At 38.6% G+C, this 57,816-nt stretch overlaps 2 protein-coding genes and 1 long non-coding RNA gene across 4 annotated transcripts; 1 reads left to right on the top strand and 2 right to left on the bottom strand.

Annotated features, from left to right (window-relative positions):
• Nucleotides 1-8,291: 8,291 nt before the first annotated feature.
• Nucleotides 8,292-15,377, bottom strand: LOC122036056 (glycerol-3-phosphate acyltransferase 1-like). The gene is made up of 5 exons (XM_042595240.1): nt 15,027-15,377; nt 14,343-14,950; nt 9,918-9,991; nt 8,918-8,940; nt 8,292-8,615 (listed from the first exon to the last, which is right to left on the bottom strand). Exons 1-5 carry the CDS (start codon nt 15,375-15,377, stop codon nt 8,292-8,294), a joined length of 1,380 nt encoding a protein of 459 aa, XP_042451174.1.
• Nucleotides 15,378-17,747: 2,370 nt separating this feature from the next.
• Nucleotides 17,748-24,937, bottom strand: LOC122036071. Its single transcript, XM_042595265.1, has 2 exons — nt 24,403-24,937; nt 17,748-18,082 (listed from the first exon to the last, which is right to left on the bottom strand). The coding sequence occupies exons 1-2, from the start codon at nt 24,824-24,826 to the stop codon at nt 18,075-18,077; spliced, it is 432 nt and encodes a 143-aa protein (XP_042451199.1). The 5' UTR covers nt 24,827-24,937; the 3' UTR covers nt 17,748-18,074.
• A 15,100-nt stretch (nt 24,938-40,037) lies between these two features.
• On the top strand, nt 40,038-41,270 carry LOC122036075. Of its 2 annotated transcripts, none has more exons than XR_006127315.1 (4): nt 40,038-40,174; nt 40,307-40,370; nt 40,721-40,795; nt 41,119-41,270. It is a non-coding gene; the product is annotated as an uncharacterized LOC122036075 (long non-coding RNA). The 2 variants fall into 2 exon arrangements; XR_006127314.1 differs by lacking the exon at nt 41,119-41,270 and adding an exon at nt 41,003-41,108.
• The last annotated feature ends 16,546 nt before the right edge of the window (nt 41,271-57,816 follow it).

Genomic DNA, 57,816 nt, shown 5'->3' with positions numbered 1-57,816 from the left:
CTTAAACAAATCACTTATCAAAGACCATACATCATGAGTAAACATAAGCATGCTTAGTTAGATTCACTCTAGACCTATTTATCCATCTTGGCCGAACCCTACTAATTGGGTTTCCCATTTTGTTTCCACTATAAGAAGCATGAAACTAAAGCCACCTATAGATAAGTAACCATATATCATCAATGGGCATAAACAAGCATGGTTAGTTTACAAGACATGGCTCTAGGTCTCTACACTTGCTTGGTCGAGCCCTAAAGTGAAGTGCTAGGTTCCATTTGTGTAACATGTAGCATAAAACTTATCTAACCATAAAAGATCATGATTAGGTTTCAAAACTTTACCCTAGGCTTGACATTCCTTCTTGGCCGAGACCTTCATTTAAGGTTTTAGGTTTTCTAATGCAACATGTAACATAGTGCTTTAACCTTACCATATACAAGATATCATACTTCATGAACAAGCATAAATAAGCCTGATTGGGTTTCAAAACTCTACCCTAGGTTTGGCATTCCTTCTTGGCCGAGACCTTCATTTAGGGTTTTAGGTTTTCTAATGCAACATGTAACATAGTGCTTTAACCTTACCATATACAAGATATCATATTTCATGAACAAGCATAAATAAGCATGATTGGGTTTCAAAACTCTACCCTAAGCTTGGTATTCCTTCTTGGCCGAGACCTTCATTTAGGGTTTTAGGTTTTCTAATGCAACATGTAACATAGTGCTTTAACCTTACCATATACAAGATATCATACTTCATGAACAAGCATAAATAAGCATGATTGGGTTTCAAAACTCTACCCTAAGCTTGGTATCATGTCTTGGCCGAAACTTTACACTAAGGTTTCCATCATTTTTATTATCACATGAAGCATAAAACCTAAGCTATCAACATATAAAAATTTCATATATCATGAAGGAGCATAACAACATATTTTTTTTTCTCAAAATCTTGCCCTAAACTCTATGATTCATCTTGACCGAACCCTTAGATTAGGGTTTCTAATTCTTTTATTGACATATAAGGTCTTAAGACTTAAACTATCAACACATGAAAGATCCTACATCATGTAAGAGCATGGATAAGCATGATACCACAAGAAACTTTGCTCTAGATCTTCCCCTTTTGTCTTGGCCGAAACCTCAAGATGAGGAGAATATATTTCTCTTTTTTTTTTTTTTACAACATGAAGCATAACTTGTAACTTGTAAATCCTAAGTGACTACCAATTTATCTTGTCAAAACTTTCAATGAATTTCATAAGGTTTCAAAAGCGTTTTCATACAACACAATCGAAACTACTTGTACTGCAGTGAGGGGATACTCACATCCTTCGCTTGATTTCCTTAGGGAAGTAACCTTGATTTGTGGAGCTTTCCTAGAGGGAAGCTTTCCTTTGCTTGGGTTCGGCAATGGTGAGGGGAAGTGTTATTGGTCACGGTGAGAAGGAGGAGGAAGGGAGGAAGAGAGAAAAAAATGAACTCTCTTCTTAAATTTCTCCTTTTATTCTACATGAGTGGATGAAGGGAAATTACATTTTTCCTTCCCCTTTCTTTTACTCACTCTAAATGAAAAGAAGAAGCAAGACTCATCTTTTCATTTGAGAGGAAGAAGGCAACTCCAACTTCTCCTTCTAAGTGAAGAGAGCCTTCACTTCCTTAACTTTAACAATGATTTCCCTCTCCTTTCTAACAATAATTACTCTTGGTCTATTGGTTAACACATACATGTATCTAGTAAGAGATTCAAGGTTCAAACCTTGATCATCTCTTTTTAGTTCTCTTATTTTATTATTTTTTTTTGAAAATTTCACATATAAGGCCTATTTATTTTTTTATTCATGATAAAAATATCTAAAATCTTGCTAAGTACCCTATGGGTGTTACAAAGAAACCTCTTCCTCTTGGCCCCATGGATAGATATGCATCGGCAATTGCTCCATAAAATGTAGGCTCCGGCGGAAGTAAAATGCTTCGCCAACAAAATATAAATGAGGCATTTTTCAAAGAGAGAACTCAACAAATTCAACAATATGTTGGGAGATGAGTTTATGAAAATGGAATCTCATTCAATGCGGTTGATAATGATAGTTTCAAGTAACTAATGGAGGCAGTGGGTCAATTTGGACTAGGATTCAAGCATCCAACTCAATATCAACTTAGGGAGCCACTGTTGAAAGCCGAAGTTGAAAGAACAAAACAATTGCTGAAAAAACCTGAAGAAGAATGGGCAAAGAATGAGTGCTCAATCATGACAGATGCATGGAGTGATAGAAAAAGAAGAAACATCTTAAATTTGTGTGTTAATTGCAAGGAGGGTACTACATTTTTAGAGTCTAAGGAGTCTTCAGATGAGGCTCATACAGCTAAACTTATTTTTGAGTATGTTGACAAGTATGTTGAACAAGTAGGAGCTCAGAATATTGTTCAGATTGTAACAGACAGTGTCACCAACAATATGACTGCAGCTAAATTGATGAGAGAAAAGCGACTTGGGATTTTTTGGAGTTCATGTGCAACTGATCACACGGTTAATCTCATGCTTGAAAGTATTGGCAAACTTCCACGATATAAAAAAGTCATTGAGCAATCCAAATCTTTTACCATTTTCATCTATGCTCACCATAAGACTTTGTCATTGATGAGAAGTTTCACGAAGAAGAGAGACATAGTCCGACCAGGAGTTACCAGATTTGCATCAAATTTCCTCACATTGCAAAGTTTGATTAAAAAAAACTAGTTTAAGGGCTATGTTTACAAGTGATATGTGGGAGAAATGTAAATGGTCAATAACAAACAAAGGATAATTGACTTACTCTACAGTGATGAGCATGTGTTTTTGGAATGGTGTGACACTTTGTTTGAAAATATTTGCTCCTTTGGTAAGAGTTCTTCGATTGGTAGATGGAGAGAGAAATCCATCGATGGGGTTTCTATATGGGGAGCTTCTTCAAGCTAAAGAAGATATCAAGGTGGCTCTGAACAACGTGGAATCAAATTATCAGCCTATCATAGCCATTATTGAGTCAAAAATTAAGGACGGACTTGATACATCATTGCATATCACTGCTTTTTTGTTGAATCCTTATTTTTACTATAAAGATAGTTCTATTGCTCTTTATGAGGAGGTCGCGATGGGGATTTTTGAATGCATGGAAACTTTGCATGCCAATGAGTTAGATCTGTAATATACAATTATTAACAAAGAATTTCCAAAATATAGAGATAAGACAGGGTTATTTGGAAAAACATTGGCAGCAAAAGCATGTGAAAAAAATGATGATACATTTGATCCATGTGTATGGTGGAGTACATACGTGCTCACACACCTAACCTGCTAAGGGTGGCATTGAGGATACTTTCATTAACTACAAGTTCATCTGGGTGTGAAAGAAATTGGAGTACATTGAAGGAGTAAGTTTTAAACTTTCAGTCTTTAATTAAATTAGCTATAATTTTTAACGTCTATATAGTATATATTCAGGTAATAACTATAATATTTACTTTCTCTATTTTTTTTAGATTCATACAAAGAAAAAAAAAATAGATTGGATGTCAACAGGTTGAACAATCTAGTATTTATCCAATTTAATGCTAGATTGTTGAACAAACAAAAAAGAGAAAAAGAAAGAAATGTTGATGTCCTTCTTGCAAAAGATGCTTCAAATGCACAAGGTTGGATTGTGGATGGTGGGGAAGATGATGAAGTTGAACTAGGTTCCAGACTCACTTGGCAAATGGTTGATGAAGCAAGTGGAGCAGATGAAAATCTACAACCTCGAAGAAGCTCTAGAGTGAGAGAACCTCATGAAAATGATTTTGAATCCGAAGAAGACGAGGATCACAATAATGATATTGAGTTTGTGTTTGATGAAGAACAAGTTATTGAAAATTATGGAGAAGAATAAGTAGAATAAATATGAATCTATGAGATATTATTAGTTATGTACTTGTGTAATTTTGAACTCATTTTGTTAAGACATAATTTATGTTATTTAACAATTATATTTTGCTTAGTGGTTACTGGTTCACAATGCCTTGTAATCTTGAATTGAACTATTACTACTATGTTCTAATGTTCTACTATTTACTATATGATTATGATAATTTACTGCATGTTTTATTGTTCAACTGTTTCTTTTACTCATATTTACTGAGTCTAGTATATTGCCTTTGCACAAAACTATTATTTTCCTTTTATAGTTTTTCATTTTTTGGTATTGAAAAGTATGCATTTATTTTAGCATACATAGTTAGATCTTCATTGCTATAAAATTGTTTAAGACAATATTTAGATTTGCATATGACATTGTCCACAGTCCACATGAAACAAGGGATACCGAGGAATCCGCCTAGCGGCGCCTAGTCCCCGCCTAGGCGCTAGGCGCTTAGTCCCCGCCTAGGCGCTAGGCGCTGATCTGCCCATCGACTAGCGCCTAGCGAATTTTAGAACCTTGATCTCTCCTAAGGAGGATATACTGTAATTGTTCATTTGCTATATTTTTTGGCTTCTAATAATGAGACAGAATATGAAGCTCTATTAGCCGGTCTCCAAGTTATAGCTAAATGGTGGTTGGAGCATCTAAGGTCATTATTCACTCAGATTCGCAGTTGGCTTTCGAACAGATTGAAGGAGGTTTTGAAATCAAGACTAATCGGTTGTAATGCTATGCCAAAGCCTTCACTGGATGGAGAGTAGATTTCCAAGAAGTGATCCTTCAGAAGATACCTAGATCAGACAACACTGAGGCTGATGAACTTGCCAAAATGGCATGCAAGTGCCCGAATCACTTGGATTTCAGATGATTCAATTCCTCAAATAATGCTTATTACACAAATTGATGAAGAGCCCAACCGAGAAGAAATCAACGACTGGAGGCCTCCTCTTATCTCTTTTCTCTAAAACGGAGTTTTATCTTTTGATATGTATTATGCTAGACTATTCAGAAAAAGGGCCTCCCAATTTACCCATATTGGCAAATATTTATATCACAAGGCATTCTCTCGGCTACTTCTCAAATGTCTCGACCTCGGGGAGACTGATTATGCCATGAGGAAATTCATGAAGGTATTTATTGTAATCACATAGGAGGATGAACGATGGCCAGAAAAATATTATTGGTTGGCTATTTTTGGCCAACCCTACGAGCTAACACGACAAAATCCGTGGTTATGTGCACATTACCAGAAGCACCAACACCTTTCTCATTGTTTGGTCGAGTTCCTGAGAACGTCCACTGTTTCTTACCCTTTTGATCAGTGGAGAATGGATATAGTTGGACCCTTCCTCACTGGGCCATAGTAGAAAAAATTTCTCCTGATTATTGTTAACTATTTCTTCAAATGGGTTAAAGCTGAAGCTTTAGCTCAGATAACAGAAGAAGCGGTAATGAAGGTTTTGTGGCAAAACATTATTTGCTAGTTTGAAATTCCACATAAATTGGTGTCTGATGATGGACGACAATTTCAAAGACGCACACTTAAAGAGAATATTTAATTTTTAAACTCTCTTTTAAATCATGAACATGGTTAAAAAGGAAAGTTTTCTCAAAATTAAAATTTCCTTTCAATCTACAAATAAGGAAAGATTTCAAATCTTTTCTTAATCTTTTGTAGAAATCTATAAAAGGAAATATTTAAATTTTAAACTCTCTTTTAAAACCATGATATCCACATAAGAAATAATTTTAATTAAAAATAAATTCCCTTTTAATATGGCCGGCCAATCAAGCTTGGGCTCCAAGCTATGGCCGACCAATTAACTTGGCTCAACCTTTGGGTCTTGGCCGGCCCTAAGCTTGAGCTTCAAGCTTGGCTTGGTCGGCCCCTATAGGTTGGGTAAGAAGGTGGGTATGTGGTGGGTATAAATCTCTATATACAAGAGGCTATAGGGACCGAGAGGAGGAATTAGTTTTGGTCTCCCGATGAAATTAAGCATCCCGTGTTCGCCCCAAACACATAACTTAATTTCATCAATAATAATTCATTCCACTAAAGAACTATTATTGAACTACCGCACCAATCCCAAATTATATTTTTTGCTCCTTCTTATTATGAGTGTGTTAGTCTCCCTGTGTTTAAGATAATGAATGCCCACTAATTAAATGAATTACTGACAACTCACTTAATTAATATCTTAGTCTAAGAGTAGTACCACTCAACCTTATCGTCATGTTGGACTAAGTCCACCTACAGGGTTTAACATGACAATCCTTATGAGCTCCTCTTGGGGTCATTCTCAACCTAGATCACTAGGACACAGTTTCCTTCTATAATCAACAACACGCACTATAAGTGATATCATTTCTCAACTTATCGGGCTTATTGATTTATCGAATTAAATCTCACCCATTGATAAATTAAAGAAATAAATATCAAATATATATGTTTGTTATTATATTAGGATTAAGAACACACACTTCCATAATAACTAAGGTCTAGTTCTTTTATCAAGTCAGTATAAAAAGAACTTACTTAAAATGATCCTACTCAATACACTTAGAGTGTATTAATGTAATTTATTAGTCAAGATAAACTAATACCTAATTACACTACGACTATTCCAATGATTTGTTCCTTTCCATCTTAATCATGAGCAACTGTTTATAATTTATAAGGTGCTGATAACATGATCCTCTGTGTGTGACACCACACACCATGTTACCTACAATATAAATTAATTGAACAACTACATTTATCATAAATGTAGACATTTGACTAATGTGATTCTTATTTCTAGATAAATGCTTATACCAAAAGCTAGGCTTTTAGTATACATCCTAACACAAGGTAGCTGGGTGGAGGAGCTTCCGAGCATCTTGTGGGTGTATCAGATGACTCCAAAGGAAAGTACCAGACAAACCTCCCCTTCCAATTAGTGTATGAGATGGAGGCTATTGTTCCATTTGAAGTAGGAGAAGAGTTCATTCGACGACTTACTTATAATCAAGAGAACAATGCTCGAAGTTGACTCCTAGAGCTTGATTTTGTAACCGAAGTTTGAGATAGCGTTGCAGCTTAGCTTGAGGCTTATAGTCAGAGGATGAGGCAAATATACAATAAAAAAGTTATTCCCCATTCATTTTAGGTCTGAGAACTCATTTGGTGAAAAATAAAATCAATCGACAATGTCAACAAATTTGAACCACGATGGGGAGGTCCCTACGGGATCAGCGGCAAACTAAAGTTGGGTAGTTATTATCATGAAGAGTTGAACGGAAGAAAGTTATATCGACCATGGAACGCAACCTATCTACAATCCTATAGGATCCGATGAGTACTTTAAGTATTCCTTTTTAACTAAAATGTTTTACTAAAGCATTTTTTATAAATAAAAAATCAAGGTTAATCAACTAAGGAAAATACGAATTAATATGTCCCACTAAGTAACTCAATTTCCATGAGTGAGAGCTATCAAAGCGTTGATGTCCCGCTAAAGAGCTCAACCTCCCCATGCGAGAGCTATCAAAGTGGTGATGTCCTGCTAAGGAGATCAACCTCCTTGAGTGGGAGATATCAAAATGGTGATGTCTCGATAAGGGGCTCAATCTCCTTGAACGGAACTAACAAAGTTTCAATGTCCCGCTAAGGAACTCAACCTGTTGGGATATGTCCGATATGATTTGTACTTATAACATGTTTTGCAAAACATACAGGGAAGCAAAAATACGAGAATAAAATTATTTTATTACAACATACGTTATACGCATACAAGATACAATCATATAGACATAATCGTAAAATAAAACTAAAAAATAATAATTATTCTAGGCGTACATGATATATAAAAAAAAAAAGACATCAACTTTAGTAACATCTATGAATCCGTCTCTATTCGTTTCTCCATTAAGTGATTTAAGATAACCCCTGTGCATAATAAGGTCCACCTCCAATTGATTTTTTAAGCTAAAAATTTATTTTGGGATGATTTTATTTTTTTATAATTTATCGCCCAAATGGATAGTTTTTTTTAAGCGAAGAAGCATGCACGTTAATTTGTCTCATTGCACACCTGCAATCTAGCTAGCTAGAGCAACAATAAAACAGGAATCGAAGATGAAAAGACAGATAACGGATCAAAATTATAAAAAATTAATGGATGCGTTGATGAGAAGACCATGCCTGTAGCGCATCTGTAATAAAGCTAACACTATTTTGAACATGCTAATTTATTGGCCGAGTACAACCAAACAGACCTGGACAAGCACCACACCAATGCTTTGAATCTTCGGTGTCCTCAATCCTGATCCTTTTCGTCCCTGGGGATATCGTCAAGCACAAGGCATGCACTCAGATCTTACAGAACTTGACTATACTTTTTCCCTCTCCGTCGTCCCCGTATTTGGAGAGGGTCGACTCGAGGTCGGAGTCCCGGCCGGTAAGCCCCTGGACGACGGAGCGGAACTCGTCGTCGGTGGCCTTCACCTTCATGGGGTTCGAGATGTACACCACCTTGATCGGCTGCTTCTTCTTCTTCGACTTGTCGCCTGCGACCTCTTCGGTGGGGTCGCTCTCTTCTTCTTGTTGTTGCTGTTCCGCCCCCTCCATGTTTCTCTCCTCTCCCCCTTCCATCCTTACCCGCGGCGGCAGAAAGGACAGGTGCGACGAGGGAATCTGAGCAAGATTTTTGCCATTTTAGATCTACTAAATTGTATTATTTAGATTAGATTATTGCATTATATGTAGTTGGATTTAGAGTAAAAAATGGGGGGAAAAAGACAGGTGTCCTGATCTATGGGCTGTTTCGGAAGGGAAAGAGAAGCAATAAAGGAGGGGCCGTAAAAAGTTCATGGCACCAATAATATAGGCCACGTGGCAGAGCAGCAGACACGGGTCCGTCTGCTGTTTGCGTCATCCGTACATCCTTGCCTGACGTCGTCGCACAGCAGCTCGTCGGTAGAAGATACTCAATATACCGTATACCGCATAATACATAAATCTGCGAAGATAAATGATGGCAGATTTTCTCGTTAAAAGTTGTGCTCTTAGAAAAGTAATATACTATCTATAATTTTCAAATGCCGCATAATAAATAGATCTACGGAGATAAATGATCAGCATTTTACTCAAACTGTTTTCAAATAACTAACTTTTATGATTCCAAAAATACATATCATATTTCCATTATATATTTTTTTCCATTCCATATTCAAAATTTTATTAAAAAATTCACGGTTCTTAATTTAACTAACGAATTTAAATCAGAAATATTGATATATTAAAAAAATTTACAAAATATAATAATTTTAATGTATCTATCTATCCCTTTATATTTGAATTTGATGGTATAAATTAATCAATAAATTTGCTTAAAGTTATAAGGGGTTGATAAAATTTATCATAAATTTATTATAAGGTTTAAGACATTGAAATAAAACTAAGACAATGATATTTTCCTAGTTTAAATAATATTAAACTATTGAATTTTTGAATGATGTAAGTTGTTAATATTAAAGCTTTTTCATATCATACAGTCCGTTAAAATGCCAATAAATGATGGTATATTTTCACATTAAAATTAGTCTTATTATACAGTAATATCTTAATATTTGTTGTGTTATAAATATCTATAATTTTCAACTTATTTAAATACCCCTAAAGTAATTTCGGAATAAATTTATAACACTAGTGAAAAGGAGCGTACAGTTTATTTTAAAAATAAAATAAAAATAGGCGCCGATTAACAAAATTGGCGTCATTTTTATTTTTTTATTTTCCCATAACCTTTTCCAAATTAGTTAATTTACCAGATCATTTCGAAGAGTACGAAGTCCAATTCATCTTGTATTGGTCGATTTATCTAAAATAATAATTGAACGATTGAAAAAAAGGAAGAAAAAAACGTGTTTGTCGTGGGGAAGGAGTGGTAGTGTTGTCGGATGTGGATGGAACGGCTGCTACTGCGACTGTACACACCTGCATGCCCACTACTGCGCTTCTCTGCAGGTTCAGAATTGTAGCTTTCCAGCGGGTGCCCATATGCATGGCATCTGTCATAGATATGGGAAGATAGGTGTTATTATTATTGGATGAAAATTTTTATGATTTAGCTATCTATATTTAATCCAGAGACTAATGATACAGAATCAATTAGGATAAGTGTTATTATTATTATTATTATTATTTTAAATTTAATTTAATTTTAAGGTAATGATTAATTACGATAAAAAATAGAAATAAAAAAATAATTTATATATGATACACATCTCCTATATACATATATGTGCATTTTTTTGACTTCTTTAATAGAGATACCCTAAATTTCAAATCTTAAACTTAAAAAAAACACACATAAACATCTCATACATAGATATAGGGGGAAAAATGATACCTTACGCATCTTTATCATGCACACTTCTGGGCGACCCTCACAAATTCGGACGCTCGAGCCGATATCCAGGCTCATGGACAAGCATCTGAGTGCTCAGACCTGTGAATGTCACAAAGGAGTGTACAGGATAAGGAAGTGTGGAGAAAATTTTTTATTTATATATATATTCGCGAGAAAGAGATTTGATGTGCTAAGCGACGTTTTGTGCGCGACCGTGAGCGGCACGAATACATGGCATTGTCAGCTTGATTTCATTGCAAAAAAATATTCCTTTTATTTTCTCACTCTTTTCGCCTTATGTTCAAAACAGCGATGCTTTGTGAATTTGGCTAAATCTAAATTTCCCTCGCGCGCTCTCTCTCTCTCTCTCACATTTGCTCTCACTCCTTTTTTCACCGTCGTCTTCCGTCGGACCTCGCACTCCTGTTGGGAAAGCAAAGCAAAGGTGTTTCAAGCTAAACCAACGTTACAGTCGCTTGCTTGTCCACTAACGGCTTACAGCTCCCCAAACTGCCACCGAACACAATCGACGCCAGTTAATCCTCGACTCTAGGATTTCGTCCAACGTCCTGGACCCACCAAGGTTTTGTCTAGTCCACCTGACCAGGACTTCGTTATCTAACCACAGCTAAGACTTTCCATAACCTAGGGCTAGCTCTCCCTAGGACCTATGGTTACCTTCCCCTAGGGTTTTCCACCTGCCTAGAATCCACTAGGACTTTTGCCTAACAACACTTAGGACTTTTCTGCAAGCCTAGTCACACTTGTTAGATCACAATTACCCTTTGCTATAATTAAAACTCAGGTTCGATCGTCTGGTGCTCCCTGCACTAACACTTATGAAACATCAATTCTCATATTTAATAAACCAATGGTAATTTATTTCATTTTAAGTTGTATATTAGAATAAAGGAAAGATTTATGCTACAACGTGCAAGGCCGACACCTACTACAAACGTCTACAACAGCGCCTTTGCTTTGTTGCTACACATTGTATTAGCTACTTCGACAATTAACTACTACACCTTATATCAGCTAACTGTCTATTTTAATTTCATTTTAAGTTATAATTCCATGTATTCCTACTATATACCGTTTATATGTGATTCTATTTATTGGACATCCTGTTGGTTAGTCCTAGGAAAAACGTACCGGTTCCACTGTACAAAAATTTTTGTACAAGTGTCGAACCTTTCCTTAAATAACCTATTGTGTTCTTTAGAAGTTAAATTAGGAATCGCAGACGGAACTTAACATCATTGATTCCAAATTTAACTTATTTGTTCTTAATGGTTTAGATTTGAATCGCAAGCGAAACTTAACACTATTGATTCAAATCCACCTATATTATTAATTCCATTAAATATTAATTTCCAAAATTGGCTTCCAGGACTGCATGGCGAGGCACATGGCCTTCTTGGATATGGGAGCAATCACCACCGCCTAAACAAAGCCTTTTAAGGAAAGCTAATATTTAATTTCCTTAAATAACTCTAGGTTAACCAAAAAGAACAATCGAATCACAAATTCGAAAAAGAAGAAAACACAAACTCGAAAAACTAATTTGAAAAACTAGATCTAATGCCTCTTGTGTTTGGAATTCTTACAAAAAGAAATAACTAGCATGATGCGGAAAACAATCGCTAATTATACCTTCTTTTTGTATGCTAATGACCTCGAGATCTTCTGCCGTATTCCTCGCCTCGCCTTGGACGTCGTGTGGGCGACAATCCTCCAAGATGAACACCAACCAAAAGCTTTCATCCTCTTCCTCTAAAATCCGGCCACCACCACCACCAAGGAGAAGAGAGCAAAAGGGAAAAGAGAGGGGAGAGGGAGGGTCGGCCACTTGATGATCTCCAAGCAAGAGAATAAGAATTGTATCTCATTAAGCCTCCTCACCCCTTCTTTTATAATACTTGCCCAAGGCAAATAAGGGAAGAATTTTTCAAAAATTAAAATCTTCCTCTAGCTTTTCCTTTCCATCTCAGTACGAAAAGAACTTACCTAAATGGTCCTACTCAATACACTTAGAGTGTACCAGTGTAATTTATTAATCAAGATAAACTAATATTTAATTACACTACGACTATTCCGATGGTTTGTTCCTTTCCATCTTAGTCGTGATCAACTGTTTATAATTTATAAAGAACCGTCAACATGATCTTCTGTGTGTGACACCACACACCATGTTGTCTACTATATAAATTAATTGAACAATTACATTTAACAAATAAATATATATATTGACCAATGTGATTCTTTTATTTCAAAAATAAATGTTTACAAAAGGTAGGCTTTTAGTATACACTCCAACACATCCTGGGTGTTAAACTGTTACTTAATTCCACAGCTAGCTGCTACAACGTTATAGAAGTTACTTAGAATGTTAGCTGCTACAATGTTGTAGAAGTTACTTAGAATGTTAGCTGCTACAATGCTGTAGTAGCTAATTAGACGATTAGCTGCTACAACGTTGTAGCAGTTACTTGGAATGTTAGCTGCTACAACGCTGTAGCAGTTAATTCGCGGGTTAGCTGCTACAACATTATAGCTGCTACTTGGAATGATAGCTACTACAACACTGTAGCAGCTAATTCGATAGTTAGATGCTACAACGTTGTAGCAGCTACTTGGAATGATAACTACTACAACGCTGTAGCAGTTAGCTGACGAATTATCTACTACAACGTTGCAACAGCTAATTCGTTGGTTAGCTGCTACAACGTTGTAACAACTACTAGGAATGTTAGTTGATACAACGTTGCAGTAGCTACTTGGAATGATAGCTGCTACAACATTACAGTAGTTACTTGAAATGATAGCTGGTACAACGTTACAGCAGCTAATTCAACGGTTAGCTACTATAATGTTGTAGCAGTTATTTGAAATGATAGCTGCTACAACGTTGTAATAGTTACTTGAAATGTTAGCTACTACAACGCTGTAGCAGCTAATTCGACAGTTAGCTGCTATAACGTTGTACCAGTTACTTGGAATATTAGCTGCTATAATGTTGTAGCAGCTAATTCGTCGGTTAGCTGCTACAACATTGCAATAGCTATTTGAAATGATAGCTACTACAACGTTGTAGTAGCTAATTCGACACTCCAAACCAACTTTTCTTACAATTTATTTATTATAAGATTTGTAGAAAACTTACCAAACATCATTTTTCATAAACCATTTGATGGTAATTTCAAGGTAGCTATTTAGTTGATGCTATACTAAGTAGCTAGTAGACATTTATATTTGTATGGATTTTAATTTTTTATGGTTTAAGTTGTAACTGCTACAACATGTATCAGTTTTCAATCAGGTAGCTGTAACACCTTGTATTAGCTATTCGATAGTAACTGCTACACAATGTAGCAGCTACCCTACAATAGCTGCTCCACGTTATAGCAGCTACCGTACAATAGCTGCTCCATGTTATAGGAACTACCCTACAATAGTTGTTATACATTGTAGCAACTACTTTGACACTCCAAACAAACTTATCTCACTACAACAAAATCGCTCATAGACATCAGTGGAACAACAACGGTTTTAGGCTAAAACCGATGTCTTTGAGTATTTTACACCGGTTTTTCTAAAAACCGGTGTCTATGAGCGCAGATTTTAGCTCATAGACATCGGTTTTTTAGGCGATGTCTATGAGCGCCCTTTTTTTGGTTAATAGACACCGATTTTAACATCGGTTTTTAAAATCCGATGTTAATGAACCCAAATAATATTTTAATTTTTCCCCACAAGCCAAAATCTGCACACTGTGAATTCCCTCCAAACCTAAATCTTTATCCCGCCCTTCCTCCGCACGACATCTCTCTCGCGATAACCTAAACCTCCGACCATCCGACCATCTCTCTCAACCTCATCTCCCTCTTCCCCCTTCCTAGATCCTCTCCCGATCAGGATCAAGACACGACGAACTTGCTTCTCCGTCCAACCACACCGCATCTCCTCCAACTCCTCCATTTGGTTGAGAAGAGGAGGCCTTGGTAGCGTACAACATTCCCACCCGCGCGTCCAGAGCCACCGGTACCACCTCCTCCGCCACCTCCGCGAACAGCGGGCTGAACCGCAGCAGGTACGGCTCCCGGCACGTCGTCCCCTCCGGGCACACCGCCAGGCCCCCCTCCACCGCCAGCAGCCGCCGCATTGTCGCCGCGTCTCGTCCCCTGTCCCAGGTCAGCCGCACAGTCCGCATCGGCGCCAACGCCTCCGACACCCGGCTTAGGCTGTACGTCACGGCCGGCACCGTCCTCTCCAACGCCGAGCACAGCATCACCGGGTCCAACAGCGTCCGGTGCGTGCACACGTACACCACCCCCTTCTTCTCCCCGTTCGCTTTCCCATCTCCGGCCCTCCGGAATCGGATTCCGGTGACGACAGCGATGAAGATGGATATTTTATAAGGGAAAACGATCCCCATCGCGATCCTGAACACGGCCAAAGGGATTGCCACGGGTATCCACATGAAGAACGCCATCATCTCGCATGGCGTCGGGAGAAAAGCCAGTCTTCTGTCATGGAACACAAGTGGCTTCGGGTACTTGTTTCTCGGCATTTTGCTGCTCTCACTCCTTGATTCCTCCTCTCTCACGACATAAATTTCCTGAAAAATAAAACAATCACTTTTAACTCATATCTTTGATTGACTAACGTGGAATCGAAAGAAATGCAGGTCCAACCTTGGCCGAGAGTTGGTGGTGGTGGACATTGGAGAGGTTCACAATGGTCGCACCGGCCTTGACCATGTCCTTGAGAGCTCTCTGTTTGTCAGGCCAAGAGATGACCCCCGTGAAGTAGCAGCCCTTCACCACCTGCAGCTCCGCCCCCACCACCTCCCCCACCTCTAAGTACTCCTTCAAGAATCCCTCCACCACGAGCCTCGGCAAGGTGGTGAGCACAACAGCTCGCCTCCCTTTCAGCACCTCGCATGCATGCAGATGGAGGTTCTCCAAGAAAATTTTCGGCAGCACAGTCCTAGCGATCAGCCTCAGGTCCCCCGTCCTCAGCCCGCAGAAGGTCACGAAGGCCATGATCCTCATCCCAAACTCGTGCTTCCCCAAGAGACACAAGGCAGGGGAGAGCGCGAGGAGGAGGAATTAGTATAACCAATCCTCTCGTTTCAGAGTAATATGATTATAACTTTCTTTTTGTTTGAGGTTCACATCCTTACTGTATAAATAATTTTTTGATGATATTGTATATTTATGACTTATCTGATTATTTCTTTCAACTTGCTACTGTGGACCAGGTATGTTCCTTCTCATTTGCACCTTATGGTCTTTGAGTTGGTAAAAAACTCTCTGCGTGCGGTTCAAGAATGTTTTATGAATTCTGATAAGAATGCCCCTCTTGTTAGAATTATTGTCGCTGATGAGATTGAAGATGTTACAATAAAGGTACGATACCAATAAATACTTAATCTTCAATTACTGTTATTCTGCTTAGTAAGCAAGATTGCAATACTTCAAGAATAAGAAAGGATTAGTTAAAAATTCATGCTGTCTTGGCAAGTTGCAGAATTTGAATTTAACACAGAATACTAGGTACTCTAGAAAATAGAAACTAGATGTAGTGAAGATGAAAAATATGAATTTAAATTATATTTTCTTTGGGAATTCTTGACAGTTACTGATGTCTTGCAGGCATTTTTTATTTCTTGAAAAGTGTTGATACTGCAGAACCACCAGATGTAGATTTGCAAGACAGAGAACAATTATACATTGAAGAACATAATTGGACTAACTCCTCACTCTTCAAAGTGGTTAATCAGATTTATCAGAAAACTATTACAAATGAAAGTTAGGGAAATTCTCAAATATTTCATGAATTTGGGGCTCATTGCTATTGGTTATTTTTAAACCAGACAATGATTATGTGAAATCCAAGAGTCTTCCACTTTGTCTATATCTGACTATATGCATACAAGAATACGTCAGAGCCTGTTGAAAATCTTTTACTGCCAACATGTATATCAGCATCTGCTGTTGATACAAGTATAACACCCGGATAAATGCAAAAATTTTCTAATTTTTGTAATTTATCTTCTGCTTAATATCATTAAATTATATCTTATGGCATTTCTCTGTTTGTTAATACTCATGGTTCGAGGAATTTCTTGTTACATATCAATCATCTAGTTTTTCTAGCTTTGGAATACTGATCTTGATATGCTATCAATTATTTCAGATATCAGATGAAGGGGGTGGCATACCAAGAAGTGGTCTTCCAAAGATTTTCACATATCTCTATAGCACTACTAAAAATCCACTCGAGGAAAACGATGAAGGAAGCTCAGATGGAGTAATTATGGCTGGTTATGGTTATGGGCTTCCAATTAGTCGTCTCTATGCTCGCTATTTTGGTGGTGATTTACAAATTATCTCTATGGAAGGATATGGTAAATCCAATTCTTTCTTTATGCAATACTTAATCTCAAGTTCAATTTGTCCTGCTTGAATTCCAATATGGCTCATTCATTGCCTATTATGTTGCCAATACTTATTCGTGATTTACAAACTCGTGCTTGCTATGATTTTTTGATACAAACCGGATGCTATGCTTTTGTTACAATGATTTTTTTTATACAAACCGAATGCTATGCTTTTGTTACAAACCATATACTAGTTGGAGACTAAATGATTGCCTAAGAAGAAAGGAAATAGAGATTAGGAGATGCAGTGAGTAGAGTGGCTGGATAAGCTATCTTAAATGGTAACCTTAGGATTAAAGGATTGATACTCGAATTTAACCTAACCTATTAAGATAAATGGGTAATCAATACTAATCCTTATTTTGATTGTTTAAATGTTGGGCTCCTGTTTCATAGCAAAAGGTTCATTTTGTGACTCTAAACTAAGTTTTTTTTTTTATTGTTTAAGTGTATTTTCTGAATTTTGAGAACCAATTTTTTTTTGTACATCTACCATCAAGTATGACCCTACTTAACCAGATATACACTTTTAGACCCCCATCTTCATGCACATGGCTAACTGTAACCCGCGAGGTCTTCTGACTTTGTGTTTTTCAGTTCAGGGTCTACTAGTTTACTTATCTCTTGTGGGTTTTGAAGATACTTTGTGGCCTGTATAACATAGAAGAACAATGAGCCGTGGATATATAGCATGAATCTACTAATATGAATCACAAACTGTTGGATCAAGAAGGATATATCTTGAGACTAGCAAACCCAAAGGGCAAACAATGTTATGTCTTTTCCAACTAATGAATCTCCAAAGGGAAGATAATGTTGAAAGAAACTTGTGATTTGCAGCGAGGCTATGGTTTCCTCAGTTGGGATGTGATAAGGTAGCTAAATAGAGGTAATACAACCTTTAACTTACCCTGACTATTGTATGAACTGATTAGAGGGCTTGTTGAGAATTAAGCTTCTAAACTACATGAAACAAATGATTATCGGAAGTTTGTAGGAAATAAGAACAAATTTGGGTTTATGCCCTCAGTATCTGTTACAAGAAGCTGATGCTGTTTTTGAGTATCAAATATTTTCAAATATGCATCTTACCCAATTTATCATACACCCTCTTTCCTTGCAATATGGAGGTCTTCCACTGATTATTTCCAGTAAAACTACTCCAAAAGCAAAGATGTTAGCTTGAATTTCCATTTCTTGTTGCTCTCGAGGAACATTATATTCTGGAAGAGAGACTCTGCTGAAGTAACCAGCACTTTTCTTAGATTCTGAGAAAATAATTTTCCAGCTCTCAAAATCAACCAACTGCAAAAGAAATGTAAGAGAGTTTTATAATCTTAATTCATTCCGCTAATACAAAGATGTGAAAAAACAGAAACCAAGTTAGCAGCAAAAATCACTGAAGGAATTATCTAGGAAAGATGAAAGCCACAAAAAAAGGGAACAACTGCCTTTTGATTCACTGCATATCAACCCACCTTGTGTTTGCCTGCTTCATTGATTGCGTGGTGATGGTGAATTTTATAGCTTTTGCTCCTTATTGTATTATGTCTATTAGCCATGTGTATACAAAGGGCACAGTTGCATTCTTGCTTATGAGATTTAGAAGATGGCATCAGAGGTAGTACAATAAATAGTATATCTCTTCATTTGCTTGTTAACTATGAACATTTTCTTTGTTCTTCTATGCTTCCTTCACTGTTATATTCGTTATCTTCCACAGCAGCCTTTAAAAACTCAGTATTCTATTTTATTTGATACATGCACACATTTGTTTTAGTTATTTGACATATGGTGGATTTATGTGTTTTTACAGTTTACATATCTCAAGTACTCCAGAGTTGAAATTGATGAAGTGCGGTTCGAGTGGGCTGAATGCATGCTAGATTACATTTGAGACAGTTGTACATTGATGTGTTAACAGAATGTTATACTTTGATTTTGATATCTATTAGCTAGCTTTTGATGTAAAAAGAATATTTGGGTATTTTATGGATATTGTTGTAAGAAGATTATTTATATAATTTGTGAATATTTGTATATTTTATGGATATTATTGAATGATGAATATTTGTACAATTTGTGAATATTTGTGTATTTTTTTTTGTTATTGTCGGTTTTAAAATCAAATCTGTGCTGTTAAAAAATATACATATTACATCGATTTTCCACCGATGTAAAACCGGTGTTATAAAGTAATATTACATCGGTCATTTACCGCTGCCAAAACTGGTGTTATTAACATACAATATTACATCGGTTTTACACCGTTGATGAAATGGTGTCGTTAAGTGATACTACACCGGTTAATAACCGATTCGAAGACCGGTGTCGTTAAGTGATACTACACCGGTTTTAACCCGATGTCTAAAATGGCAGACTTTTAACATCGGCTTCATAGACATCGGTCGAAAATCAAATAGACACCGGTGGAAAACCGATGTGTATGAGCGATTTTGTTGTAGTGTCTTACAAAATTTTTTATATAGTTTACAGGAAACTTGGCAAACATCATTTCCCACAAACCATTCAATGGTAAGTTTTTTTAATATAAGTTGTAAATCTCTCTAATCTTAATAGCTATTATCATGCACGGGCGGAGAAAGCGAAAATATATTGTGCAATTACCTTTTTGCCCTCATCGGCCAAAGTTTTAACCCCTAAACTCGTCGTGTGACAAATATTTTGAAAGAATTTCAATGATAGTAGATCGGTATCCCATCGTGTCTTCGTCAATCAACTTCACCGCGATGACTTGTTTCTCATCAAAAGCTTTGCCTTCATCGTAAGTATTATATTATGCTTTAAAGTTTTGATTCTTGTCGTTTTATTTAGGAGTTTGAATTTTTAGAATTTTAATTCGTCTCCTAGCTGCCACAATGATGCTTAATGATTATAGGTTTTTGGATTGAAGATTACTTTGAGCGAATAGAGGGGTTAAAAAAAGTTTATCTTTGTTGAAACAGCTATACAACAACAGGTGCTCCAACGTAGTTAACCCCTAATTATTGATACAACGTGATTAAACCCTACAGTCCCTATTGACTTCTCATTATTGTAGCAGCAATTTAACCCTAACTGCTATAACGTGATCAGTAGCCATGTTGTAGCAGCTACTAATCATATTGTAGTAGTTAGGAGAAATTATAGACATTGTAATGTATCATATTATGGTTAAAAAATAACAGTGCAATGTATCATATTATGGGTGAAAACTAATTACATTGTAATGAAACTAAATGATTATTACTAAGATCTTATGTATTTGTTTGACAGAATCTAATGGTGAACTAGAGAACTTCTACTACCCTCAGTTTAAGGATTTTTTATCATCACTACACATAAACGAATGACGGATGGAGTTGATAAATGAAAGCCTATTTGCTTGGGCCTTAGCAATGTCTGAAATTGCAAATATCTGAAGGCTTATTCAAAATATGTTTGACAATTGAGACGTTGAAGACAGATGTTTCATCTTTTATAATAAGGAGATTAAATTCAGAAGGCAAGATGTTTCACTGATTCTAGGACTCCCCGACCAAGGTGAGGAAGTAAATTTGCAACAACATGTAGCCACCACCCACTATTTCTTCAACTCTTCAGTAATGTGGAGTGTACACAGAAGGAGCTAGAGAACAAGATGATTAATCTCAACAAACAACTTTCATCTGTTGAATCTGATACTATCTTTTGTCAATTTTTAATATTGTATTTATTTGTTTGTGTTTTATTTACTACTATTAGCAGTATATCTAGATTACCAGTGCAATCACTAATAGATTAGTGGTTCCAGGTTTGGGATCTTCGTGTCACGATGAAAAGTAGTCGGGTTGGAGTCGATTATGGAAGGATGGTTTAAATAGTTTAGTTTATTTTTATGTTTGATTGTTTATGTTCAGTCTTTAGTTTACTTTTATGTTTGATTTATGTATTATTTCCTTATTCATATTTGATTGTTGTTATTGCAATTTGTTTAGTTTTGTTCACGCATGATTGTTGATCTTGAATCATAGAATGATAATGTGATACAAGTTTAGCTTTTATGCATAATTAGGTTTTGTTAGTTGTTGCTTAGGTTTGTTTAGTTCACTTGCTTAAATTAGTTGTATGTCTTACAATTTCATTTGTTTTCATATCATGCATATTGATGATGATTCTTGTGACGTAGTGTGATAATGCGGTGCAGGGGTAGTCTTCAATAGTTAGTTAGTTAGGTTTGATAATTGATGTCATTTGTGTATGTTTCTGATGTTATCTGTAGCATACAACTATACTATAGGTTCATCATTGCTGGTTAGATAAGATTTAATTTATTCCATTAGAATTAGAGAAGACCCCCCAAAATAAAATCCCTGATTCGATTTTGTCTAAAACCAAATATTCTGCCATTAGTTCCACGTGAGAGATGACCTGATCCTCTACTATATTACCTTAGTGTAGGTCAAAGGGTTCGTTAGATTAGAAAATAATTAATTTGATTTGCACAAATGGCATTGCTAGAAGCACCAACACCTTTCTCATCGTCCGATCAAGCTCCTGAGAACATCCACTGTCTCTTGCTCTTTTGATGAGTGGGGAACGAATATAGTTGGACCCTTCCACACTGGTCCACAACAGAAAAAATTTCTCCTAGTTATTGTTGACTATTTCTCTATGTAGGTTGAAGCTGATACTTTAGCCCAGATAACAAAAGAAGCAGTAATGAAGGTTTTGTGACAAAACATTATTTTTCAGTTTGGGATTCCACATAAATTGGTGTCTGATAATGAACAATAATTTTAAGAGCACAAACTTAAAGAATGATGTAAAGGGCTAGACATTCAACAAGCTTTCACGTCAGTAGCATGCCCTCAAAGTAATGGACAGGTAGAAGTTATTAATCAGGAGATCATTCCCTGTCTCAAAATCAAATTAGACCATGCGCAAAATAACTGGATGGAGGAGCTTCTGAGCATCTTGTAGGTGTATCAGACAACTCCAAAGGAAAGTACCAGACATACTCCCTTCCACTTAATGTATGGGGCGGAGGCTATTGTTCAAGTCGAAGTAGGAGAAGAGTTCGTTCAACGACTTACTTATAATCAAGAGAACAATGCTCGAAGCTGACTCCTAGAGCTTGATTTTGTAACCGAAGTTCGAGATAGCGCTATAGCTCAACTTGAGGCTTATAGGTTGAGGATGAGGCAAATGTACAACAAAAGAGTTATTCCCCATTCATTTCAAATAGGAGAACTCATATGGTGAAAAATCAAGTCAATCAACAATGTCAACAAACTTGAACTGCAATGGATAGGTACCTACAGGATGAGCAGCAAACTAAAGTCAAGTAGCTATTATCTTGAAGAGCCGAAAAGGAGGAAGTTGGCTCGACTATGGAGCACGACCCATTTACAACCCTATAAGATCCGATGAGTACTTTAATTATTCCTTTTTAACTAAGATGTTTTAGGAAAGCACTTTTTATAAATAAAAAATCAAGGTTAATCAGCTTAGGAGAATATAAATTAATATGTCCTGCTAAGGGGTTCAACTTCGCCTAGTGAGAGCTATTAAAGCGTTGATGTCCCGCTAAGGAGCTCAACCTCCCTGAGCAAAAGCTATCAAAGTGGTCATAATTATGTCCCGCTAACTGTGGCGGATCCAAACAAAAAAGGAAGAGGGTGCTCAAAGAAGAGAGCGGGAGCTTGTCTTCCTTTTCGCTGCCCCTAGGACTGCAACATACTGGTGGAATTTTCTGGGAGCAAGGGGGTGCTCAAGCACACCCCCGCTCCCCCCTAGATCCGCCACTGCGGCGCTAAAGGGCTCAACTTCCCCGAACAGAAGCTATCAATGTGGTCATGCCCCGCTAAGGGGCTCAACCTCCCCGAATAGAAGCTAACAAATCTTCGATGTCTCGCTAAGGAGCTCAACCTGTTGGGATATGCCCGATACAATATGTGTTTAACATGTTTCGCAAAACATATAACGGAAGCAAAAATACGATAATAAATCTATTTTATTACAACACATACCACATATACAATCACGCAGATATAATCGTAAAATAAAAATTTAAGAATAATAATTATTCTAGACGTACTTTACTAATGATGTGTAAGGAAAAGGGTATCAACTTTAGCAACGTTCACGAACTTCATCTCTATTCGTATTCATACCGAGTTCTTCAAGACAATTTCTATGAGTAACAAGCTTCACCTCTGATTGATTTTTTTTAAGTTAAAAATTTATTTTACTATTATTTTTTATTTTTTAAATTTATCATAAAATTAATCCCAGATGATTACTATTATTATTGTTATTATTATTAATAAGGGAAGAAGCGTGCACATTAATTTGTCTCATTATATATGCACCTGCAATCCAGCTAGGTAAAGCAGCAATAAAACAGGAATAGAATGATGAAAAGACAGATAACGAATTAAAATTATAAAAAATTAAGGGATGCGTTGATTAGAAGACCCTTCCTGTAGCGCATCTGTAAGAAAGCTGACACTATTTTGAACATGCTCACTAATTTGGCCGAGTACAACAAGACAGACCTGGACGACAAGCAACCTGACTATACTTTTTCCCTTTTATTATGATTCAGCAGTTAATATCCACTGCCCCATAGGGATGACAATGAGTAAAATTTGGGTAAGATTTTATATTTTCCGTATTTATATCTATTTATTATATCTATACTCATACCCATCTCTATACCCATAAGGTATTTAACTTTTATACCCATCCCCATACCCGTCGGATTTTCGGGTATCCATATCCTATCCATCATCCTATTACTCCCTATTATTCTCATTTTTTTTTAAAAAATTATCTCAATGTACTTGTCAGTTCTTCCTCGTCTCGTGCTCCTTCAATCAGGTGAACATTTTTCGTATAAAAGAAGATAAGATACGTGTTGATGATCGGAAAAAGAGACAAAGTAAGTCATTTTTTTAAGATGGAAAGCGGGCTAAAGTTTTTATTTCTCAATAAAAAATGAGATTATATATATATATATATCGGGTATCGGGTAGGGTATGGGTAGGATTTTACCACATCCGCCTCCATACTCATACCCGAAATACCCATACCCGAATACTCATTTACTATAATCGGGTATAAAAATGTCCTCCATATCCTCCTTCATTCGGGTCGAGTGTCGGATTATCCATCGGATTCGGGTGAAATTGCCATCCCTACTGCCCCATTGTGATACTAGCTATATATCTATTTTCTCAAGTTTTAATCGATACATGTACAGATTATGTATGAGAGTTTATGATCATGCTTGGCAAAAGCATGAATATATATGTATATATTTTTATGGTGCATGTGTAACTGTAATTAAGTAGTTTATGTATATCCTAGATCCTCATTTGGAAGCAGATCTTTTCATGATTTCATGAAAAAATGTGATCGATTCGAAGAACGTTGACTGTGTATATGATTTGAAACGAGGGGATATATAGCTCCCAAAATTAGATTTAGTTTACCTATTAATTCAGATTAAAAATATTCAACCAACATGATCGATTAATTAGGTACTTCTCGAACATAAATAAAATACCATATTCAGAAACGTGGATGCGATATTTTGAGCTAGATCGAATCAAGGAATCAATGACGGAAGTGAATATGACCTTGTAGCTCAAAGTAAGCCGGCGGAGAGGGCAAGAACTCCGGCAACTCCTCGTCGTCGTCGTCGAAGTGGTCGTACTCCCCCACTTGCTTCGCAGATGCTTCCCCGCTCAGATCCGCGCCGGCGGAGCCGTCGCACGCCACCGCTTCCGGCAGTTCAGGGGGCCCGTCGTCGCCGTATTTGGAGAGGGACGACTCGAGGTCGGAGTCCCGGCCGGTGAGCCCCTGGACGACGGAGCGGAACTCGTCGACGGTGGCCTTCACCTTCATGGGGTTCGAGATGTACACCACCTTGATCGGCTGCTGCTGCTGTTGCTTCTTCTTCTTCTTCTTCGACTTGTCGCCTGCGACCTCTTCGGCGGAGTCGCTCTTCTTCTTCCTGCTGCTGTTCCGCCCCTCCATGTTTCTCTCCTCTCCCCCTTCCATCCTTACCCGCGGCGGCGGAAAGGACAGGTGCGGCGAGGGAATCTGAGCAAGATTTTTGCCATTTTGGATCTACTAAATTGTATTATTTAGATTAGATTATTGCATTATATGTGGTGGTTAAATTTAGGTTAAAAAATGGGGAAAAAGACAGGTGTCCGGATCGATGGGTGTTTTTGGGAGGGAAAGAGAAGCAATTAAGGGAGGGAGGAGGGGCCGTAAAAAATAAATGCCGCCAATAATATAGGCCACGTGGCAGAGCAGCAGACAGGGTCCGGATGCTTGTTTGCGTCATCCGTACTTCCTTGCCTGACGTCGTCGCACAGCGGAACATCGGTTGAAGATATTCAATCTACCGTATAGATTGAGTATGATGGTAGATTTTCTCAGTGTTTTTAAAAAAAAGTAATATACTATCTATAATTATCAAATACCGCACAATAAATAGATCTATAATTTTCCCGAATGCTGTTTGCGTCATCCGTACATCTTGCCTGTAACGTCGTCGCACATTGGACTATGGGACCACCACAATCCTTTTGGGGCAATTGACGTATATCCAAACATATCGTAGTTGTGAATCATTTTAACCATATCCATATGTGTGACCGATGAATGCTAGGATAGGAGTAGAATCATTTTAACCATATCATCCTTAGAATCATGGAGTCTAACGGTTGAGCTAGAGGACTTGAGTAACTGGGCTGAAGAGTCTCGTGAGTTGGAGGGTTGGAGATGTACACCACCTTGATCGGCGGCGGCTGCTGCTTTTCTTCTTCTTCGACTTGTCGCCTGCTACTGTGGCGGCGGAGTCGCTCTTCTTCTTGTTGCTGTTCCGCCCCTCCATGATTCTTTCCTCTCCCCCTTCCATCCTTAACCACGGCGGCAGAAAGGACGACGGCGAGAGGGAATCTGAGCAAGATTTTTGCCATTTTAAATCTACTAAATTCTATTATTTACATTAGATTATTGCATTATATGTGGTTAGATTTAGGGTAAAAAATGGGGGGAAAAGGACAGGTGTCCATCTCGATTGGAGGGGAAGAGAAGCAATAGAGGAGGGGCCGTAAAAAGTTCATGGCACCAATAATATAGACCACGTGGCAGAGCAGCAGACACGGGTCCGGAATCCGGATGCTATGTTTGCGTCATCCGTACATCCTTGCCTGACGTCGTCACGCATCGGAACGTCGGTACAAGATACTCATCCCAATACGTATACCACATAATAATTTGATCTACGGAGATAAATGATCGGCATTTTACTTAAACCGTCGATAAATTTCAGTGTTATCTACTTCAAATATCTAATTTTAAAAATACATATCATATTCATAGTATATTTTTTTCATATTTAAAATTTTCAATTGTCCTTTAAAAAAAATTATTATTCTTAATTTAACTGACAAATCTAGATTGAGAACAGAGACTTAGTTTTAATATATATATCTCTGCCATTATATCTGGATTTGAAGCAATACATTTTTAAATTTATAAAATTTGATAAAATTTATTACAAACATTATAAGATTTAGAATAATAATATGTACTAATCAATACTACTAATAAATTTTTAGAACTCTTTGTTTGAAAAATATTAAATTTTTTAATTTTCAATTGGTGTATATACCAATTTCGTCCAAAATTAATTAATGAATCTAAATAACTTCAATCATTTCAAATCAAAAATACTCTTAAAAACCTTCTTAATATATCCATATTTTTATATCTAAATTCAATAACATCAATTACGAGTGATAAATTTTTAAATTTATAAAGGTTTGATAAAATTTATCATAAGCTCAGGTGTAAAACAATAATACTTACAAACCAACATTATCAATGGATTCCTAGAACTCCTCTAGTTTGAAAAATGTCATACTTTTAAATTTTTGAATGGTATATATTTATCTGTCAATTTTAGATAAATTTGGCTGATGGATGAACTCCAAATCACTACAAACCAAAACTAATGTAATTTTATAAATTTTTTAAATATATTTGATCCCGTCTAGAAGCTGAGTATATAGGCAGACGATGAGATGGCAGGAATATTAATGAAGAAAAGACTTCAAGCTGAGAGTTGCGGACCTACACCCACCACAGACAGAGCCAACGAAAGCATTAAAGTGAGAACTCAAAGAAGGGGTCCTTGGCATATGCACTTCAATGCATAAGTCAAAACAGTAGCCGAGCGAAAATAAAGAATAAATTGAACAGTATAATAGTAGTGTGAATGCGTGTGTGTGCGCACCTCTTTGGTTAACAGAGAGGACCCATTTTTATACTATCTCTCATAACCTCTGTAATAATGAGACGTCAGAGTATGTCAAGTGTCAGAATATGTCAGATAATGGAGAAGTGGGGAACTAAGCCCTAGAGATCCGAGAGCCACAGAGGTCCGATCGACTCTAGGGTTAGTCGGATTTATGTTGGAGTCATGCCCATGAGAAGTTGAGAATTAAACCACGGAGATCCTAACGGCTATAGTGTCGATCAGGTTTATGTTGAGAGTCATGCCTATTAGAAGTGGAGAACTGAGCCCCAGAGATCCGACCAACAATAGTGTTGGTTAGGTTTATGTTGGGAGTCATGTCTATAAGAAGTGGGAAACTTAGCCCCGGAGGTCCAATCGGCTCTAGAGCTGGTCGAGTTTATATTAGGAGTCATGCCCATGAGAAATGGGGAAATGAGCCCCAGAGGTCTTAAATTATAGGGTCGGTCGAGTTTATCTTGAGAGTCATGCCCATAAGAAGTGGGGAACTGAGCCTCAAAGGTCTGACCGACTCTAGCACCAGTTGGATTTATGTTGCGAGTCATGTCTATGAGAAATAGGGAACTGAGCCCTAGAGGTCCAACCGGCTCTAGAGTCGATCGGGTTTATGTTAAGAGTCATGCCCATGAGAAGTGGAGAACTGAGCCCAGGAAATATGATCGACTCTAGTGTCGGTTGGATCTATTAGTCCCGGTGTGATTGGTAAGAGAGGGTGAATTGCCTATAAGTTAAATTCATACCTTCTTTTACCATTGTTCTTAGCAAAAATAAATACACATTAGTTAATTAAAATAAATATAAACAAAAAGTAAGAGAGAAGAATATTTTACTTGGTTTGCAACTGAGGATGTTGCTAATCTAAGGCAGTGGAAGCTCTCTGAAGTTCTCCTTATTTGAAGGCGAAGAAACCTTTTACAAAGTTTAAGCATAGACGGAAAGAAATACAAAATATCAAAGTTAAAGCACGAGTGTTGTCTAAACTCCTTAGACCAGGGTTCTAATTATAGCCTTTTGGTCATATTTATCCATTAGCTGACGTGGCAGCTCAGGATGCTTGGAGCATGTCCAAGCGCCCCTAATAGTGCATTCTATCTGCTTGTAATGACTCTTCAACGGTTCAGCGATAACATTTTTCTGGTACCCTGGTGCCTAGACCGGTCCGGGCGCTTGGACTATTGCTGACGTTGACTCAAACTTTATCCTCACTGCAACATCTCTGAAAGGGCGCCTGTGCTGGCCCAAAGTAGTTCAGGCATCAGGACTTGGTCTGGGCACCTAGAGTCCACCAGGCTCTTGGACTTGGTCCAAGTGCCTGGACAAATCAACTTTGTGTTGACTTGTCCAACTTTTGCTCCAATCACTTGGGGGATTTCTCTATCTATCCAAAGTTGAGCTCACTCAAACCTAACTCTGGCCTTCTCTCCTCGAGCAATTTTCCACTTTTGGTTCTCGTCCCTCGGAAGTGTCGTGCGCGTTCTTCTTGCTCCACTAGTGTACTCTTCCATAGCTTCTCGTCTCTTGGATGCATCGAGTCTTTCGACTTGCTTCACTTGGCATCCTTCTAGTTTGCTATGTCTTCCGCTTGACTTCTTATGTTCAGGAAAATGAAGAATCACTATTTGAAGCATGAGACATATTTAAAGGTTTATTAAGACAGTGTCCTCATCATAGTTTGGAAAGATGAGTGACGATGCACATATTCAATATTTGGATTTCTTTTTTGAGTAAGATTTTTGGATATAGCTACAGGAGGTTCTTTGATGAACAAAAGTTAATTTGGATAAAAAAATATGGAACAACCACATCAGCGACCCCCTAGAGTCGGTCCCACGGATATGAAGGGAGGTAAATGCAGGTACACAGCTGAAAAGCGCATAGTCGGGACGCTAATCCCAGGCAATAACACCTCGAGGATCGAACCCTGGACCTTTCGTCTATGAAACCATGCACCACCAGCTGTGCTACGCCCTGGGGACAAAGTGAATTTGGATAAAACTTATACATTAATTGATCCAGTGGTAACAAACCTCTAAGAATGGTCAAGTGAAAATGTAATGACATATTCCTCGAGAATTTTAGAAGTGTGAGACATGAATGCAAATGTGTTAGCTGAACAAGAGGTAGTGCAATCACCCAAGAACTTTGAAAAATCATGAGTCACAGAATGCGAGGTTCAAACAATTAGAGGCTAAGTTAGAAAGCTCAAAATTGTTTAAATAATGCCTCCCTCCCATCCAACCAAAGTCTAGTGAATATCATAATTCTTTCAAGATGATAAGTGGCAAGAATCTTAAAGAACCTTTGGAGAATGCTCGGTGTAGAAACAAGGAGAATTACATATAAGTGAATCAGAAAAATCTAACCCATCTCTCCAGTAAATATCTATAGGCCACCAGTACCATTCCCTGAACGATTAATATAATCAAATCTAGACTAGAAATTTGAATCTCTATTATTTAGTCAAAAGGGGACGGAGAATAGGAATCAGAAATCCATTCTAATATCGTAGCAGAATACATTTGTACAATCAATCCCTCTTCCATAAGGTAAGTGGCAAATATGAGCGAAGACAAATTTAGCAAATTCTATGATGATAATTTGGTTGCATGTAAATTTGTTGGTTTAATTCAAGATGATGAATTCTCTGATGATGATGATGAATTAACCACATGCAATTTTGTTGAAATATGTAACAACGAAGAATTTTTTGATGAGAATAATCAGTATGAAATTTCTGATGAAGTTATTGATGCTCCTGTTTATGATATTGATATTAGTGAATTCTCCACTGTTGATGATGAAGTTAATGTTTTGGAAGGAAGTGTAGGGAACTGTGTTGTGGAAACAGTATCTCATGAATCACTTCCTATGTTCCCACAACCACTCAACACTATGAGAGTTGTAAGAATCAAACAAGTTATGGATATAAGTGTAGGGATTTGTGTAGAGTTGGCAGGGCCCCAAGAATTACAACATTTAGTTGTACTACCACTTGAGCTAGAGCCAGAACTATCATTTTATTCTGAAGAAGTCATATCCATTTGTTTAGAACTTTCAAGTACCTTTCAACAATACAAGGTAATTATTTATTGTGATCTTTTATAAAGTTTCATAGAGATACCTGTAATGGATTTTGTTGGATGTGATTCAATTTTTAATACATGCTCAGTTCAACTTAATATGACTCTAATTCTATCTTACATGGCATACTTGTGGGAGGTATATTTTTTTTTCCTTTGGGTGTGTAGATTTTCATGAGGTTAAAAATTTAGAGCTCAATCGGAACCGTCTCTGACCATAAGAAAGAACTTCCAAGAAGACAAAAATGGAGAGAGCGGTATTACATGTTGATCTTGTAACGACAATTTTCTTCATAATAACATGGACAATTGGAAGGAAAGTCTGAAAGTATTCCACTCCAGTTAGAGCCTGATTTAGATGAACTAAATAAGGGGTCGAGCTAATGACATAAAACAAATACTTCTTGGGAGGCACCTCAAGTTCTTTCTTGTTATCATTTCTCTTTTTCATAACCCAAATCTTCTACTTAGTTCTTTATAAAGAATAGAGTGGTTATTGGAAATTAGGATTTTGAAAGTATATGCATGCGTACCTTTGCTCAGGAGAGTCAACTACCTTTTATAGGACCAGATCTCTCCAACGCATTCTCCCCGTGGCCCCCATTTCTCACCGTCGTGCCCATATTCCCCTAAATAAATTCCTATTATGACCCATTTATATCGGAGTTAATAGTTGTGTTTCCTCCTTTTCCGTGATAATAGCTATATTATTCATTATCCTCCAAGAATAACGTAACGTTTCGTTGCTCCAGTCATGAGTCGGGAGTAGTTGGGAGTCGAACACTGAGCGTAGTCAGGAGTCGGCAATCGGGAGTAGCTGGGAGTCGAACACCGAGCATAGTAGGGAGTCAGTAGTTAGTGTTGGATTGCAATGGTTACAAACAAAATCTCATATTGAAAACACATAGAAAGAATCATGGACTTATAAGGGAAAGATATCTCCATTGGTATGAGACTTTTTGGATAGAGTCAAAAAATAAAACTATGAATGCTCAGGTCCAAAGTGAATAATAGCCTACTATTGTGGAGATATCTAATTTCTTTTTGTCTAACAATTGGTATCAGAGGGATAAGAAAGTCCTAGGAGGTCGGGTGGACTGAGGCGCAAGAAAGTCCTAATAGGTCGGTTGGACAGAGGGGTAGGAAAATCTTGATGGGTCAAAGATCAGATGACATCAAGCAGGTAGCTTTGAAGACGTCCTTCATTTGAGAGAGGGTTGTTGGGTTGCAATTGTTGTAAATAAAGGCTCAGATTAAAAACACATGTGATGTGGTGATAAGGGAGAGTCCATCTGTTACAGATCAATTGACATGGTGTGAGTCAAAGTCAAGACGGTCAACGTCAGGCTCACAGTTATCCCGGTCGGCAAAGGAGTGGCCAAGCGGACATCACCCGGCCGGTCGGGGCATCATGAGCCGGTCGATAGTGAAACGAGCCGCTCGGACCACCCGTCCGACGCAAGGAATGACACTATACAGGAAAAGACAAGAAAACAAAAGGAAACATGTCATGTATCATTAAATACAAAGAAGCTAAGGTAAAGAAGAATACTACCGTTATCATTAATGCACGAAATCAAGACAAATAAGTCTTCATCTGGCAATTAATATTATTAAATAAGGGCAGATGAACTATCACATAAAAATGTATTAAATGGGACGTCAGGTATGAGGAAGGCAAGATTTTTTATTTTCTTAATTACTTCGTTCTCTCTTCCTAATTTTGACTCGAGCGTCGGAGGGTCAACGTCAGAGACCCCTTTACTGGTTTTGGTTTTGTTTGCAGGATCGAAATCTTCATCCTGTCAGCAGTCATTTCATTCCCGACTTTTCAGCTTCCTTCATTCGGGCATGATCAACATAGAAAGGATTATGAACTTATAAAGAAAAGATATTTACATTGGTACGAGATCTTTTAGATAGAGTCTAAAAATAAAATAATAAAAACTTAAGTCCAAAATGAATAATATCATATTATTATAAAAAAATCTAATTTGTTTTTTTAGTTCTCACAATCCAAAAATAACTGATAACTGAACACCTAACATAGCTAAGAGTCCCTGTAGCTACTACAATTGCAAATCTAGTTATAGCAGTTATAATTCCTTAATTACTACACTTGCATATTCAACTGTAACATTTACGTTATTACACTGCCTCTGATCGATTCAAAATCTAGGTAGAAAATTTAAATGGGCATAATATAATGAAATGATATTGAAGATTGAATAAGGGAAAGCGACATCTGTTTTTTATTTTAAAAAAATAAAAATGGAGCGTCGATTAAAAAAAAAACTAGGACCTCGTTCTAATTTTTGCCCATAACTTTTTATTTCAAATTAGTTAATTTACAAAATAATTTCGAACATGACAAAGACAACTTCATTATGTACTGGTTGACCTCTCTTAATAAATTAACTTTTCTAAAACAATAATTGAACGATTGAAAAGCGTGTTTTTCGTTGGGAAGGAGTAGTGGTGTTGTCGGATGTGGATGGAACGGCTGCTACTGCTGCTATACCTGCTGCATCTGCATGCTCGCTACTGCACTTCTCTGCAGGTTCAGAATTCTAGTTTTCAAATTAATTACGCTCAGTTAATTGGATAGTGACAAACAAAAAACAAATTTAAAAATAATTTACATCTATAATTATATGTTTTAAGTATACATATGGATTATTTAGATTAATTATATACGAATTGAAGGTTTGATTTGACACTTAAACACAGCTGGATTAGGAACAGTTGTATTAATTGGCTAGTTAATCAGATAGCACTATTATATATATAATGCAAAATTTTCCATGATAATTTTCTCAGCTCAATACTACTCTAAACCCTGCTCTTGTGTGAAGTGATTAACAGGCCACGCTTTTTAAAATATAATTAAGTACAATGTCTTAATCTAATTAATTATTCATTTATTTGACTGATCGTAGTAAAACAATGTCGGCAGCCCCAAAAAGATGTACTGAGTTGACTTCAATCTAGCTCAACGGTATTGGGAATTAAATAACAATTTTGAAGTATCAAATAAGATTATACTATTAATGGTAAAATTCACAAAGATTCCCTTCTTTTAAATCGATGCAATTTCTTAAAATGCAGGTTTTCAGTAAAGATGAACTGTCGTAAAAACCTCTGAAATAGCATGCATTTTCACAGCCGCTAATGCTATTACTTGAATTATAGGTGATTGATCCAGAGGTAAAGTGGGACCGAATGGTAGAAGAGTCAATGATGCGTGGAGGTTAAAGTCAACATGGTCAACATCCCGAGCTCGGCCGAGCAGCCAGTGTATTGCCCGGGCGACGATGCAACAACCTAGCTCAACGCTGGGTTTCCGACGCTCAGGAGCCGAGCGGAGTCCTCGCTCGGCCGAACGGGGGACACGGCTCGACTACGCATGGCAAGGCGAGAGCAGGACGAAACACTAGGGGACGAGCGAGCCTCCCACTCGGCTCGGTCATTCCCTCAGCAGTGTGGGAGCGCAGCCGAGTGGACCACTTCGCTCAGTCTTGTAGACGGCTAGATGAGCAGGAGAGGATGTCTTCCTCGGGACAGGTGTCACCAACAAACGGCATGGTTGACGGCATGGTCAGGTAGAGAATCGTACGGTCGAAGCCTCCACTGTCACGTTAGCCACTACAAAAAAATACAACTTTGGGGACAAACATTTGGAACGAAAAAAATTCGTCCCAAAATTGGAACAAATTTAGGGTCAAAAATAAATTTTGACCCAAATAACCAACAAAACTTGCAACAAAAAAATTTCGTTTCAAGTTTGCAACATAAAAAAAATTCGTTGCTAAATTCGTCCCCAAATCTGGAACGAAAAAATAATTTGTCCCAAATTTAGGGATAAATATTGGATTCGTCCCAAATTTAGGAACGAATCGAAGATTCATCCCAAATTCTGGGACGAATCTAGGATTTGTCCCAAAATTTGGGACGAATCCAGAATTCGTCCCAAACCTAAAATTATTTTTAAATAATTAAAATGAAACACGTAAGGCTTAAATATGGACCTAGAGACCTCGGAATTTGATGAAACAAGTTTCTATGCATTGGTATCATTGAGCTAATCGTAAATACGTCATCATCCATAATTTTTAATTATTATTTTCAGTGATTTGAATTTTTAACACCAAATAAGGTCAAATTGGGATTAAAAAATTCCAAATATATATATATTTGTTAAAAAATATTTTTATTGATATATTTATGATCATGACAATGAGACGAGCACATAGAAACTTGTTTCATCAAATTCCGATGTCTCTAGGTCCGTATTTAAGCCGTCCAAGTTTGTTTATTTTTTAATAAAATGATTAAATTTTTGGGACGAATTCTGGATTCGTCCCAAAATTTGGGACGAATCCAGAATTCGTCCCAAACCTAAAATTATTTTTAAATAATTAAAATGAAACATGTAAGGCTTAAATATGGACCTAGAGACCTCGGAATTTGATGAAACAAGTTTCTATGCATTCGTATCGTTGAGCTGATCGTAAATACGTCATCATCCATAATTTTTAATTATTATTTTCAGTAATTTGAATTTTTAACACCAAATTAGGTCAAATTGGGATTAAAAAAATTCCAAATATATATATATTTGGTAAAAAATATTTTTATTGATAGATTTATGATCATGACAATAAGATGAGCATATAGAAACTTATTTCATCAAATTCCGATGACTCTAGGTCCGTATTTAACTCGTCCAAGTTTGTTTATTTTTTAAAAAAATGATTAAATTTTTGGGACGAATTCTGGATTCGTCCCAAATTTTGGGACGAATTCCTGGATTCGTCCCAAAATTTGGGACGAATCCAGAATTCGTCCCAAAATTTGGGACGAATCCAGAATTCGTCCCAAACCTAAAATTATTTTTAAATAATTAAAATGAAACATGTAAGGCTTAAATATGGACCTAGAGACCTCAGAATTTGATGAAACAAGTTTCTATGCATTCGTATCGTTGAGCTGATCGTAAATACGTCATCATCCATAATTTTTAATTATTATTTTCAGTAATTTGAATTTTTAACACCAAATTAGGTCAAATTAGGATTAAAAAATTCCAAATATATATATATTTGGTAAAAAATATTTTTATTGATAGATTTATGATCATGACAATGAGGCGAGCACATAGAAACTTGTTTCATCAAATTCTGATATCTCTATGTAGATATTTTTTAAAACATCTATAGATTGATACTAACTAAAAATGTGTTGTGTACTGAACGTTTGTAAATTAGTGTCCGAAAACTTAAATAAGGACCTAGAGACCTCGGAATTTGATGAAACAAGTTTTTATGCATCCGTATCGTTGAGCTGATCGTAAATACATCATCATCCATAATTTTTAATTATTATTTTCAGTGATTTGAATTTTTAACACCAAATTAGGTCAAATTGGGATTAAAAAATTCCAAATATATATATATTTGGTAAAAAATATTTTTATTGATAGATTTATGATCATGACAATGAGACGAGCACATAGAAACTTGTTTCATCAAATTCTGATGTCTCTAGGTCCGTATTTAAGCCATCCAAGTTTGTTTATTTTTTAAAAAATTTAAATTTTTGGGACGAATCTGGATTCGTCCCAAATTTTGGGACGAATCCAGAGATTCGTCCCAAACTTTGGGACGAATTCCTGGATTCGTCCCAAAATTTGGGACGAATCCAGAATTCGTCCCAAACCTAAAATTATTTTTAAATAATTAAAATGAAACATGTAAGGCTTAAATATGGACCTAGAGACCTCGGAATTTGATGAAACAAGTTTCTATGCATTGGTATCGTTGAGCTAATCGTAAATATGTCATCATCCATAATTTTTAATTATTATTTTCAGTAATTTGAATTTTTAACACCAAATAAGGTCAAATTGGGATTAAAAAATTCCAAATATATATATATTTGTTAAAAAATATTTTTATTGATAGATTTATGATCATGACAATGAGACGAGCACATAGAAACTTGTTTCATTAAATTCCGATGTCTCTAGGTCCGTATTTAAGCCGTCCAAGTTTGTTTATTTTTTAATAAAATGATTAATTTTTGGGACGAATTCTGGATTCGTCCCAAATTTTGGGACGAATTCCTGGATTCGTCCCAAAAGTTGGGACGAATCCAGAATTCGTCCCAAACCTAAAATTATTTTTAAATAATTAAAATGAAACATGTAAGGCTTAAATATGGACCTAGAGCCCTCGAAATTTGATGAAACAAGTTTCTATGCATTCGTATCGTTGAGCTGATCGTAAATACGTCATCATCCATAATTTTTAATTATTATTTTCAGTAATTTGAATTTTTAACACCAAATTAGGTCAAATTAGGATTAAAAAATTCCAAATATATATATATTTGGTAAAAAATATTTTTATTGATAGATTTATGATCATGACAATGAGGCGAGTACATAGAAACTTGTTTCATCAAATTCCGATATCTCTATGTAGATATTTTTTAAAACATCTATAGATTGATACTAACTAAAAATGTGTTGTGTACTGAACGTTTGTAAATTAGTGTCCGAAAACTTAAATAAGGACCTAGAGACCTCGGAATTTGATGAAACAAGTTTCTATGCATCCGTATCGTTGAGCTGATCGTAAATACATCATCATCCATAATTTTTAATTATTATTTTCAGTGATTTGAATTTTTAACACCAAATTAGGGCAAATTGGGATTAAAAAATTCCAAATATATATATATTTGGTAAAAAATATTTTTATTGATAGATTTATGATCATGACAATGAGACGAGCACATAGAAACTTGTTTCATCAAATTCCGATGTCTCTAGGTCCGTATTTAAGCCGTCCAAGTTTGTTTATTTTTTAAAAAAATGATTAAATTTTTGGGACGAATCTCTGGATTCGTCCCAAACTTTGGGACGAATTCCTGGATTCGTCCCAAAATTTGGGACGAATCCAGAATTCGTCCCAAACCTAAAATTATTTTTAAATAATTAAAATGAAACATGTAAGGCTTAAATATGGACCTAGAGACCTCGGAATTTGATGAAACAAGTTTCTATGCATTGGTATCGTTGAGCTAATCGTAAATACGTCATCATCCATAATTTTTAATTATTATTTTCAGTAATTTGAATTTTTAACACCAAATAAGGTCAAATTGGGATTAAAAAATTCCAAATATATATATATTTGTTAAAAAATATTTTTATTGATAGATTTATGATCATGACAATGAGACGAGCACATAGAAACTTGTTTCATTAAATTCCGATGTCTCTAGGTCCGTATTTAAGCCGTCCAAGTTTGTTTATTTTTTAATAAAATGATTAAATTTTTGGGACGAATCCAGACTTCGTCCCAAATTTTGGGACGAATCCAGAATTCGTCCCAAACCTAAAATTATTTTTAAATAATTAAAATGAAACATGTAAGGCTTAAATATGGACCTAGAGACCTCGGAATTTGATGAAACAAGTTTCTATGCATTGGTATCGTTGAGCTAATCGTAAATACGTCATCATCCATAATTTTTAATTATTATTTTCAGTAATTTGAATTTTTAACACCAAATAAGGTCAAATTGGGATTAAAAAATTCCAAATATATATATATTTGTTAAAAAATATTTTTATTGATAGATTTATGATCATGACAATGAGACGAGCACATAGAAACTTGTTTCATTAAATTCCGATGTCTCTAGGTCCGTATTTAAGCCGTCCAAGTTTGTTTATTTTTTAATAAAATGATTAAATTTTTGGGACGAATTCTGGATTCGTCCCAAATTTTGGGACGAATTCCTGGATTCGTCCCAAAATTTGGGACGAATCCAGAATTCGTCCCAAAATTTGGGACGAATCCAGAATTCGTCCCAAACCTAAAATTATTTTTAAATAATTAAAATGAAACATGTAAGGCTTAAATATGGACCTAGAGCCCTCGGAATTTGATGAAACAAGTTTCTATGCATTCGTATCGTTGAGCTGATCGTAAATACGTCATCATCCATAATTTTTAATTATTATTTTCAGTAATTTGAATTTTTAACACCAAATTAGGTCAAATTAGGATTAAAAAATTCCAAATATATATATATTTGGTAAAAAATATTTTTATTGATAGATTTATGATCATGACAATGAGGCGAGTACATAGAAACTTGTTTCATCAAATTCCGATATCTCTATGTAGATATTTTTTAAAACATCTATAGATTGATACTAACTAAAAATGTGTTGTGTACTAAACGTTTGTAAATTAGTGTCCGAAAACTTAAATAAGGACCTAGAGACCTCGGAATTTGATGAAACAAGTTTCTATGCATCCGTATCGTTGAGCTGATCGTAAATACATCATCATCCATAATTTTTAATTATTATTTTCAGTGATTTGAATTTTTAATACCAAATTAGGTCAAATTGGGATTAAAAATTCCAAATATATATATATTTGGTAAAAAATATTTTTATTGATAGATTTATGATCATGACAATGAGACGAGCACATAGAAACTTGTTTCATCAAATTCCGATGTCTCTAGGTCCGTATTTAAGCCGTCCAAGTTTGTTTATTTTTTAAAAAAATGATTAAATTTTTGGGACGAATCTCTGGATTCGTCCCAAATTTTGGGACGAATCCAGAGATTCGTCCCAAACTTTGGGACGAATTCCTGGATTCGTCCCAAAATTTGGGACGAATCCAGAATTCGTCCCAAACCTAAAATTATTTTTAAATAATTAAAATGAAACATGTAAGGCTTAAATATGGACCTAGAGACCTCGGAATTTGATGAAACAAGTTTCTATGCATTGGTATCGTTGAGCTAATCGTAAATACGTCATCATCCATAATTTTTAATTATTATTTTCAGTAATTTGAATTTTTAACACCAAATAAGGTCAAATTGGGATTAAAAAATTCCAAATATATATATATTTGTTAAAAAATATTTTTATTGATAGATTTATGATCATGACAATGAGACGAGCACATAGAAACTTGTTTCATTAAATTCCGATGTCTCTAGGTCCGTATTTAAGCCGTCCAAGTTTGTTTATTTTTTAATAAAATGATTAAATTTTTGGGACGAATCCAGAATTCGTCCCAAACCTAAAATTATTTTTAAATAATTAAAATGAAACATGTAAGGCTTAAATATGGACCTAGAGACCTCGGAATTTGATGAAACAAGTTTCTATGCATTGGTATCGTTGAGCTAATCGTAAATACGTCATCATCCATAATTTTTAATTATTATTTTCAGTAATTTGAATTTTTAACACCAAATAAGGTCAAATTGGGATTAAAAAATTCCAAATATATATATATTTGGTAAAAAATATTTTTATTGATAGATTTACGATCAGGACAATGATACGAACGCATAGAAACTTGTTTCATTAAATTCCGATGTCTCTAGGTCTGTATTTATTCCTTTTGATTTTTTCCCTTTTTTATTAAAAAAAAAATAAATTCTGGGACGAATCCAGGATTCGTCCCAGATTTTGGGACGAATCCAGGATTCGTCCCAGATTTTGGGACGAATCCAGGATTCGTCCCAGATTAGGGTCGAAATTGGGAACAAAAAAATTTTGATGCTAATAACCCTATGTCTATATCCCATTCCGATTCTTGTTTTCTTCCCCATTTCTTTCTCCCCCGTTCCCCTTCCAACCTGCGATTTCCAGGGTTTCGGCCACATCTCCAACCGACGACGGCGGTGTGATATGCGACGATCGCTTGATCTCCGGCGGTGGAAGGGTTTCGATTGGTAAGCCCATTGCTCTCGAATCTCCCTCTCTCGGATCTCCCTCTCTACGGCCCGTGCTGGTCGCCGCCAGGCGCTGCCACTGCCAGGCGTGTGGCTGGACACTGCCAGGCGCTGGCTGGCCGGCGTCTGGCCGCCGGCGTGGGCCTTGCCGTGGCTAACCGCCGTCTCCCTCTGCAGTTGAAGAAGAAGCCCAAGATCATGCAGCAGCATCTTGATGTAAGTTTCCTATAAAAACATGCTTGTTTTCCTAAATTTGGTTTGATTTCTCGCACTTGACTTAGGATTGATCTCTTTTCTGCTCTTTACCATTGATATGCGCCTTCTCTTATGCTTGATTTGCCTCTGCAGTATTGTTTCCCTGGTTTATGGCTATCCAAGATAACTCCTCGATCCTACAAAGCCAATGAATAAGGTTAGTTTTATTTGTCCTCGATTCTGCAAGGGTTAGAGATCGTTGATGAGGGTTTTAGTTCTAGAAACTAGTAAGAGCTCAGTTAAATGATTTTAGATTTGCCATTTATTTATTAAGAATCGTTTCAGATAACTCAGAGACTCTTTGACGAGATGACTAATCAAAATGGTATATCCAAATCTTTGCTAAGAAATCAACACCAAGTACATTGTTCAGGATTTCATTGTGATTTCTTCAATAATATGTTTTTAATTTTTAGTTTCTATTTTTTTTAATGAAATGAGAATTGAATTATTTGTAGAAAATATTGACTTTCATGCGTATTAATCAGTACATGTTTTCAATTGCAGACATGTGTTCTTATAGTCCGTATACATTGTGAAGGTTGTAAGGATAGGTCAGGAAGAAGGTGCAGAAGGTTCAAGGTAAGTTGTGGGGTTCAGTTGTATTTTATTCATTGTTTAATTGGTTTATTGTTTGGCTGGGTTCATGTGGTACATGGAAGCAATAAATAACATATTGTTGTAGGAGCTTTGTTGATTCTTTGAAAATGTGAACTCAATTTTACTCTGTTTCAATTATGTTTCATATTCTGTTATTTACTTGAGTTATGCTTGTATTGTAATTCAAAGAAGGAAAATGTTTGTCTGGCAAACTCTATATCTGAAATGCATAAATTTGGAGCAATCTATAATATCAAATGGTTCTCATACTTTGGCACATGAATCCAATGATTTGTGTAAAAAAGATAAAAAGAAGAAAGGAACAAAAAGAGGAAGGCACTTTGATAGAGATTCTCGAGCTACTAATCCAGAGGTTCGTTTGGAGTCTCTAACTAGGCAATATGAATGAAGTCTCTAATACTCTAACTTTATTTTTGTCCTGATTTGATAATGTTGTTTGTGCAAGTCTCAATTTGGTGTGATCTCACTGTAGTTGAAGACAGCTGTATTTGTTCACCTCTTTTCGGTATTCCTAAGTTCATTAATATGCATTTACTGATCTATATATAATTAGCTTTAAATAATTATGTTATAGTTGTTTAATTATATAAAGTTAACTTTAAATAATTATGTTAAAGTTAGCTTTAAATAGTTGTTTAATTGTGTTCCTTCTTTTGATAAGTTGCTCTTTCTTGTTTTGTCTTCAATGATAATGATGCATAAAAGTTCGAATTTGATCTATGTACAGTCTCAAAACTATATAGATACATAAAAGTTCTATATTTCATCTAGAATTACATCACACTATTCTAAAATTCTTTACTAGATAACGATGCATCCTCCTACCTTAATATTTTGCAAAGAGTTGTTAAAAATGTGCTAAAGTTATTCATATGAAATTGTCAACTAGTTAACACAATGAAAGGAACAATTATTTTAAACATCCTTTAGTTTACATTAAATACCAACCAAAGACAAAACTATAAATTCAGCAAATTAAAATGAAAAATAAAGTTAACTAAGTGAGAAAATTTGAACCCTAATACCATACTTCACAAGATCTCTCTCTTTTTCTCTCTATATGATGTGTCAATTATATTAGGTTGTATCATAGTTACGATACATGTACTTAGCTTCAAAATAATGCTTATAATTTTATTTACCGTTGCTATGACATGGATGATTCATATCGTTGGTAAATATGACTTTTATTAGAATTAGGGCTTTTATTAGAATGTTTAAGGAATTTCACATTTATGTTTTGTTTCCAATTATTCTTTTTACATGGCCATATCGTATAATATTTACAATATTTCTTGTTACACATAATCTAGTTTATTTGTTTGTTGTTATGTAGGCAAAGGAGATTTGATGGGGATCAAAGATTTTGTGGCACACGAAGATGACTATATGTATTCTTAGTGTTGTTGGATGGATGATGGACTTATAAAACATTGGGTTGTTGAACTTGTAAACTTTGTTGAACAAGATGGATTTTATAAACTTTGTTGAAATCTTTATATTTTTTGAATTATGAGTTGATGTGTTGAATGTTAAATTAGGATGTGTTGAATGCATATTATTTGTTATTTGAATTTGGTTTTTATGTATTTGGATTGTATTGCAGAAATAAATTGAAGCTAGAAAAAATATTTGATATAGGGACGAATTTGGCAACGAAAATGATTTGTCCCAATTCTATCGTAATTTGGGATAAAATTATTTTCGTCCCAGATTCTGGGACGAATTCTGGGACGAATCCACAAAATTCGTCCCAAAATTTGTCCCAGAATCTGGGACGAATTCTGGGACGAAAATGATCTTATGATTATCAAAGAATTTGGTAAGTTTTTGTTGCCAAATTCGTTGCCAGTTTTGCAACAAATTTATTATTCGTTGCAAACTTAGGAACAAAAATGGAAACAAAAAAAATTTTGTCACCGAATTTGTCCCCAAATTCGTTGCAATATTAGGGACAAATTTGGCAACAAAATATAATTTGTCACCGAATTCGTCCCCAAATTTGTTGCAAAAATAGAGACAAATTTGGCAGAACATTTATGTGAATTCGTCCCCAAATTTGTTCCTAAGTTTGCAACAAAAATAATTTTCGTTGCAAATTTGTATACTTTTTTGCAACGAATTTGGGGACGAAAATTTTATTCGTCGCCAAATTCGTCCCCAAATTCGTTCCCAAATTTGCAACAATCCCTAATTCGTTCCAAAAGTTGGCATCAACCATTTTGGGACGAAAAAATTTTCGTCCCAAATTTTGTCCCTAAAATTTTTGCAACGAATTTTTTTTTAAAATTCGTCCCTAATTTTGTCCCAAAATGTCTTATTTTTTGTAGTAGGGATATGCCCATTCTATTAAAGTATGACGTCAGATACGCTTTTCTGACACACTCATTACATGTATGCTTTGGGAAGCGTGCACATCTTGGTAAGCGTGAATGCACTTTCAGGGAGCCCTATATAAGGACCCCCAGACTTCAACAGAGGTATGCATTATTCTCCACTGTAGCTACAGTTCTCGTTACTCTGCTTCGATTTCTTGCTGTCGGAGACTGACTTGCGTCGGAGGGTCGTCGCCGGGAACCCCTTCCCGGCTTGATTTTGTACTTGCGGGTTCTCGCCGAAGGTCTACGTCACGCACAAGGCTACACGAAGTCAGCGAGAGCGCCACGTTCCCAGCGACCGTTAACTCAGCATTCAGACAGGATCAGTGATTACAAAATATTTTTTTTAAAAAAATCACCTTGCTAATAGAGAACCACTTTTATGGAACCTTTGTATCGATCTTACTCTGCAAACAAATGTAAAATAAAAATGGGAAATCAAAAATGTATTTTGATAAAGAAAATCTCAAGACACAGGGCTGAAGCACAGGGAGAGGAGAGAGGGGAGAAAATGCACACCTAGTTCCTCATATTTATACCACCTTGTCACATCTAATTAGGTTTCATATACTTTGCTAAAGCAACAAGAAAAATAGATAGGAATGAACAGGTCAGACATGAAAAGATGAGTTCAACAGGTCAGACATGGACATCCACAACATCGGAATGAACTTACATGAAAAGATTAATTGCCTTTTCACTTGTTCGGTCAGATGAGAATAACCGTGTTTACTTGTGCAAGTAGAAATTAAGGAGAAGAGAGAGGAGAGGAAAAGACATGATCTTAGGAAACTTGTATATCTTCCAACACTGGACGATGTAATTTCCAATTAATTAGCACACAAAATACCAATATATGTACACACATGGATGCAATTTAAGCTAGATCGAGTCAAATAATAGTCAATGATGGGAGTGTACGTGACCTTGAAGCTCGTAGTAAACTGGCGGCGTCGACAATAACTCCGGCAACTCCTCGTGGTCGTCCAATTTCAGCTCCTGGCCGCCCGCTCGCTTCGCCCGCCCGTCCCCGCTCAGATCCGCGCAGGCGGAGCCATCGCACGTCTCTTCTTCCTGAGGCGGCGGTAGATCAGGGGTCCCGTAGTAGTCGACTGCGACGGCGCCGTACTTGGAGAGGGACGACTCGAGGTCGGAGTCCCGGCCGGTGAGCCCTTGGACGACGGAGCTGAACTCGGCGACGGTGGCCTTCACCTTCATGGGGTTGGAGATGTACACCACCTTGATCGGTTGCTGCAGCTTATTCTTCTTCTTCTTCTTCTTCGTGCTCTTCTCGGTGGCAGGATCGCTCTTCTTGTTCTCGTTCAAGTACTCCTCCTCCATATGTCTCCGCCGCAGGAAGGAAAGCGGCGGACGAAATCGAGCTGGGATTCTTACCGTTAGTGGCTAGATCCTGAGAGGTCAGATCTGGGGGAAAAAATGGGAACAAATTTGTTGCCGGAAACGTAAATCGGACTCTTTTGGGGGGTGAGGGGAGCGGTCGCCGGACCACAAAATTAATGAAACCGACAAAAACCGGCCACGTGGCGGATTCACAGACACGGGAATGAATGCTGGACGTCAATTGTACGGACATTCATGGCGTCATCTTTCGTTTATCGGACATATGTTATTTATTTTATATTTTTACGGGAACTTATAAGGCGTAACTTGTATATTATCTTTATCGATAATTTTTGTTTGTCAGAATCTTGCCAGTTAAAATTTTTTATCCTCCAATTAGAATATGTGCATGTACATGCATGTAATTAATGTATACATATGATATTACTAAAATACCCATGTGTACACTTGCATGTATTGATTCTAGCTAACTAGATTCTGGTCATTTAGCATTACCCTATCTTTATAGGGCGCAAGATAATTTTGTTTATATAAAAAGGTACAGATAAAAAAAAAAAATTCAATTTTCAATTTATTCTTCTGGTAATCTACCAACCTTCTCCTTTTAATCATCATTTTTCAAATATCCAAATACAAAATGAATTGAAAATTATTTTGTGATTTAGATATACGTCCTCTCATCGTCTCTCTCCCTCCATCCCTCTACCTGGTCTTATCAACACGAAAGAAATATGAACCTCCTTTGCTTGTCATTCCTTCTCGTGCTGATTAGCGGGATAGCAAAAGGCCGGTTAGGGTTTAGGGATATTGCCGTAAGAGTTTCAAGAAGAGTCCAAAGGACAACAGCAGTTAAGAACGTCAATATTGAATGACAAACTTCTAGTAAGAGTGAAATTAATAGAAGAATACAGTTAAAGATTTAACGATGTATGTATAGATTTATTACTGTAAAATATAATAGTGATGTAAATTTTTTTTACAATTTGGTTACAAAGGGTGATGACAAAAATCATATTTATGGTTTCATTGGATGTGTGGAGAATAAATATTCAATAACACTTGTAATATGATATACTTCAATACTTAATCTATTTGAAAGGTGTTCTACTATGATTCTAGATTTCAGCTAGACCTTGCTCATGCATGTTAGGTTAATATAGTAGATATCAGGACATTGGGCCTGATATACGATTATATCAGGCTCACTTTCTACCTTAATCAAAAGTTTTGTTTGATACCATATCTACCTTCTCTCCTCTCTCAATCCTTCATAGTGATTAGGAGTTTGTATAAATCCAATTACCCTTGGTCCATCAATGTGTTTTTACCAAAAACCACTATGGACCTAAACTTGTTTGATTACACCCATTTAAAGTGTTGTTAGTTTCTGTGGTTGTAAGGAGTTAAATTGTGCTAACCATTTTTTATTTAGGCCTCTCATTCTCTGAATGGTGGTCCTAGTTTACGAGAAAATATGTTCCTGATCTTAGGTAATTATAGAGCCATAAATTCATGGATGACTTCAACTCAGTTGAATCTAGCAAGATTCTCAAAATCATTTAATATATCTATAAGACATAAAGAAACCTTATATGTACTAGAAGAAAATAATACACAAATAAATATATACAAAATATAGAATTTACAAAATAATAAAACACCATCTTCTCCTTCAACGCAATTGACATAAAATTTAAGCAACTCCTCAATTTTGGATCTAGTAGCTTCTTTTTTGTTTGATAAGTATGTTAGAAAGAGGTTACCGAATGCTTTAATTAAATTGATCGGAATCGAATCTCCTCGGTCTGCAATACCAAGCAACAATGAAACGTCTCTTCTTGTGAAGGCAACCGGAACACATAACCAAGTTAAATGATTAGTTGACTTCTATGAACATATACATAAGTATTGGGCATACCGTGGATTTGATATGATCATATCAAGCCCACGTTAGGCCTGATATGGAATCATATCAGACCCACGTTGGGCCTGATATGATATCATATCAGACTCACGTTAGGCCTGATTTGACATCATATCAGGCCCACGTTGGGCCTGATATGATATCATATCAGGCCCTCGTTTGCTATAAGACCCCACTATCAGTGTCATTAGCTGACTAAAATATTCACCTTTTCAAACTATTTTATTTGACTATACAACTACTTCGTGATTAAAATAGAAAATTATAAATTGTACTTGAGAATCTAAAGGTTTGAGTACTTGAATTCTAATTTTGAAATATATTGGCTAAAATACTACGAATATTGATCCTGTCCGAATCAAGAGTCAGCGGATGCTGGGCACGTGGCGCTCTCTGCTGGATCCTCGAGTGCTCCGGCGAACCTGCAACAAAACCGAGCCGGGAGGGGTGTCCCGGCGACGGTCCTCTGACGCTCAAGTCAGGTAAGTGTTGAAGAAAGTGGCTGCCAAATTCGTATTCTGCGTACCTTTGGCGAAGTAATAGCCTCTTTATATAAGACGGAGAAGGAACCGATGCACGCCCACCGAGGTGCGTACGTGTCAGCAACCCATACCACGGTATGCACCTGACACCATGCTGCCACAGTCCGAGCATGTTCTTTGATGGGACGACAGGACCACCCGTTGTCAGACTAGAAGTATGGCACAGCCATACGACTTGACGGCTGTCAGAAGATGTCCCCGTCTTTTACCCACCGTCTGACTAGGGTGCCCGGCCCGCCGAGCGGGCGATGAACGTCGTCCGGGCGGCCTTGATTCTTTGCGCCGTCCGGGCGGCACCTCCTTCCGCTCGGTCATTACGCACTGCTTTATTTGAGCGTCGGACCCCTGGTCCCTACCAGGGTGCCTTTTACTATCAGATTTTCCTTTCTTCTGAGTCCGGTCGGCTCGCCCTTTTCCGGCGAGCCATTGGACCTTGTGACCTCCCCTCAGCGTTGACTCCTTATGGGGTTCCGGATTTTTACCGCCGGACGTCCAGAGAACGGTCACGACCGTCCACTCGGGAGGAGGAAAATAAGAACAATACTTCCCGAGGCGAGATCAACGTTATTGCTGGTGGGCCGACCGGAGGAGATTCCAACCGAGCCAGAAAGGCGGGCGTCCGGCAGCTGCAGATCCACGCGGTCGGCTGCAGCCAAGAGCGGGCAAGTGGACCGGAAATCACTTTCGGACCCGGGGACTTAGAAGGAGTAGAAGTGCCCCACGACGACGCGCTGCTCATTAAAGCAGTAATAGCAAATTACACCATTCACCGTATATTTGTTGACACAGGGAGCTCGGTCAACATCATATTCAAGAAGGCGTTCGATCAGCTGCAAATAGATCGAGCCGAGCTGCTGCCCATGACGACCCCGCTCTACGAGTTTACGGGCAACGAAGTTCAGCCGGTCGGACAAATCCGGCTAGCCACCTCGCTGGGAGAAGAGCCGCTCAGGAGGACAAGGACAATAAACTTCGTGGTGGTCGACTCTCCCTCATCCTACAACGTCATTTTGGGACGACCGGCGCTCGGCGAATTCCGAGCGGTTGTCTCAACCTTCCACCAGAAGATAAAGTTCCCCGTGGAGGACAAAGTAGGAGAAGTGCGGGGAGATCAGCTAGCAGCTCGGCGGTGCTATATAGAGATGATCCGAGCAGAAGCTTGTTCCGCTCGGAAGGCGCCCCGAATTGAGGTACACGCCATAACCGAGAAACCTCCTGCTTTAATTTATGATGAAAAGGAGGAAGTCCAGATCCATCCGACCCGATCGGAGGCCACGACTTTTATCACCTCTGATCCGGAGAAGCAGAAGGAGAAGCTGATTCAATGCCTCCAACGAAATCATGATGTCTTCGTCTGGTCGACACATGAATTACACGGAATTTCCCAAGCCTAGCGCGGCATGAATTGCATGTCCGACCGGACGCTCGAGCAGAGAAAAAGGGACTTTAGCGCCGAGCAGAATGCCATTATCCGGCGGAGGTGGAAAAACTTCAGGCCGGCCACATACGCGAGGTGCGGTTCCCGAGCTGGCGTAGTCTTGGTCTCAAGCCGGGCGGCAAGTGGAGGTGCATCGACTTTCGAGATTTGAACAAGGCATGCCCCAAGTTTTATCCTCGCCGGATAGAATATATCCATGGACGGCGCGATCAACTGCAACATGGAGGTTACGGGATATCATCAAGTACCGCTTGCCGGAAGATCAAGAAAAGTAAGCTTAATTGCGGCACATATTGTTACAATGTGATGCCGTTCGGATTGAAGAATCGAGCCACCTATCAACGCTTGATGAACAAGGTGTTCAAGGAGCGGATCGGGAGGAATCGGAAGTTTATGTGGACGACATTCTTATCAAATCCGTCCGGCCGATCTTTTCAAGGATATGGAAGAAACCTTCCGAACGCTGCGCAAATATGGAGTCAAACTAAATCCCCAAAAGTGCCTGTTCGGAGCCAAAGGAGGGCGTTTCTTGGGGTATATAGTGACCGAGCGGGGAATTGAAGCAAATCCCAGCAAGATTAAAGCACTGCAAGACATGCCGCCCCCAAGAAATACAAGAGAAGTGCAAAGGTTGACCGGTCGGATAACTGCTCTATCGAGATTCATCTCCAGAACCGCCGACCGGAGCCTGCCATTCTTTAAGATCCTGCGCAAGGCTACTAAATTCCAGTGGGATGAAGAATGTGACCGAGCATTTGAAGAGTTGAAGACATATCTTAATTCTCTACCAGTGTTAGCCAAGCCGGTCGGGGGTGAGTCACTTTATATGTATCTGTCGTCAACTGAGCATGCTGTAGGCTCAGCACTTGTGAGGGCGAACGGCGAAGAACAGCCGGTGTATTTTCTAAGCCACATTTTAAAAGATGCTGAATCTCGTTACACTGGGCTCAAGAAGTTGGCCTTTGCTTTAGTTCTAGCCGCTCGGCGCCTGCGACCGTATTTCTTGGCTCATACTATTATTGTCCGGACGAACAGTCCACTTGGAAGAGTGCTGTTGAATCCAGAAGCGTCCGGACGACTTATCAAGTGGACGACAGAATTAAGTGAATTTGACATCCAATATCAGCCCCGCTCGGCGATTAAAGCCCAATCCTTGGTTGATTTTGTGACCGAAGTGCAAAAGCCAGAGCAGGAAGCTATGTGGAGAATATATGTGGATGGATCCTCCACTCGGCTTGGAAGTGGGATCGGAATATTACTACTCTCACCTCAGGAAGAAAAGATGCGCCTATCCGTCCGGCTAGATTACAAAGCTACTAACAATGAAGCAGAGTATGAGGCCCTCATAGTCGGATTACAGGCAGCACGGCATGTGGGAGCAAGTCGGGTGACACTCTATTCCGATTCGCAGTTGGCCGCTCAGCAACTTTCCGGCACCTTTGAAATCAACTGTGTTCGGCTCAAACTCTACGTTGAGGCCTTTGAAAAACTCAAAGCTACTTTCCGAGAGGTGCTTATTCAGAAGATCCCCCGAACGGAGAACCAGGCTGCCGATGAGTTAGCCAAACTCGCGAGCTCAATAACGCCGGTCGCCATTCAGCAACCAATTGAAAAAACGCTGCTGGTGGCGCATGTCGACCGGATGCAAGGCCTCGCGTTTCCAAGTGACTGGAGGACACCTATTATAGAATTCCTCCGTTGGGGCACCACACCATCCAATGAATATGCAGCCCGGCTCCTCAGAAGAAGAGCCGGTCGGTTTACACTCATCGGAGAGCAGCTTTACAAGAAAGCTTTCTCGTGCCCTTTGCTGAAATGTGTAAGCTCGGAGGACTCAGCTTACATCCTCCAGGAAGTACATCAATGATCATGCGGGGGTCATCCAGGCGGACGCTCATTGGCCAAGAAGATCCTCTTGGCCGGATACTTCTGGCCAACTTTACAAACAGATGCCGCTCGGACAGTATCTACATGCCTTTCATGCCAGAAGTATCACAACTTCTCCCACCGACCGGCAGAGGAGATGAAGGCATCAACCATCTCATGTCCGTTCGATCAATGGGGAATGGATATTGTGGGTCCATTTCCGATGGCGACCGGGCAGAGGAAATTTTTACTAGTGGCGGTAGACTATTTCTCCAAGTGGGTGGAGGCCGAGCCGCTGGCAAAGATCACTGAACAAATGGTTAAAAAATTCATCTGGCAACACATCATTTGTCGGTTCGGCATCCCTCGCCGACTAGTGTCCGACAACGGGCGGCAGTTCACAGGGAAGATGTTAGAGGATTGGTGCAAAAGCTACGGCATTGAGCAACATTTCACGTCCGTGGCCTATCCTCAGAGCAACGGTCAAGCTGAAGTCTTCGAATTCTTCGCGCTCGGCTCGACCATTTGGGAGGAGTTGGCGGATGAAGTGTCGGGCGTCTTGTGGGCCATCCGAGCGACGCCAAAGAAGGGACGGAGTCACACCGTTCCATTTGGTATATGGCGGTGAGGTTGTCATAACGGTCGAAGTCGGCGTTGAGTCAGCCGGATCCGAGCTATGATGATGACGCCGAACGAAGAAACATGGAGCTGGACTTTGTAGAAGAGGAGAGGGCAAAGGCGTCCGTTCGGTTGATGGCATACCGTCGGCGGATGAAGCAAAACTACAACCGCGGCGTTCCCAGATCGTTCCAAGTCGGCGATCTTATGCGGAAGAAAGTCAAGCCGGTCGGCGACGTCGGCAAGCTTGCTCCATGGGCGGGCCCTTTCAAAATCATCGAAAAGCTCGGCTCGGAGCGTATTATCGGAGGACGAGGAAGGACGGCTAGATAGGCCGTGGGCGCGAACCACCTCCGACCTTACAAGGCGGGGTGAAAGGTGTATAACTGTAGATCACCCTGTGTATTTCATTTTTCGACTAAATACTTGAAATGTAGAGATGAAAAGTCAAAAGAGCGAATATAAGGCATTATCATCGTAAACAGAAGGCCCCCGAGCCGATCGGCCGGGAGGTTTATATCCGAGCCGGGAGCTCGAAACAGAAGGCCCCCGAGCCGATCGGCCGGGAGGTTTATATCCGAGCCGGGAGCTCGAAACAGAAGGCCCCCGAGCCGATCGGCCGGGAGGTTTATATCCGAGCCGGGAGCTCGAAACAGAAGGCCCCCGAGCCGATCGGCCGGGAGGTTTATATCCGAGCCGGGAGCTCGAAACAGAAGGCTATAAACCTCCAGGCCGACGAGCACCGTCGTTAAAGATCGAGAGCAGCGCCGATCGGCTATAAACATCCGCGCCGACGAGCACCGTCGTTAAAGATCGAGAGCCGCGCCGATCGGCTATAAACCTCCAGGCCGACGAGCACCGTCGTTAAAGATCGAGAGCCGCGCCGATCGGCTATAAACCTCCAGGCCGACGAGCACCGTCGTTAAAGATCGAGAGCCGCGCCGATCGGCTATAAACATCCGCGCCGACGAGCACCGTCGTTAAAGATCGAGAGCCGCGCCGATCGGCTATAAACATCCGCGCCGACGAGCACCGTCGTTAAATATCAAGAGACGAGCAAAGGATGGTTAATCGGAATTAAAGAGGCAAACAAGTTTGCGCGCTGAGCGGTTGATCAGGTGCGTAATGAGACATTGAAGATAATTCGTTCGTCTGGCATAGCGAGGTGCCGAGCGGAATGGTTATAAAGAATACTTAGTAAGTTCTTGCCACAATAAAAGGTGAAAGGAACAGAAGATCATCTATTACGCAAGCTAAAAAAGTCATTACAGAGATAGTCCGGGCCGAATGACTGGAATACAAAAAAGTTTATAAAAACGCTCCTCAGACATCAAAATCAAAGAGAGCGTCGGGGATGGTGTCCATCACGCTCGCTATATCTTCGGGGGGGATGGTCAACTCGGCAGACAAGTGACCTTTGGTCTTTAGATATCCCACCGCCGCCTTGATCGCCTCCTCGAACGTGAGGGATATCTTGTCAGTGAACTTCTCTCCGAAGTCCTCCGAACAAAGGAACGCTTTCCTCACCTCGTCAGAGCGGGCCAACTTCCCCTCCTGGTATTCCTTGAGCGCGGCATGGGCGGCATCGCTGGTGGCTTGGAGCGCGGCCAGATCTCCGTCGAATCTTTGGAGATCCGCCGAGCGGCCCTCCTTCTCGGCGGCCAACAGGGCGTCCAAGTCTTTGATGCGTTGTTCCAACCCCCTGATCTCCACCTTCATACGGTCCATATCATTGATGGCCTGTTGCTTCCGAGTGGTCGCCGTTTTGAGCTCCTTCTCTCGTTGCTTGATCATCGTTTCGAGCCGAACGACTTTGCTCGCCAAATCGTTAGCCCTTTTCCGTTCGGCATCTAGCGATTTTTTGGCCTTCGCCAGAGCGGCAGCCGACTGCCCGTTACCCCCAACGGTTTGTTTTTTCAACTCGTCCTCCAGCTCGGCCAATCGATTGCTAATAGCGATCTGCTCCACCCAGTTCTACCAACAAATGTCCACAGGTTAGAAACCTAATTCGAATATGCAAATAAAGAAAAGGAGAGCATACCCCGGTGGCCTGTTGAAGGTTGCTATCGCCGAGCTGCCCGGGAGTCATCTTGGCTATGCGACGCCGAGCATCTAGCCAAGCTTGGGCAAGAGGGCCCGTCAGAGTAATCTGCTGCTCGGGGACCACTGGCCGATCAGCAGCAGCCATGTACGCCTCTGAGGGGAGGCGCAGAACGGTCTTTATCAAGTTTTGGCCGCTCGGCTCGCTCTGAGAAGCAGCGGCCTTATCGGACGGCCCACCGGCAGAAGAGGAGGGAAGCTCACCCATACGCCTGATACGGCGCAAAGCGGCACCTCCGAGCTGGCCCTCGGAGAGCCCTGAGGAGTTGGGGTACTCTCGAGGGAAACCGTCCCGGATAGCGCCAGCGCGCCCGCGCTCCGCTCGGGCAGTGGCTCATCAAGATTAGAGGCAGGGGCAGATTCTGGTTTTCGGCGCTTCCGAGTGCGTAGCGGCACATCATCGGCCGAACGACCCCCTACCTCAGCCTCGGTAGGAGGTTCCAGGTCACCCGCGGCCTCATTGTGAAAGGCAGGGACATCTGAGGCTTCGGGGACAGTTGGTGCCCCCTCACTTTCTCCACCGGTCGGATCGGATGGAGCAAGGCCCCGCTCGGCGGCCTCCTTGTTCGTCACCTCCTCAATCTGAGCAGCTTTCAGTTTGAGCTTCTCGGTAGCCTTGGCACGCCACATGACTTCAGCTGCAGAAGCAAAAAATAAATCAGTTAGAACAAAACAAATGGGAAGATAAGGAAACTTACTCATGCTGTAGGGCAGATCGGCTGGGATAGAAGACAAGCCGAATATATGCATTACTCCCGGAAGGAGCATCTCGTCAATATGATAGCGCTGACCGACTAGCCGTTCGGCTGCATGGAGATAGTCCGCGTCACCTCTAAACTTGCCGAGCTCCGGTTGCGCGGGCATAGCCGTCTGCCACTTGGTGCGGAAAGTCGGCCGCTCGGGAAAACGTATATAGAAAAAATGCTCCTTCCAATGTTTGTTGGAGCTCGGCATATGATCAAAAAGCACGAAGCCTATCCTAGACTGGAAAACAAAGGTACCCCACTCGGCTTGCTTGGGATAGTAAAAGTAATGGAATATTTTTGGGTCCAAGGGGATGTTGTTCAGCTTGAACAAAACTATCACTCCGCCCAGCAGCCTAATAGAGTTGGGAACTACCTGGCCGAGCGGAATGCGGAAATAGTTGCAGACTTCTAAGAAAAATTTGTGAGGTGGAAAACGCAGTCCGGCCAGAAATTGGTCTCGGAAGAAAAGCACTGTGCCGGACGGCGGTTCATGAGGCCGAGCGGCTGGTGTGGCTAACACTATTTGGTGGTCGGTCGGCAGGTCATAAGTCCGGACGAGACGCAAGGCGTCTTCCTCATCAAAACGGCTCTCCATGGTCGTGTACCATAGACCTGGAGCTCCGCCAGTCGACTGTGAAGTGCTAGTCATGGTCAAGGGACGAGAATATAGGATGCCGAGGGAAGGGGTGAGCAAAGAAGGGAGAAGAAGCCGATTGAAGGAAACGGGTAACAAAAAGAAGAAAGCGCTGGGAACAAGAGAAAAGGCCTTACAAACAAAGAAGATGATCGACGAAGGGCCGAGGTTTGCCGAAGAGTTGAGGGGCGAGGTTGCCGGAAGAGAATACGAGCAGAGAAGAGCCGGAGAAGAATGAAGCAGCGAGGCGGCAGCGGAAGCGGAGCCGCAAGCTTTATATGGCCGCCCGGAAGCAACCTCCACTGTCCGATCCAGGTCGTCGATATCGAGGTTGTCATCGGATCGTCCGTTTCAAACGGCGGCTGTCCCATCGGAAGTGACGTAACCGCCATACTCTGACAAATGTACGGTCGCCACGTGTCAGCCGGGTACTAGCCGCATTTAATGAGCTCCCCTTACCTCGCGCAGAGCACGTGATGGGTAGTATGGGAGAACAACGGACTTCGATTCCCAGAAAATACAAGGCATGGACAAAGTATCGCCGGACAGACAGATATCGCCGCACGGATGAGCATCTTTATGCCTGGCCGAGCGGCCTAAGACAATGATCATTGTTCGACAGATCGGCAGTCCAGTCAGTCGGACTTTGCCTCCTTCGACTAGACTCGAGAGGAAGGCAATGTTAGAGTGTATACTAAAAGTCTAGCTTTTGGTATAAACATTTATCTAGAAATAAGAATCACATTGGTCAAATAACTACATTTATGATAAAAGTAGTTGTTCAATTAATTTATATTGTAGATAACATGGTGTGTGGTGTCACACACAGAAGATCATGTTATCAGTACCTTATAAATTATAAACAGTAGCTCACGACCAAAATGGAAAGGAACAAACCATTAGAAGGTCGTAGTGTAATTAGGTATCAGTTTATCTTGACTGTATAATTACACTAGTACACTTAGAGTGTATTGAGTAGGACCATTTGAGGTCGTTTCTTTTATACTGATTTTATAAAGAAACAAAGACCTCGGTTATTATGGAAGTGTGTACTCTTAATCCTAATATAATAACAAGCACATATATTTGATATTTATTTCTTTAATTTATCAATGGGTGAGATTTAGTTCGATGAATCAATAAGCCCGATAAGTTGGGAAATGATATCACTTATAGTGTGTGTTGTTGATTATAGAAGGAAACTGCGTCCTAGTAATCTAGGTTGAGAATGTCCCCAAGAGGAGCTCATAAGGATTGTCATGTTAAACCCTGCAGGTGGACTTAGTCCGACATGACGATGAAGTTGAGTGGTACTACTCTTGGAGCTAGATATTAATTAAGTGAGTTGTCAGTAACTTACTTAATTAGTGGACATTTGTTATCTTAAACACAGGGAGACTAACACACTCATAATAAGAAGGAGCCCAAAATGTAATTTGGGATTGGTGCGGTAGGTCAATAATAGTTCTCTAGTGGAATGAATTATTATTGATAAAATTAAGTTGTGTGTTCGGGGCGAACACGGGATACTTAATTTTATCGGGAGACCAAAACCAATTCCTCCTCTCGGTCCCTATCGTAGCCTCTAGTATATAGAGATTTATACCCACCGCATACCCACCTTCTTACCCATCCAATGGGGCCGGCCAAGCTAGCTTGGAACCCAAGCTAGGGCCGGCCAAGACCAAGTGGATGAGTTAAGTTGGTGGCCGGCCAAAGCTTGGGTCCCAAGCTTAGGTGGCCGGCCACTAGAATATTAAAAAGGATTTTTATTAAAATGATTTCTTATGTGGATATCATGTTTTTAAAAGAGAGTTTAAAAATTAAAAATTTCCTTTTATAGCTTTCTACAAAAGATTAAGAGAAGAGATTAATCTCTTTCCTTATTTGTAGTTTAAAAGGATGGTTTTAATTTTTGGTAAAAACTTTCCTTATTTGTAAATCATCTACATGTTTAAAAGAGAGTTTAAAATTTGAAATCTTTCCTTATTTGTTGATTAAAGGAGGATTTTAAATTTTAAGAAAACTTCCCTTTTAAATCATGTTCATGATTTAAAAGAAAGTTTAAAAATTAAATATTCTCTTTTATAAGTTTCTACAAGAGATTAAGAAAAGATTTGATATCTTTCCTTATTTGTAGATTAAAAGAGATTTTAATTTTTAGAGATAACTTTCTTTTTATCCACATGTTTAAAAGAAAGATTTTAATTTATTAAATTTCCTTTTTATAAACCAATCATGAAGGGATAAAAATTATTGAGAAATTTTTATAAATTTCCGGAAGCAAATAAGGAAGTTTTAATTGATGTTTAAAATTTTATTTGCTTGGAAATTCTATGGTGTGGCCGGCCAAATAAATTGGAGAAGGAAAATTATTTTGATTAAATAATTTTTCCTTTTCATGGAAAAAGAATTAAGGAAGTTTTATTAAATTTTCCTTATTTGCCAAGACCAAGGATTATAAAAGAGGGGTAGAGGAGGCTTCAAAGCTAACAAATCTATTCTATTTTTCCTCTCTTTTCTTCTTCTTGTGGCCGGCCCTTTCTCCCTTCTTCTCTTTTGGTGGCCGAACCATACATCTCTTGGAGCTCTTGTTGGTGGCCGGACCTAGGAAGGAGAAGAAGAAAAGGAGGAAGCCTCATCTTGAAGATCCCTTGGAGTATTGGTGGTGATCAAGTTCTTCTTCCTTGGAGGTGGTTCTTCTTGTGGCCGAACCTTGCTTGGAGAAGAAGAAGGTGCGTGGTGGTTCTCGTCTCGGAAGATCGTCGCCCACACGACGTCCGGGATAAGAAGAGGAATACGGTAGAAGATCAAGAGGTTTTTCTACAAGGTATAACTAGTAATTTCTATTTCCGCATCATGCTAGTTATTTATGGAAATAATACCAAATACAAGAGGCTTACGTTCTAGTGTTTCGAATATGGTTTTTCGAAGTTGTGTTCTTTTGTTTCTTTCTTTTCCTTGTGATTTGATTGTTCTCTTTGGTTAACCTAAAGTTATTTTAGGAAATTAAATATTAGCTTTCTATTAAAGGTTTTGTCTAGTCGGTGGTGGTTGCTCCCATATCCAAGAAGGCCGTGTGCCTCGCCACGTCAGTACTGGGAACCTTTTATGGAAATTAATATTTAATGGAATTAATAACTTAAGGAGACTTGGGTCAAACGTGTTAAGTTCCGCAGGAGATCCAAGTCAAAACCTAAAAGAACAAATAGATTAAGTTTTGGATCAAACGTGTAAAGTTCCGCAGGCGATCCAAAATTTAATTTAAAAGAACACATGGTAGCTAGGAAAAGGTTCAGACCTTTGTACAAAAATTTTGTACAGTGGAACCTATAGGTTTTCCGAGTAGCAACCAACAGGCAAGTGATCCGGCG

Source organism: Zingiber officinale, unplaced genomic scaffold (genome assembly GCF_018446385.1).
Source record: "Zingiber officinale cultivar Zhangliang unplaced genomic scaffold, Zo_v1.1 ctg132, whole genome shotgun sequence".
NCBI classification, from domain to species: Eukaryota; Viridiplantae; Streptophyta; class Magnoliopsida; order Zingiberales; family Zingiberaceae; genus Zingiber; species Zingiber officinale.
This window is presented reverse-complemented; position numbering and strand designations above follow the sequence as displayed.

Excerpts from the sequence above, each read along its gene's own strand:
- LOC122036056 (XM_042595240.1), bottom strand. The coding sequence starts at position 15,377 with ATGGCCTTCGTGACCTTCTGCGGGCTGAGGACGGGGGACCTGAGGCTG. Across the intron at positions 9,992-14,342 it reads GACGCGCGGGTGGGAATGTT|ATGCCATGCATATGGGCACC; the intron begins GTACGCTACCAA and ends TATCTATGACAG. Across the intron at positions 8,616-8,917 it reads TATGTATTATGCGGTATACG|ATTCCCTCGTCGCACCTGTC; the intron begins GTATATTGAGTA and ends AATCTTGCTCAG.
- LOC122036071 (XM_042595265.1), bottom strand. The coding sequence starts at position 24,826 with ATGGAAGGGGGAGAGGAGAGAAACATGGAGGGGCGGAACAGCAGCAGG.